The 72,089-nt window shown below is 42.0% G+C and overlaps 1 protein-coding gene across 1 annotated transcript; it reads right to left on the bottom strand.

Moving 5' to 3' along the window:
* Positions 1–34,915: 34,915 nt before the first annotated feature.
* LOC140188401 (procathepsin L-like) lies at positions 34,916–68,197 on the bottom strand. Its single transcript, XM_072244633.1, has 8 exons — positions 68,097–68,197; positions 61,799–61,940; positions 58,574–58,696; positions 51,735–51,905; positions 44,790–45,005; positions 41,704–41,866; positions 39,869–39,974; positions 34,916–35,345 (listed from the first exon to the last, which is right to left on the bottom strand). The coding sequence occupies exons 2-8, from the start codon at positions 61,928–61,930 to the stop codon at positions 35,246–35,248; spliced, it is 1,011 nt and encodes a 336-aa protein (XP_072100734.1). The 5' UTR covers positions 61,931–61,940; positions 68,097–68,197; the 3' UTR covers positions 34,916–35,245.
* Between the last annotated feature and the right edge of the window lie 3,892 nt (positions 68,198–72,089).

The raw sequence follows: 72,089 nt of genomic DNA, 5'->3' as shown, positions 1-72,089 counted from the left end.
CAATACAAATTGCAGCTGTTGGGTGCAGCCATCAACCTTAGTTGAACAGTCACGAGAAAACAAGGAACATGTTGTTTTACATTTACCAATAAGGACATTACACACAGTATCAGCTGGCCTTTGTTTCCAATGTCAGATTATTAGCCAGGACGTCAGTGAGTCAGATTGACTGCAGTCAAACTTTCTGATGGTGGTCACTTCAAGAGGAGATTGAAATCTGTCTCTTTGCTACCACTTCCAGCTTCCTGCTATTTGCATCATATTCTGATTTATTGTTTCTAGGTACAAAATGGGTGACCTCATTCTTTTCAGTATGAGGTTACTTTTGCCGGAGGTTTGCCAGCTCACCTAATTTACCCCCTGTAGATTTTTGTTCATTATCTGAGTACATGCATGTCACAACCCTGAGATTCTTTTTCCTGCAGGTATAGTTAGCAAATCTATAGAACAGCAACTGTAAATGGGATCTGTAAACATCAGGAACTGTGAACAAACTGCACATGCAGATAATAAATAAATAGCAATAAATAATGAACATGAAGTAACGAGTTCCGAAGTGAGTGCAGATACCCCTTTTGGAGTAGTAACTGTTCTTGAGCCCGGTGGTGAGATTCCTGAGGCACCTGTGCCTTCTACCTGATGGCAGCAGCAAGAAGCAAGCATGGCCTGGGTGGTGAGGAGCTTTGATGGATTCTGCTTTTCTACGGCATTGTTTCATGTAGATGTGCTCAATGTTTGGGAGGGCTTTACCCGTGATGTACTGGGCCGAATCCACTACCTTTTGTAGGATGTTCCGCTCAAAGGCATTGGTGTTCCCACACCAGGCTGTAGTGCAGCCAGTCAGCACATTTTCCACCACACTTCTATAGAAGTTTGCCAAGGTTTGTGATGATGTGCAGAACCTCCACAGACTTCTGAGGAAGTATAGGCGCTGTCATGCTTTCTTTGCAATTATATTTGCATGATGGGTCCAAGACAGGTCCTCTGAGATTGCAACATTCAGGCATTTAAAGTTACTGACTCTCTCCACCTCTGATCCTCTGACAATAAACTGGACTGGTCAAAGAACACTGAGGCTGTCTACAAGAAGAGTCAGAGCCGTCTCTATTTCCTGAGGAGACTGAGGTCCTTTAACATCTGCCGGACGATGCTGAGGATGTTCTACGAGTCTGTGGTGGCCAGTGCTACCATGTTTGCTGTTGTGTGCTGGGGCAGCAGGCTGAGGGTGGCAGACACCAACAGAATCAACAAACTCATTCGTAAGGCCAGTGATGTTGTGGGGATGGAACTGGACTCTCTGACGGTGGTGTCTGAAAAGAGGATGCTGTCCAAGTTGCATACCATCTTGTTAAATGTCTCCCATCCACTACATAATGTACTGGGGTGGGCACAGGAGTACATTCAGCCAGAGAGTCATTCCACCGAGATGCAGCACTGAGCGTCATAGGAAGTCATTCCTGCCTGTGGCCATCAAACTTTACAACTCCTGCCTTGGAGGGTCAGACACCCTGAGCCAATAGGCTGGTCCTGGACTTATTTCCTGGCATAATTTACATATTACTATTTAACTATTTATGGTTTTATTACTATTTATTATTTATGGAGCAACTGTAATGAAAACCAGAGGTCCATGAGCCAGTAATCATGATAATCATAGTCATAGTCATGGTCATACTTTATTAATCCTGTAACGAAAACCAATTTCCCCCGGGATTGATAAAGTATGACTGTGACTATGACTATGATGATTACTGGCTCATGGACCTCCGGTTTCTCTGTCCTGAAGTCTACAATCAGTTCCTTGGTCTTATTGACTGAGTGAGAGGTTGTTGGTTTTATGACACCACTCAGCCAAATTTTCAATTTCCATCCATGTGCTAATTCATCACCACCTTTGATATGGCCCACAACTTGTGTCATCAGCAAAATTGTATATGGTGGGTGGTTGTAAAGCAGGTAGAGCAGGGAGCTAAGTACACTGCTGCAGTGCTCATGGAGATTGTGAAGGAGATGCTTTTGCCAAATCAAACTGACAAGTGAGCAATTGCACAAGGGGGTTTTGAGGTTCAGGTCTTGGAGTTTACTGCTTAGTCTAGAGGGGATGATGGTATTAAATGGTGTTGCCACCTGCATTAAACATAATATCATTATCAAACCTAGTTACCTGATTGTCTCTCCTTCAATCATATCATTTTTGAAGAGCTAGTGCAGATTTCAAGAGCACCATTTTGCACACAGCGAAGTGAGACAATGCCAAATTTTCCTCTTTGCCTTCCTCTAAATCTGTGTGTTCTACCTGATTTAAGAGGACCACTATGATTCCACTACCAAAGTAAGTTATAGAAAATGTGCCTTAATCACAGATGCATGGTGGTTCTGGTACCCAACATCATGAAACAGGTTCACAATGGATACCACCTCACTGGTCCTACATTCATCTGGATAGTAAAGGCCTAATCGGAAGACCATAATCTATGCAGATCCGAAATAACGCCTCCGCCTCGCTGACAATCAACACGGACACACCTCGGGCACGGGCTGAGCCCATTGCTTTACTCTTGCTACACCCAGGGCTGTCTGGCTAGGTACAGTTCAAGTGCCGTCGATAAATTTCCACTATTTTTTGCAGAATTTCAGATGATGATCAGAAAGTACACAGAAGCAAGATATACACGTATCAGCTGGTTAAGTGGTATTGCAGCAATAACTTGTGCTCAGCATCGGTAAGACCAAAGAATTGCTTGTGGACTTTAGAAAGTGTAAGACAAAGGAACGGACATCAGTACTCAGAGGAATCAGAAGTGGAAAGAGTGAGCGATTTCAAGTTCCTGAGTGTCATTATTTCCAAGGGTCTAATCTGGACCTAACATCTCGATGCAGCTACCAAGTAGGTATGACAGTGGCTATATTTCATTAGGAGTTTGAGGAGATATGGTATGTCGACAAAGACATTCACAAATTTCTACAGATGTACTGTACCATGGAACACATTCTAACTAGCTGCATCACCGTCTGGTTTGGAGGGTGATGGTTTACGCACAAGACTGAAATAAGCTGCAGAGAGTTGTAAACTTAGTCAGCTACAACATGGACACTAGTCTCCATAGTATCCAAAACACTTTCAAGGAGCGATACCTCAAAAAGGCAGCATCCACCATCACCCAGCACATGCCCTCTTCCCATTGCTACCATCAGGGAGGAGGTACAGGAGCCTGAAGGCACACATTCAATGACTCAGGGACAGCTTCTTCCTCTCTGCCATCCGATTTCTGAATGGACATTGAACCCATGAATGCTACCTCACTACTTTTTTTATTTCTACTTTTGCACTATTCATTTAACTATCTAATATATACTTTAATTTGTTTTTCTATTATGTATTGTACTGCTGCAAAGATGACAAATTTCAAGATATGCCAGTGATAGTAAACCTGATTCTGAATCTTATTTAATGTTAAACTACAATTTATTGACTACAGCTCTGCCTTCAATATCATAATTCCAAACAAGCTCTTCTTCCAATTCCTAGAACTCAGATTCAACAACTCCCTTTGAAAATGGATCCTTTTCTTCCACCCAACAGCCTGCAGTCGGTTACAAAAGGCAGCAATACCTCCGCCATAGTTATCCTCAGCTCTGGTATCCCCCCCACCGGTGCATTACTATCACCCTACTTTACTCCCGCTAGAACAGAGTCTGGCTACGCAGTTCTGAGTCGAACTCCATCTACAACTCTACAGGTGTCACCACCCCAAATAGCGACGAGTAGTATTACAGGAAGGCTATAGCCTAGTGTCATGGTGTTATGACATTGACCTATCCCTTGATGGCAGCAGAACGAAAGAGATGGTCATTGACTTCATAAGGGGTGCATGCACATTTTCCTATCTGTATCAGCAAAGTCTAGAGGGTTGAGAACACTAAGTTCCTAGGAGTGAACATCAGCAAAAACAAGCCCTGGTGCAACCACATAGATCCCACCGCCAAGAAGGCACATTGGTGCCTCCACTTCCTGCGGAGGCGAAAGAAACTGTTGAGGATTGTGGATTTGGCTCAGCACATAACAAGAACCAACCTCCATTCCATAGACTCCAACTGCATTTCTCACTGCCTTGCTAAAATGGCCAAAGGTCCCACCCACCCCAGGCATTCTCTCTTCTCTCCCCATGCATTGGCAGATGATACAAAAGCCTGGAAGGAAGTACTGCCAGGCTCAAGGACAGTTTTTTTTCAATAAGTACTAGAGATTCTGCAGATGCTGGAAATCCAGAGAAACACATACAAATGATGGAGAAACAGGGCAGGTCCTGTTGAAGGGTCTTGTCTAGAGACATTTACTGTTTACTTCTTTTCTTAGATGTCGTCTGACTTGCTGCATTCCTCCAACATATTGCATGTGTTACTCCAGCATCTATCCCACTGCTGTACGACTACTGAATGGTCCACTTGTACAATGAGATGGACCTTTGACTTCACAATCTACCCCTTCATCTTGCACATTGTTCCCTGCCTGCATCTAGAAGTACTCAATGGACCGATGTGATGAAATGACCTGTATTGACAGCATGCAAAACAAAGATTTTCACTCTACCTTGCTAATGTGCAATAATAAACCAATTTACTAAACTTACCATGCTGTAAGTTGCCCTAACTCTATAGAAATGACAACTGATTCAAAGGAAACCTCTTCAGAAGTCCTTGCTGTGGGCAGGAGATCCAGTAATATGAGATACTAACAGTGACTCAGTGAAAAGTAGAAACATAGAAACATAGAAAATAGGTGCAGGAGTAGGCCATTCGGCCCTTCGAGCCTGCACCGCCATTTATTATGATCATGGCTGATCATCCAACTCAGAACCCCGCCCCAGTCTTCCCTCCATACCCCCTGATCCCTGTAGCCACAAGGGCCATATCTAACTCCCTCTTAAATATAGCCAATGAACTGGCCTCAACTGTTTCCTGTGGCAGAGAATTCCACAGATTCACCACTCTCTGTGTGAAGAAGTTTTTCCTAATCTCGGTCCTAAAAGGCTTCCCCTCTATCCTCAAACTGTGGCCCCTCGTTCTGGACTTCTCCAACATCGGGAACAATCTTCCTGCATCTAGCCTGTCCAATCCCTTTAGGATTTTATACGTTTCAATCAGATCCCCCCTCAATCTTCTAAATTCCAACGAGTACAAGCCCAGTTCATCCAGTCTTTCTTCATATGAAAGTCCTGCCATCCCAGGAATCAATCTGGTGAACCTTCTTTGAACTCCCTCTATGGCAAGGATGTCTTTCCTCAGATTAGGGGACCAAAACTGCACACAATAAAAGGGTGTGGTCTCACTAAAGCCTTGTACAACTGCAGTAGTACCTCCCTGCTCCTGTACTCGAATCCTCTCGCTATAAATGCCAGCATACCATTCACCCTTTTCACCGCCTGCTGTACCTGCATGCCCACTTTCAATGACTGGTGTATAATGACATCCAGGTCTCGTTGCACCTCCCCTTTTCCTAATCGGCCACCATTCAGATAATAATCTGTTTTCCTATTTTTGCCACCAAAGTGGATAACTTCACATTTATCCACATTAAATTGCATCTGCCATGAATTTGCCCACTCACCCAACCTATCCAAGTCACCCTGCGTCCTCTTAGCATCTTCCTCACAGCCAACACCACCACCCAGCTTCATGTCAGCCGCAAACTTGGAGATGCTGTATTTAATTCCCCCATCCAAGTCATTAATATATATTGTAAACAACTGGGGTCCCAGCACTGAGCCTTGCGGTACCCCACTAGTCACCGCCTGCCATTCTGAAAAGGTCCCGTTTATTCCCACTCTTTGCTTCCTGAACGTTGAGCTCCCATCCCTGGTCACCCTGGAGCCATGTCTCTGTGATCCCAACTATATCATAATCATTAATAACAATCTGCACTTTCAATTCATCCACCTTATTATGAATGCTCTTTGCATTGACACACAAAGCCTTCAGGCGCTCTTTTACAACTCTCTTAGCCCTTATACAATTATGCTGAAAAGTGGCCCTTTTTAATGCTTGCCCTGGATTTGTCGGCCTGTCACTTTTACTTTTCTCCTTAGTACTTTTTGCTTCTACCCTCACTTTACACCCCTTTGTCTCTCTGCACTGGTTCCCATCCCCCTGTTGTGAACTAACCTCCTCTCGCCTAGCCTCTTTAATTTGATTCCCACCCCCCAACCATTCTAGTTTAAAGGCACCACAGTAGCCCCCGCTAATCTCCCTGCCAGGATATTGGTCCCCCTAGGATTCAAGTGTAACTCGTCCTTTTTGTACAGGTCACGCCTGCGCCAAAAGAAGTCCCAATGATCCAAAAACTTGAATCCCTGCCCCCTGCTCCAATCCCTCAGCCACGCACTTATCATCCACCTCATCGCATTCCTACTCTCCCTGTCGCGTGGCAGAGGCAGTAATCCCGAGATTACTCCCTTTGTGGTCTTTGTTCTCAACTCCCTTCCTAGCTCCCTATATTCTCCTTTCAGGACCTCATCCCTTTTCCTACCTATGTCATTGGTACCTATATGTACCACGACCTCTGGCTGCTCACCCTCCCACTTCAGGATATCTTGGACATGATCAGAAATATCCCGGACCCTGGCACCAGGGAGGCAAACTACCATCCGGGTCTCTGGACTGCATCCACAGAATCGCCTATCTGACCCTCTTACTATCGAGTCCCCTATCACAACTGCCCTCCTCTTCCTTGCCCTACCCTTCTGAGCTACAGGGCCGGACTCTGTGCCGGAGTAGATGTAGAGTCAAACAATGCTAATCAACTTAACATACTCTAGGTATATCAACAAGCATTATAATGACAACTGAATAAGGTTTGCTTTTAACTCAACCATGAGATGAAGTATTATGGATGTTATGACATTTGTGGTGAAGCAGTGTAAATTTGCATTCACCAGAACATTTCAGGAAAGCTAAAGCAGCCAAACTGTTAAATAAGTGAGGGAAAATGTGTAAAACTAACAGAGTAATGAAGCTGATGGAGAGTGTGGTGTGTTGCCAGAAAGCCATGCGTGCTATTAATGGCAGAAGCTGACACATCATGGCCACACTGAAGCAGCAACTTACAAAGCAAAGACCCATACAGGCCTATCACTATTGCAAATGAGAGCTGAACCCAATGTGATGCAACTGAATACAGATGACGCGAAGTGAGGAAAAAGCTGTAAAATATGAAATCAGATCACCATGACTGATGTGACATTGAACAACTATACAGAAAAGATGCTAATTATACTTTAGCCCTTTGTTTACTCTGGAACGTTTCTCAGTCATAGAGTACAGAAATAGGTTCTTCAGCCCAGATGGTCCATTTAACCAGGATTCCCAATTGAGAGAAACCGTTTGCCTTCATTTGGCCCATTTTCTTTTCCAAGCACCTTCTAAATGCTTTTAATGTACCTGAGCTTTCTCTAAGAGCTCATTCCACATACTGACCACTCTCTGGATGAAAACAAAGAAACTGCAAACTCCACACAGATCGCATGAATGCTCAGTATTGAATTTGGGGCCTGGTGCTGTGAGGAAGCGGTTTTACCGCAGTACCACTATGTCACCCCATGCTCCCACTAACCAAAATGTTATTTTCCAAACACTCTATAGATCCCAGCCTTGAACATTCTCAGAGACTGAACATCTACAGCACTCTCGTTTAGAAAATTTCACTCATTCACAACATTTACATTGATCAAATTTCTTTGTATCTTAATCTAAATGGACAATCATTTGTCTTATGCATGTGTCCACTTGTTCTAGATTCTAGACCCTAGAGTCTGGTATGAGATTTCCTCTGAGCCTTCCAGCAATGGAAAATCTTACTGAATGCTCTCACAGGATTATCTCCTCATCCCAAAAATCAATAGAAAGACCTGCGCCCATTTCAAGGTAAATGCAATCTTTCTTATAGATCTTTGGCCCACAGTGTCGTGCCAAACCAGCTAAAAAGCAAACCAAAAACACCCAAATGCTAATCCCTGCTACCTACACAATGTCTATATCCCTTCATCTTCCTTATATTCATGTACCTATCTAAACATCTTTTAAAGGCCTGTGATATATTTGCCTCTATCACCATACCAGGCATGCATTCCAAGCATCTACCTCTCTCTGAGTTTAAAAAAACCTACTCCTCACGTTCCTTTTGAACCTACCCCCTCTCACCTTCAATGTATGCTCTCTGGTATTAGACATTTCCAACCCTGGGAAACAGATACTCCCTGTGTACCCTATCTATGCCTCTCAGAATCTTATAAACCTCGATTAGATCTCCCCTCAGCCTCTGCCACTCCTGAAAAAATAACCCAAGTTTATCCAGCCTTTCGTGATAGCGCATGCCCTCTACACCAGGCAGCATCCTGGCAAACCTCTTCAGCACTCTGGTCATACAGGTGAGTGTGACATTATGACAAATAAGAAAATCAAATGTATTTTAAAAACTTTATTTGTATATCTTCAACATGGAAGCCACTTCAAGCATGCTAAAACGAGGAGACAGTAAAAGGTAATGGAAGGGAGAAACTTAAAACATTATCACAATACTAGACAATCTCATGGGGTAAAATGGTTGATGAATCACCTAGACTTGATGGCTTACATCCTAGAAATCTTAAAGAAGTGGTTGTAGTAGTAGTTGATACTGTCATGGCCATTTATTTAAAAATTCTCTGGACTTTGAAAAGGCCCCTGGAAAAACTACAGATATATTATTCAAGAAAGGAAGGAGAGGAAAGAAAAAGCAGTGCAGTAGCCCAATAGACCTAACTGACCTTTGGAACGAATAATCTATCCTTCAGCCAGCACTTTGATACAGTCATGAAGAAAGCACACCAGCAGTTGGAGTTTGATGAGGTTTGGTATCTCACTGAAGACTCTTACAAATTTCTACAGATGCACGGTGGAGAACATTTTGACTATTTGCACCTCAGCTGTGTATGGAGACTCCAATGCAAGGTTGCAGTCTCAGCCTGTTCCGTCGCATGTATAACCCTCCTTACCATCAAGGAAAACTTCAAGAGGTGATGCCTCAGGAAGGTGGGGATCATTACCAAAGATCCCCACTTTCCAAGACATGCCCTCTTAACCTTACTACCATTGAGGGGGAGTTGCAGGAGCCTGAAAATGCACTCAGCATTTTAAGAACAGCTTCTTCCCCTCTTCCATCAGCTTTCTGAACAGTCCATGAGCCCATGAACACTACTTAATTATTCACATTTTGCACTATTTATTTATTTTTGCAACTTCTATGTCTTCAGCTGTATTGGTGACCTCTGCCATGGACAGTCCCAAACCCAGATGAGAAGGGACCCCGTCCGGTAAGATCCTGAGCTTCAGAAATGGCAACAGAAGTTCCAAAGATCTCATCCCTGGGAGAGAAAAGTTCTTCAAAGATGGGCTACACCTGGGGACAACTTGAAAGACTGGCCCAGAGCAGAGGATTCTGGTGAGCTGCTGTTTGCAGCCTATACCCCAAGAAGGATGATGAGCTTAAGTAAGTAGATACCGTATTGGTGGTGCAAAGCAACACATTTCAAAATATACTGCCTGTTAGTGATAACAAACCTGATCCTGATTCTGGTCACAGGGAGTTAAATAGTTTTATGAAAGGGAGGTTGCGAGAAAATTATGAGTGTTTTAGACTTTTATGTACTGTATATGATGAGGTTTAATGTATATAAAGAATTGATTGAGGATATCTAGCAGAGAGGAAAAGGAGAAACACTGGATGTAATCTGTTTGAATTTCTATGAGATGTACAGTAAGGTGCCACATAAATCGTTATCTTGCAAACTAAAGGTTGGCAATAAAGTGATATGATAGCATGGATGGAGAGTTGGTTAATTGATAGAAAAGCAAAGCATAATTGGGTAACTTTCAGACTGGGAAGCTGTAGTTAGTGAGGGGTTGTGGATCTCACTGTGGGGCCGTGGATATTCATGATTTACAGCATAATCCATGACCCAACAGAGGACAAACGGGTGTAGGTGCCAATCTCTGTGTCTCTGGTTGGAAAGCATATTGGACCGAGGAAGGACCATGCTGCTCAGGGGAAGCATGGAAGTGACGAAAGCACTGGTCTGACTACAACAGATTTTGTAAGCAACATATAGAATCACAGAAAACCTACAACACAATACAGGCCCTTCGGCCACAAAGCTGTGTCAAGCATGTCCTTAGCTTAGAATTTACCTAGGGTTACCCATAGCCCTCTATTTTTCTGAGCTCCATGTACCTATCCAGGAATCTCTTAAAAGACCCTATAGTATCTGCTTCTACCATCATCGCCGGCAGCCCATTCCACGCACTCACCACTCTCTGCGTAAAATACTTACCCCTGATGTCTCCTCTGTACCTTCTTCCAAGCACCTTAAAACTGTGTGCTCTTGAGTTAGCCATTTCAGCCCTGGGAAAAAGCCTCTGACTATCCACACGATCAATGCCTCTCATCATCTTATAGACCTCTATCAGGTCACCTCTCATCCTCCATCACTCCAAGGAAAAAAGGCCGAGTTCACTCAACCTATTCTCATAAGGCATGCTTCCCAATCCAGGTAACATCTTTCTCTGCACCCTTTATATAGTTTCCACATCCTTCCTGTAGTGAGGTGACCAGAACTGAGCGCAGTACTCCAAGTGGGGTCTGACCAGGGTCCTATTGCCTCTCGATAAAGTTCCTGTTAAGTTAATCAGGCAGTTACTTGTAAAATGTGGCTTGGATTTAAACTGGAAGAGAGTTCCAGGAGCTGCTGGAAAATTGGAACTACTTGGCTTTTCTGAATATAAAGAACCAGAATCTACTCTTCAAGCATTAAGGTTATTGCATGAACTTCAAGTGGGAAACAAAAAGCTGCTTGTAGATGTAAAGACCAAAGCTCAGCTGAGTGAATGGAAGGCCAGAAAGAAAGAGCCAATGGAGATACGAAAACAGAGGATTTGCCAGATGTTGTGGATGAGGAAACCAAGAGGAGAGATCAGATCATAGAGGGAGCAATAGAAAGATTCATAAGTTAATACTCCAGTGACTAAATGCTCTTTCCCAGAATCAAGGTGCACAAACTAGAAGAAGAAAATGGAAGAAGAAGTAAGATGTCCAGGGCTGTCAGAACCACTTCCTGCAGTCTCACAGAAAACTCCCTACAACCACCATGGAGGAGGCCCCTGAACCTGAGGTTGTTTCACAGCCACAAGTTCACCTGCCAAGCAGAGCGATCCCCCTTGTCAGGAAAGATGCTACAGAACATGGAAATCTACAGCACATTACAGGCTCTTCGGCCCACAATGTTGTGCCGACCATGTCACCTACTCTAGAGATTGCCTAGAATTTCCCTAACGCATAGCCCTCTATTTTTCTAAGCTCCGTGTACCTATCTAAGAGGCTCTTAAAAGACCCTATTGTATCCGCTTCCACCACCACCGCCGGCAGTGCATTCCATGCACCCGCCACTCTTTGTGTGAAAAACTTACCCCAAGTCCCCTCGGTACCTATTTCCAAGCACCTTAAAAAAAAGTCACAGTAGCTTAAGACAGAAGCAACACACATCAAAGTTGCTGGTGAATGCAGCAGGCCAGGCAGCATCTCTAGGAAGAGGTACAGTTAACGTTTCAGGCTGAGACCCTTCGTCAGGACTTGTTTGAGCTTAAGACAGAAAGTTAGCTCAAATCCATGGTGGTATTTAGAAGCTGGACAAAATTCAATTTACTTTGAACTTTGAACCTTTCATTGGTGTGACATTTCTTGCACTGACACATCAGTTCAAATAAAACAACTCTATTTTCTTTTGCTAAGGTTCCCATTCTTATGCTTTTTGTTCTGAAACTATAAAAGATGATGAGGTAGAGATACTACATCTCCTTTGGTAGAAGCGTATCTCCACCTCATCATTTTTTATAGTTTCAGAACAAAAAAGAGAGTAGGAAATCCTCCAAAGTGATTAAATCTTTAGGCCTGAATGATACAATTTAAAATTTGGTATGCTGTGGATGTCTATATAGTAGTTGTATTATATAGTATATTGTGAAGTTTATAGTTAAGCAGGGAGAAGGGTTGTGTAGTTAATATTTAAGTAACATTTAAATATATTTTTGATTAAGCATTCTTCATTTAAATAAGTCATTACGGATTATATATACTTTATAAATGTACTACCATGTGATAACATGTGCTTAACATGTAACACTTAAAGGAAACAAGTTAGATCTGCATTCAGTGTGTTCCTTTCAATTAGTTTAATGTCTTGAAGTTACAAAACATAACATGAACCTCTTTAGCATTATTTATTGTTGTAACTTATAGTAATTTTTGTCTCGCACTGTATTGAAATCATATGTCAGTGATAATAAACCTGATTACATTTCCTCCTTGCAACTGATCATTTTCACCAAATTGTTGATTGCTGCTTATGGAGCTTGATATGCAATATTATTCTTTGGGACATTTCCTGCTGCAATTATTTCTAATGGAAGATGCACCCTCTAGTGACAGATTATGGATTCTGCCAGATAGGTTGAAAGTTTGGAATGAATTCACACATGTATCTCTCTCAGATCTGATACCAATAGCAATACTTGATAAGTTATTGAGGAATTGCGAAAAGTTACTGTTGTAGGAGAAGTATGAATCCCAGGAATAAAAAAAAGGTTAAAAATGATGTCTTTTATATCTGATAGAAGTGTTAAAGGTAACCAAAGGGCAATGGTTTAATGTTGGTACTAATTTTACAGATCTACACACTGGTGATAATTTTATGTAACTGTTGATAACTTTAGTTGATTCTCTGTGGTAGGAATTGTTAGTTCCACTTCAGTGAAAGTTACCAGCCCAAGAGCTGATAGCTTTCTTATGTTGCTTGATATACTAAATACAGTGAAGAGAGCCAGCTTTTTCCAAGAAGACAGGTGTGGCCACCAGTGTACTGGTGATGATGCAACATTGTCATTACAGAAAGGACTTGATGATAGTCCTTCGGAAGAAGAAAGAACAGCTTGGGCTAGCTAAGTAGTTGCAAGTTAGATCTTCCTGGGAGGAGAATGCAGAAACAGTGCATTTAGCAGTCTGAGCCATAACTAAGCCTTATACAGAGACAAAGTCCGGTGAAATTGCATGGTGGAAAAAGGTAGGCGGTATCTAAGTTGGCAATATCAACAAAAAATGCACTACAATAACAGAGTGAGACCACACCTGGAGTACTGTGTGCAGTTTTGGTCTCCAAATTTGAGGAAGGACATTCTTGCTAGTGAGGGAGTGCAGCGTAGGTTCACATGGTTAATTCCCGGGATGGCGGGACTGTCATATGTTGAAAGATTGGAGCAACTGGGCTTTTATACTCTGGAATTTAGAAGGCTGAGAGGGGATCTTATTGAAACATATAAGATTATTAAGGGATTGGACACGCTGCAGGCAGGAAGCATATTCCCGCTGATGGGTGAGTCCAGAACCAGAGGCCACAATTTAAGAATTAGGGGTAGGCCATTTAGAACGGAGTTGAGGAAAAACTTTTTTCACCCAGAGAGTGGTGGATATATGGAATGCTTTGCCCCAGAAGACTGTGGAGGCCAAGTCTCTGGATGCTTTCAAAAAAGAGTTGGATAGAGCTCTTAAAGTTAGTGGAATCAAGGGTTATGGGGATAAGGCAGGAACTGGATACTGATTGTGGATGATCAGCCATGATCACAGTGAATGGCGGTGCTGGCTCAAAGGGCCGAATGGCCTACTCCTGCACCTATTGTCTATTGTCTATTGTCTATTTTACTGTAACACCTGAACTCTAGGACAGTTAACACTAGTCCAGGCTCAAAGAGCAACATAACTCAGAGCATAATTTAGAAGTTTAATGGAACTGAGTAAATTCCACAAACAAAATAGCAACTGCAAACTTGACAAATAATATGACATTAGATGTTGTACGAAATTATCAGAGGTGCTGTATTACGTAAAATAATACAAATTATTCAAAGTATTCTAAAGGCAAGATGACACAACCATGGGTAACATGAGAAGTCAAAGCCAACATAAAAGCCAAAGAGAGGGCATATAATAGAACAAAAATTAGAAGGAACTTAGGGAATGGAAGGTTTAAAAAAAAACTAAAGACAACTAAAGAAAGTAACTAAGAAGGTAAAAATGGAATTCAAAAGTAAGCTAGCCAATAATATTAAAGGGGATACCAAAAGGTTCTTCAGAGACATAAAGTGTGAAAGAGAAGTAAGAATGGATATTGGACCACTGGAAAACTGCCAGAGGTAGTAATGGAGGACAAGGAGGTGGCAGATGAACTGAATACATATTTTGCATCAATCTTAACTGTGGAAGACACTGGCAGTATGGTGGAAGTTCCAGAGTGTGTGAAGTTACCATTGCTAGGGAGAAAGATCTTGGAGAAACTGAAAGGTCTAAAGGTAGATAAATCACTGGGACCAGATAGCGTACATCCGAGAGTTCCGAAAGAGGTGGCAGAAGAGATTGTAGAAGCATTAGTAAGGATCTTTCAAGAATCACCAGATTCTGGAATGGCTCTGGAAGACTGTAAAATTGCAAAGGTCACTTCACTCTTCACAAGGGATAGAGGTAGAAAAATTAGAAATTATAGGCCTGTTAGTTTGACCTCAGTGGTTAGGAAGATGGTTAGTAGAAATGTAGATTCATAACTATCGTACAACACAGTAAAGGAAAGGCTGGGAATATCAATAACTGTGGTGCTTCTCTTCCTGACGAACTTAACGTATTCTATGCAAGATTTGAACAGAAGAAGAGTGTCCCACTCCCTCCAGATGAACCGGACCTGGTGGCATCGAGATTTATCGTCACTGAGGAGGACGTTAGAAGGGCTTTCCTGAAGATAAATCCAAAGAAGGCGACGGGCCCAGATAGCATCCCAGGACGGGTTCTCCGGGCCTGTGCAAGCGAGCTAGCTGGAGTGTTTGCTGACATCTTCAACTGCTCCTTGCTTCAGTCTAAGATCCCCTTGTGTTTTAAGAAGGCAACGATAATCCCAGTGCCGTTGTGGTTCTGACATCAATTGCTATGAAGTGCTTCGAGAGATTTGTTATGGCACACATCAACCACAGCCTTCCGGTCAACCTCGATGCTTTGCAATTCACCTACCAGAACAACAGGTCAACGGCAGATGCCATCTCTCTGGCCCTACATTCCTCCTTAGAACACCTGGAGAATAAAGACGCATACATATGGCTCCTTTTCATTGACTACAGCTCTGCCTTTAATATCATCATTCCAAATAAACTGATTCCTAAGCTCCGGAACCTGGGCCTTAGCACTCAGATCTGCAGCTGGATCTTCAACTTCCTCACAGACAGGACCCAGGCTGTAAAAACAGGGGACAAGCTCTCCTCTACAATCACTCTGAGCACCGGTGCCCCACAAGGCAATGTACTGAGCACCCTGCTGTACTCACTGTACACCCATGATTGTGTAGCCAAGTTTCCATCAAACTCAATATATAAGTTTGCTGATGACACAACAATTGTAGGCCGTATCTCAGGTAATGATGAGTTTGAGTACAGAGAGGAAATTAAGAACCTGGTGGCATGGTGCGAAGACAATAACCTATCCCTCAACGTCAGCAAGACGAAGGAATTGGGTGTTGACTTCAGAAGGAGTAGCGGACTGCACGACCCAATTTACATCGGTGGTGCGCAAGTAGAACAGGTCAAAAGCTTTTAAGTTCCTCGGGGTCAATATCACAAATGACCTGACTTGGTCCAACCAAGCAGAGTTCACTGCCAAGAAAGCCCACCAGTGCCTTTACTTCCTGAGAAAACTAAAGAAATTTGGCCTGTTCCCTAAAACTCTCACTAATTTTTATAGATGCACCGTAGAAAGCATTCTTCTAGGGTGCATCACAACCTGGTATGGAAGTTGTCCTGTCCAAGACCGAAAGAAGCTGCAGAAGATCATGAACATGGCGCAGCACATCACACAAACCAATCTTCCGTCCTTGGGCTCACTGTACACTGCACGCTGTCAGAGCAGTGCCTTACTTTCCATTTTCTATTTATGATTTATAATTTAAATTTTTAATATTTACTAATTTTTACTATTTTTAATATTTAATATTCATAATCCAGGGAGTGGGAAGCACAGAATCAAATATCACTGTGATGATTGTACATTCTAGTATCAATTGTTTGGCGACAATAAAGTATAAAGTATAAGTATAATGTAGTTCAGAATGAAAGAAGAGTGAAACCACTATGGTGCCAGTTATGGAGAGTACTAGTACAGCATATGAGAAATGTGCATTTGGAATTAAAAACAGAAAATACTGGAAATACTTGGCAGATCTGTCAGCATCTGCGGAGAGAGAAACAGAGTTAAGGTTCTGGTCAATGAAGTTCTGATCACCAGCACTTTGTTTTAATTTCAGATTTCCAGCATATGCAGCTTTTTGATTACAGATATAACTGATACCTCTCTGGGCAAGTGGTGCAGTGAAAGTTATTGGTGTCTGCATTAGTAATTTCACTGGGCCATTTCTCCAGATATTAGTTAGAGCTCACTGGTCAGGGCTTTGGAAGTTGGAAAGACTGAGCATGTGCTGTTCAGTCTATAAACTTGGATTCAAAGTCCCACACGGAGATTGGTCAAGGTTCACTAATTTGGCATTCAGGTTGAGATATTAAATTAGATTCAACAGTGGCTTTGTGCAAGAGGCTGGAGTGGAAGTAGATGGTTGCCTCTCTGATGGAGGCTTGTGACTGGGTCCATTGTTGTTCATCGTCTATATCAACGATCTGGATAATAAATTTACCTTTATTTGATTTAGAGATAGAATGCAGAGCAGGCCCTTCTGGCCCTTCAGGCTGTGCCATCTCAGCAACCACCATTTCAACCCTAGCCTAATAGAATCATAGAAAGCCTACAGTGCAATACAGGCCCTTTGGCCCACAAAGCTGTGTGGAACATGTCCTTACATTAGAACTACCTAGGCTCACCTATAGCCCTCTATTTTTCTAAGCTCCATGTACCTATCCGGGAGTCTCTTAAAAGACCGTATCGTATCTGCCTCCACCACCATCACCAGCAGATCATTCCACGCACTCACCACTCTCTGTGTTTTTAAAAAAAACTTACTCCTGACATCTCCTCTGTACCTTCTTCCAAGCACCTTAAAACTATGCCCTCTCGTGCTAGCCATTTCAGCCCTGTGAAAAAGCCTCTGACTATCCACATGATCAATGCCCCTCATCGTCTGATACACCTCTATCAGGTCACCTCTCATCCCCTGTTGCTCCAAGGAGAAAAAGCCGAGTTCACTCAACCTATTCTCATGAGGCATGCTCCCCAATCCAGGCAACATCCTTGTAAATTTCCTCTGCACCCTTTCTATGGTTTCCCGTGCTTTCTGTAGTGAGGCAACCAGAAATGAGCACAGTACTCCAAGTGGGGTCTGACCAGCGTCCCCGAACAGCTGGAGAAAATCCTGCATTTCATGGATTGGACATGTAGGCTCCTTATGGATGACATCAGAGTTGAACTCTGAACTCTGATACCCAGAGCTATAATAATGTTGTGCTAACCATTACACCACTTTGGCAGTAACGTGGTAAACTGGATCAGCAAATTTGTGGATGACACCAAGATTGGGAGTGTAGTGGACAGTGAGCAAGGCTATCAAAACTTGCAATGGGATCTGGACCAGCTGGAAAAATGGGCTGAAAATGGCAGATGGAATTTAATGCAGACAAGTATGAGATAGAACATAGAATATAGAATCTAGCACAGTAGAGCACAGGAACAGGCCCTTGGCCCACAATGTTGTGCAGAACCAGATAAAAAAGTAAATAAAAAAAACCTAAAAACTAATCCCTCCTCCCTACACAATGCCCATATTCCTTCCTCTTCCTCATATTCATATGCCTATCTAAACGTTTCTTTAAAGCCTCTAATATATTTGCCTCTACCATTATACCAGGTAGCGCATTCCAAGCATCCACCAGTCTCTGAGTAAAAAACATACCCCTCACGTTCCCTGTGAACCTACCCCCCTCACCTTGAATGCATGCCCTTGATCAGATCACACCTCAGCCTCTGCCGCTCCAAAGAAAGAAACCCAAGTTTTTCCACCCTCACATGATAGCATGTGCCCTCGAAGTCAGTCAGCGTCCTAGTGAACCTCCTTTGCACCCTCTCCTAGGTCTCAACATCTTTCCTATAGTGGGATGACCAGAAATGTATGCAATACTCCAAAAGTGGCTTAACAAGAGATTTATAAATGTGCAACAAAACCTCCAGACTTTTGAACTTAGCGTCTCGACTAATAAAAGCAACCAATCCATATGTCATGGTCCGGTCCATGGAATCTGCATTCCGGTTCACAGTCCAGTCCGTGGACTCAGGACTCCGGGTCTTCCAGCTGTCCCTCGTTTAAGTTAGTCATAGGCACCTGATTCCCATCTTTGGGCTTGCAATATAAGTAGCCTTGGGGTTAAGTGTAGGCTGCTGGTTTGTCTTGTCAGTCCCCCTTGGAGCAACCTGCTGATGGAAAGCCAGTGAAACCATTTGTGATCTCTAGGCCTGGTTGGAGGACCACTGCTTCATGGAGCCTTGTTGCCACTTGTTGGAGTAGTCTTTGTGGTATGGATTTGGCTGTTTCCTGGGCCAGCTGAGTGGCTGCCAGCTACTCTGAGCTAGGTAGGGGTCCAGCTGCTTCTGTAGCCAGTGGAAGTTGCTGGCTGAACTGAGACTTGGAGCTACCCTGGAGCAGTGATGGAACTGTCTGTTGTTCTTTGGTGTTTGTCTTTTCTTGTCCTTGCCTCTGTGGGGTAAGCCAGGCTATTTTGCTGTTGCCCTGTGGAGGGTCCTGCCTTGTCTTGTCCTTGCCTCTGTTGGGTAAGTCTGGCTGTTCTGCTGTTACCTGATGCAGAGACCTGTCCCACCTTGGTGTGGAGATGAAGTTGAGTCATGGCTTGTTGTAGGATAAGTCCTGGCTCTATGTCTATGTTCTGTCCTGTTTCATGTTTGTGTTGTGTTAAAGGTGAGTCCTGGCTCTATGTTGATGTTCAGTTCCCAGTCTGTCTCTCAGCTCCCACTCTGTGTCTCAGCTCCAGTCTCTGAGTTATCAGCCTCCACATTTCAAGATGAAGACCCCAAGGCTCGAGGATCCCAAGCCAGGCTCAAGACCCAAGACCCCAAGGCTCGAGGATCCCAAACCAGGCTCAAGACCCCAAGGCTCGAGGACCCCAAGCCAGGCTCAAGACCCCAAGCCCCGAGGACCCCAAGCCAGACTCAAGACCCAAGACCCCAAGCCTCAAGCCATGTTATGTTCTTGCCTGGTTCTGGGGTCCGAGCCTGAGGCAAGACCCAAGTTCTGGGTCCTTGTCCAGTCTTAGGCTTGGAGTCCGAGCCTTGTCTTGTCTCCAAGCTCAGGCCTCTAGACCCCAGCCACGTCCTGTCCTGAAGCCATGTCATGTTCTTGCCTGGTTCCAGACTCTGAGCCCGAGGCAAGACTCAGGTTCTGGGTCCTTGTCCAGTCTTGGGCTTGAAGTCCAAGCCTTGTCTCCTAGTCCATGGTTCTTAGTCCTGGTCCTGCTTTCCCTAGCCCAAATCTGCATTCTTGTCCCTGCTCCTTGCCTGAATCCTGTCACGTTCCTACTCTAGTCAAGTCCTGTTCCTTGTACTTCACTGTCTGTGTCTCGCATTTGAGTCTGTTCCCAGCACCCCATTGTGATGCCGTAAGCTTTCTTAACCATCATATCAAACCACTTCTCAAGATCTCTCTACCCAGTAACACTGTTAAGGATCTTACCCTTAACAGTGTCTGTCTGCTTGTATTTACCCTACCAAAGTGCAACACCTCACATTTATCAGGGTTAAATTCCATCTGCCATATCTCTGCCCATATTTGCAACTGGTCTATATTGCAATGTATTCTTTGCCAGTATTCTACACTGTCCACAGCTCCACCGATCTTGGTGTCCACCGCAAATTTACTAACTCACCCATCTACATTCTCATCCAGATCATTTATATACATCACATACAGCAGAGGTCCCTGAGGAACACCACTAATTACAGACCACCAGCTCAAATAAGTTCCTTTGACCACTATCTTCTATGCACAAGCCAGTTCTGGATCCAAACATGGACCCCATGCATCCTAATCTTCTGGATTAGCCTCCCATTTTATCAAACACCTTACTAAAATCCACGTAGCCAACACCTACTTCCCTACCCTCATCAATCTCTCTCATCACCCTGTCAAAAAACTTATTTAAGTTGGTAAGACATGATCTGCCCTACACAAAGCCATGCTGACTCTCTTTAACTAGGCCATAGGATTCCAAATGCTCATATATTATATCACTAAGAATTTTCTCTGGCAATTTCCTTACAGCTGATGAGGGACTCACCAATCTATAGTTTCCAATATTTTCCCTTGTTCCCTTCTTAAATTGAGGTACAACATTAGCTACTTGCTGATTCTCTGGGACCTCACCTGGCCTAGAGAGGTCACAAGGATGTTGGTCAAGGCCCCAGCAATCTTGTGTTTTATTTCCCTCAATAACCTGGGATAAATCCCATTAGGGCCTGGGGATTTATCATTAGGAGTCCCAACACTTTCTCCTCCTTGACCTCTAAATGCCCTAACATATTTATGCACTCAGCACTGATCTCCAGGTCCTCCCTATCCTTTTCCTTGTGAAACTCTAGGAGGATAAACCAGGGTAGGACTTGCACAGTGAGCAGCAGGGCACTAAGGATTGTGGAAGAACAAAGGGATCTGGGAATACAGATCCATAATTCCTTCAAAGTAGCATCACAGGTAGTCAGGGTAGTAAAGAGAGTTTTAGGCAAATTGGCCTTCGTTAATATAAGTACGGAGTACAGAAGTTGTGATGTTACATTAAAGTTGTATAAAATGTTGGTGAGACTTAATTTGGAGTATTGTATGCAGTTCTGGTCACCTACCTACAAGAAAGAGTGCAGAGAAAATTAAGAAGGATGTTGCTGGAGTTTGAAGATCTGAGTTATAGGGAAAGGTTGAAAAGGTTAGGACTTTATTCCCTGGCGTGCGAATGAGAAGAGATTTGATAAAGGTACACAACGTTATAAGGGCTATAGCTAGGGTTAATGTAAGCAGCCTTTTTCTAGAGGTTGGTGAGACTAGAACCAGAGGTCTAAGGTTAAGGGTGAAATATGAAATGTTTAAGGGGAACACAGGGGGGCACTTCTTCCCTCAGAGGTTGGTGGGAGTGTGTAAGTGGTGGACATGGGTTTGAGTTAAGCATTTAAGAGAATTTGGATAAGTATGTACATGGATGGAAAGTGGAATGGAAGGCTATGGTCCAGATGCAGGTTGCTGGAATGAGGCATAAAAATAGTTTGGCATAGATTTGATGGGCCCAAGATCTTTTTCTGTGCTGTAGTGACTCTGATTCATTCTCTGCATGACAGGATGTGTGGTTATGGCCCACACGCAGACACTGCTGCAGCTTGGAAGCAGCAACCTAATACTAATAAATTCCCCTCCTTTACAGCATCAGTCAAAACTGTACTCCTCCTTGGAACAAGAACAAAGGCTGTGCTTTGGTCAAGGCTCAGCAAGACTGCAAGAAAAGGACGGGAGTTAAATACAGCCACAATGAAACACTAATTGGCTGGGAATGTACATACTCATGCATGTGATTGCTGACCCTAATGAGCTGCCCGTCTGCGAGGGCACCCAAACTCCATGGCAGAGCTCGTGGGACAATCTATATGTGTTAATGATTAATTGAATGTATAACTTTGTTTCTGTAAATAGCTGATATAATTTTATGTATATAAATCCTAATGAGTTGTATGGGTCTTGATTGAGTTTCAGATACATTCATGACAAATGAATGTATTTGACAGTTAATTCCTTTTTTTTTCCTGTTCTGGAGAACTGGGTCTGTGACACTTTGTGGACAGAAAGACAGGGCAAAGGACATGGAGTAAGGTTTTCCTGCAGAGAGCCATAATGGATGTGATGTACCAAAAGGATTCCTGCTGCTGTATGGCTTTGTGATTCCAGTTCTTCCATTGCCTGTTGTAAATAATAAATGCACACTCCAGCCTGAAAAGAAATCAAATATTATGTTTGCCTGCACCTTGATGTTAGTCCTCCAAGACAAAAATAATTGCCTTGACTACTTCCTCGTAAGTTGGAAAAGAAGTTAGAACTAAATTAGTAGTTCTACAGAGGGTGCAACACGTTGATGAGTCTAATGCAAGGAGCAGAATTAAGGACATACAGAGCTGTGGGGGACTGTTGCATGGACCCATTCTTTGCAAAGGTAAGCAGAATGCAACTCAGCCAAATATTCCTTCTACATTCTTTGTGTCATCATGAACTATTGTTTGTTCCAATGCAATAGTGTGGGGCTAAAGGACCAAAAAAAACAGGGGTTGGACCATAAGAATAGGAGCAGAATTCGGCCATTCAGCCCATTGAGTCTGCTCTGCCATTTGATCATGGCTGATCCATTTCCCTCTCAACCCCAATCTCCTGCCTTCTCCCCGTAACCTTTCACACCCTGACTTACCAAGAACCGATCAATTTCCAACTTAAATATGCGCAGTGACCTGGCCCCTACAGCCACCTGTGGCAATGAATTCAACAGTTCACCACCCTCTGTCTAATCTCCATTCTAAATGAACGTCCCTCTATTCTGAGGTGGTCCTAGACTCGCCCACTATAGGAAACATCCTCTCCACATCCACTCTATATAGGCCTTTCAACATTTGATAAGGTTCAAAGAGATCCCCCTCGTTCTTCTAAATTCCAGTGAGTACAGACCTAAAGCAATCAATGCTCCTCATATGATAAGCCTTTCATTCCTGGAATCATTTTAGTGAACCTCAGTTTGAAACCTCTCCAACGTTTGCACAACCTTTCGTAGATTAGGGTCCTAAATCTGCTCACAGTATCCAAGTAAGGCATCACCAGTGCCTTATAAAGCTTCAGCATTACATTTTCGCTTTTATATTCTAGTCCTCTTAAAATTAATGCTAACATTGCATTTTCCTTCCTCACCACTGGTTCATCCTGCAAATTAACCTTAAGGGAATTTTGCACGAGGACATCCCAAATCCCTTTGCACCTCAGATTTTTAAATTTTCTTCCCATTTAGAAAATAGTCTACACTTTTATTCCTTCTACCAAAGTGTATGACGATATGCTTCCAGACATTGTATTCCATCTGCCACTTCTTTGCCCATTCTCCTAATCTGTCTAAACCCTTCTGCAGCCTCGAGTCTTCCTCAACACTACCTGCCACTCCACCTATCTTTATTTTGTCCAAAAACTTGGCCACAAAGCCATCAATTCCATCTTCCAAATCATTGACATGCAAGGTAAGAAGAAGCAGTCCCAACACCAATCTCTGCAGATCACCACTAGTCACTGTCAGCCAATCAGAAAAGGCTCCAGTTGCTCCACTCTTTGCCTTCTGCCAATCAGCCAATTGTATAGCAACGCTAGTATTTTTTATGTAATACCATGGACACTTATCTTGCTAAGCAGCCTCATGTGGCACCTTGTAAAAGGCCTTCTGAAAATCCAAGTACACAGCAACCACTGATTCTCCTTTGTCTATCTTGCTTGTTATTTCCTCAAAGAATTCCAACAGGTTTGCCAGGCTAGATTTTTCTTTAAGGAAACCATACTGATTTTGGCCTATTTTACCATGTGGCTCCAAGTACTCCAAAACTTCATCCTTAACAATCGACTGAGGTCAGACTAACTGCCTCCCTCCCATCCTGAAGAGTGGAGTGACATTTGCAAATTACCAGTACACTGAAATCATGTCAGAAACTAGCAATGCTTGAAAGGTCATCAGTTATGCCTCCACAATCTCTTCAGCTACCTCTTTCAGAACCCTGAGGTGTAGTCCATCTGGTCCAGGTGACTTATCTACCTTCAGACCTTTCAGCTCCCCAAGCACCTTCTCTCTAGTAGTAGCAACTGCACTCACTTCTGCCCCCTGATACTCTCAAATTTCTGGCATACTGCTAAGTGTCTTCCACAATGAAAGCTGACACAAAATACCTATTCAGTTCATCTGCCATTTTCTTGTCCCCAATTACAACCTCCCCAGAGTCATTTTCCGGTGGTCCCATATTGACTCTCTCCTTTCTTTTACTCTTAATATATCTGAATAATCTTTTAGTGTCACCTTTTGATATTACTGGCTAGCTTACCTTCATATTTCATCTCTTCCCTCCGTATGGCTTTTTAGTTGTCTTCTGTTGGTTTATAAAAGCTTCTCAATCATCTAACATTCCACTAATTTTTGTTCTGTTATACACTCTCAATTTTGATTTAGGTTGATTTTGACTTCGCTTGTCAGCCACAGTTATGTCATCCTGCCTTTAGAATACTACCTCTTTGGGATATATCTATCCTGCACCTTCCAAATTGCTCCCAGAAACTCAAGCCATTACTACCCAGCTGTCATCCCTGCTAGTGTCTTGTTCCAATCAACTTGGGCCAACTTTTGTCTCATGCTTCTGTAATTCCCTTTTCTGCACTGTAATGCTGATATATTTGACTGTAGCTTCTCCCCACCAAGTTGCAAGGTGAATTCTATCATATTATGATCACTACCTCCTAAGGTTTCCTTTACCTTAAGCTCCCTAATCAAACCCGGTTCACTACACAACTCCCAATCCAGAATCGCTGATCCCCTAGAGGGCTCAACCACAAGGTGCTCTAAAATGTGATCTCATAGGCATTCTACAAATTCTTTCTCTTGGGATCCAAAACCAGCACCAATCTGATTTTCACAATCTACCTGCATATTGAAATCTGCCATGACTATCATAAATTTACCCTTTTGACATGCATTTTCTATCTCATAATTTGTAGCCCACAACCTGGCTATTGTTGGAGGCCTGTATATAACTTCCATCATGGTCTTTTTACCCTTTCAGCTCCTTAATTCTCCCAGAATGATTCTACATCTTCCACTGCCTCGTCACCTCTTTCTAAGGATTTGATTTCATTTCTTACCAAAGAGCCATGCCACTCCCTCAGCCTACTTGCCTGTCCATTTGATACAATGTGTATCCTTGGGTTTTAAGCTCTCAATCATAATTTTCTTTCAGGCATGACTCAGTGATGCCCACAACGTCATACCTGCCAATCTCAACTATGCAACAAGGTCATCTACCTTATTCCATATACTGCGGGCATCTTCTGTCCCATATTCATCACCCTTTTTGATTTTGTCCCTGTTACACTGCTACTCATTCCACTGACTGCAACGTTGCCCTAACATCTGCCTGTCCTTTCTGATAGTTTCATTATACACTGCCTGTGTTTGCATGACCTCCTTCAGCTTTACCCTTAGCACTATCATTCAGTTTCCCATTCCCCTGCAAATTACTTTAAACCCTACCCAACAGTCCTCGCAAACCTGTCACAAGTATATTTGTCCTCATTATGTAACCCGTCTGTTTTGTGCAGGTCGTACCTTCCCCCAGAAGAGATTCCAATGATCCAGAACTGAAATCCTGCCCCCTGCACCAGTTCCTCAGCTATGCATTCAATCTGCCACATCAACCTATTCTTACCCTTATTGTTGCGTGGCACAGGTAGCAATTCAGAAATTGCTACCCGGGAGATCTTGCTTTTCAACATTCTACCAATCTCCCTAAATTTTCTCTTCAGGGCCTCCTCGCTTATTCTACCAATGTCATTGGTTGCATTATGTACTGAGACTTCTTACTGTCCCCCTTTAGAATGCTGTGGACTCGATCCCTGACCATGGCACCGGGGAGGCAACATTCCATCTGAGTATCTCTATCATGTCCACAGAATCTCATGCCTACACCTTTACTTCCTCCCTCCCTTCAGAGCCACAGCACCAAACTCAGTGCCAGAGGTCTGGCTGCTGCAGCCCTGCGGGTAGTTCATTCTGTATCCAAGGCAGTATAGTTATTATAAAGGGAAATGGCCAGAAGGGCATTCTGCACAGAAAGGTGCTAATTTCCTTTCTCTCTCCTGACAGTCATCCAAGTAACACACACAAAATGCTGGAGGAACTCAGCAGGCCAGGCAGAATCTATGGAGGAGAAAAAGGGATAAGGCCACACTAAGGTTAGAGGAACAACACCTTATATTCTGTTTGAGTAGCCTCCAACCTGATAGCATGAACATCGATTTCTCAAACTTCCAGTAATGCACCACCCCCCCTTCACCATTTCCCATCCCCTTGTCCCTCTCTCATGTTATCTCCTTGCCCATCCATCGCCTCCCTCTGGTTCTCCTCCACACCACCTCCCTGCTTTTTTTCTTTTTTCCATGGCCTTCTGTCTCTCACCAATCAATTTCCTAGCTCTTTGCTTCATCTCTCCCCCTCCAAATTTCACCTATTGCCTGGTGTTTCTCTCTCCCCTCTCTCCACCTTTCAAATCTACTACTCAGCTTTTTTTCTCCAGTTCTGCTGAAGGGTTTTGGCTTGAAACTTTGACTGTACTTTTTCCCATAGATGCTGCCTGGCCTGCTGAGTTCCTCCAGCATTCTGTGAGTGTAGCTCGAATTTCCAGCATCTGCAGATTTTCTCTTGTTTGTAGCAGTATTTGTTGGGAAAGACAGATGTAGCTAAGAACTATCTACAAGACCATAGCAAAATTTACATATCAAGATAGATAGATACTTTATTGATCCCAAAGGAAATTACGGTAGCATTACAAGTGCACAGATATATAAATATACAAATAGAAGAGTAAGGAAGAATAAAAAGTGACCACAAACAGTCTAAGAGGAGGGGATTATCACTTCCCCAGCTATAGGTTGTCTCATTATAAAGCCTAATGGCCAAGGTGAAGAATGACTTCATATAGTGTTCTTTGGAGCAGCACAGTTGTCTTAGTCTGTTACTAAAAGTACTCCTCTATTCAGCCAAGGAGACAGGCAGAGTGTGAGAAACATTGCCCAGAATTGCCAGGAAATTCCATCAGGTCCTTTGTTCTACCACAGCCTTCAGAGTGTCCAGTTTGACTCCCATAACAGAGCCAACCTTATAATCAGTTTATTAAGCCTGTTGGCATCACCCATATTCTCCATTTATACACCAGACAATGTTGAGTCATCAGAGAATTTCTGCAGGTGATATAACTCAGTGTTGTATCTAAAGTCTGAGGTATACAGGATAAACAGCAAGGGAGCCAATACAGTCTCCTGTGGGGCCCCAGTGCTGCTTATAGCCATGTCTGACACACAGCTCTGAAACCGCACATACTGTGGTCTGCCATTCAGCCAGTCCACACAAGGTAGGATACAAAAGAAGTGCCAATCTGCATTGAGTGGAACTTTTTTTAGTCTCCTTTCGGCAGCCCATGGAGCAAGATGCGTGTTGGCGCTACTCCTTCCTTTTACAACTTACTTTCCACTGCTAGTCTTGTTTAAACTTTGAAGATTTATTACTTTTAGTGAAGGATTTACGATTTAATTAAGATGGCTGGAACCTGAACTTGAATCGAAAGAAGAGGTGGCAAAATTGTTTCTGAAGCTGAACAAACAGAGGAGTCAGAGGAAATCTCTACTCCAGAAAGAATGTTTTCTTTGATGCAAGATATTAATACCAAGATCGGATTGGTGGACACCAAGGTTGATCAACTGACGAATGCTAATGAAAAGCGTGAAAAAAAACTAACTCTACTGTCCAGGAATCTTTGAGGAATCTGGAATTTCAATATCAGACGCTTAAAAAGGACACTAATAGAATCAGAAGAGAATAGGAGACAGTGAATCAAATGATTAAAGAACAAGAATTAAAGATATCTACTATGGAAAAGAAAATTGTCGAGGTTTCTTCGGAATTATGTGGAAACCAGTGGAGAACATGAGAAAAAGTTGGTCGTAGGATGACCTATTGAAATTTTGGTTGCAATCTATTAATATTTTGAGATCATGGGCAAAGTAATAACAAGCATGTGTGAACCAAGTGTTACATGATTTTGAATTAAGACAATGGCTGAAGTCATGAAACCTACTGCGAGCTCTTACTTGAATAAAACATCTGTTTGATAAACTTAACGATAAAATATTGATGAACAGTACAAACAATGTTAAGTTTATTAAGGCATGTGATAAGATGTGGAGAATGCCCGAGGGAAAGGAAAAACTTAGAATGTGTGAGTTACAGATAAGACCACGCAGTCAGTTTGATCGAGTGTGTGAGTGCATGACAAAATTAATGGCGAGTAAAGACATTCACTAGTTGATTGAGAAAGGAATGTAAGATGTACGATAAACTACAAAAACAGTATGGTATAGACAGTGAAATGGCTAAAGAGCAAATCTCTGCATTAACCAAACCAGCCAAAGAACAACATGGTAATTGAATTGAAATGCAGTGTACAGAGCTTCAAAGCAGACTGAGTTAATTTCAAAAAAAATCCAGTAGGGACCTCAAGTAGATGGTCCTACCAACCCAGTGGGTGGTACTGCCAGCGATGCTGCCAGTCATGCCTCTAGTGATGCTGCCATTGATGCTATTTCTAATGCTTTTCATTGGGAAACACCCCCTACATCGGACAGTCATCGGAGAGAGTGACACTATCCAAACTTTGAAGAATTACACCCTATGTTGGCCAGTCCTTTGAGACAGTGACTCTGAGGAACTACAGGATGGACATCTGAACTCTAAGAAACAACGGAATGGACATGACATGGTCTCTGCAGAAGCCCCTGGCAGCCCAAATGAGGATGACAGTGGTGAAACAGTAAGATTGACACGAGAATCTGTAGATGCTGGAAATCCAGAGCAACACACACAAAATGCTGGAGGAACTCAGCAGGTCATGCAGCATCTACGGAAATCAATAAACAGTTGATATTTCAAGCTATGTCACAGCTTGTTCCAATGAAGACCGAGGGAGTGAAGACACAGGATTGAAGATGGAACCTATAAGAGCAGACTGACAGGGGATTACTAGGTTGATAATCAATATATTGACAAGTTAACCCCTATAGCAGCAGATCCACCAACTACTCAAGAACCTGCTGAAAGTGTGCAGATGATCTTGTGGTTCTAAATGAAGACCAGATGAAAACATTTCAAACATTAAAGATGGCATTGTGTACTGCACCTGCATTAGGAATCCCTGATACATGTAAACCATTTACCCTGTATGTCAATGAGAAACACATGATGGCAGTCTTAACTCAAGAACATGCAGACTGACAGGGTCTATTGGTTGTTTCTCCGCTAATGCTCTGTACACTGATGGCCCCTTAATAACTGAGAGAGGAACTTGAATGGCCCCTGGTACCTTTGCACAACTGGCGGAATTGAAAGTTCTGATTGAAACCTGTAAGTTGGCAGAAGCAAGATCACCTAATATTTACACTGATTCCTGACATGCTTTTGAAGGTGTTCATGATTTTGGAAACTTATGGAGACAAGGAGAATTTATTATGGCAGCAGGATCCCCAATCAAGAATGGCTGACTAGCACAATACAATTGCTATCAGAAGTTGCTGAACTATAATGTAAAATCCACTCCAAAATAACTACAGTGGAACCGCCAAAATTAATTCATGGAAAGAAATAAAAGCTAAAAGGTCAAAGATTTGGAAGAAGTATCAATAACATATCCAGTGAACCCAAGAACTGAAGTTATTCAAACAAAGTTGGACTGTGTATCATATTCGAGAGATGCAGGCTCAATGCTCTAACCAAGGAAGGTGGTTCTGGATGGAAAATTAAACGGCGATGGTGTGAGAAGTGGCACTAATCATAGACTAGTCGCTCCAACTTTGCTGTTTCGTTATCTGGCACAACAGATCACTCCCTAGGACCCATTGGATTGCAAAAGATGATTGACATCTTCCAGTGGTGGTGGAATCCAAAATTTAGGGTTTAGGCAAAAGAAATGTTTGAAAACTGTATGACATACCAGAATACAGATCCTGGAGCAGCAGAAAAGCTACCACAATTAAGTGTTCCTGTCCCACATGGTCCATTTTTATACCTACAATTGGATTACGTTACATTGCTCGGAGGTACTGGTTATAGTGGACAAGTTTTCAGATTGGTGGAAACTATTCCAACAAAGAAGGTTACTGCCACACACACAGCAAAAACTCTGATCAAGGATTATATTCCCAGATGGGGTTGGCCATGCCACATTGACTCTGACCTATAACACATTTCACTGGGAGTGTTTGTTTGGATTTATGTTGACTGATGAACATTGAAAGGTCCTTTCATTTTTGTCCACATAACCCAGAGTCATCAGGACAAGTCAAACAAATGAATGGAATCATCAAACATCGGCTGACTAAGTACCATGAGGAGGACATACCATGGCATACGGCTCTTCCTGTGGTCCTATTTCGCATCAGAGCAACCCCAAACAACAAAACTAAATTTAGTCCATTCAAGGGAGTAGCAAGGTGTCCTATGTTACTACAGGGAACTCTCGATCTCAGAGAGACTGATGTACACATTATGGCAGGTAGTTTAGTTAACTGTTCTGTGAAATTAACTCAAGCTGTACAGTTTGTTTCTCAACAGGTTTCTGCTGCTTGGAGTGATCCAACAGAAGGAGGGCACATCCTAATTACTGGTGAGTGAGTCTTGATTAAGACACCATTGGGATCTCGATGGGAAGGTCCTTATCAAGTGCTATTAATTACTAACATGGCAGTGTAGGTAGAAGATAAAAGTGAATACACACCAGCCACTGCAAATGAGCTGAAGTGCTACCCAATGGGAAAACAAGCACTGTGAGTAATGTGCTAGTAAACTCTAACCCAGTGGGCTACAGTGAGCAAATCACTAACCAGCTAGAAGACCTCAAACAACATCCACAGCTATTGGGCATTATGAAATTCATTCCAGTATTATTTGTTATTGTTATATTTTTGCGAATTTTCCCAAGTGATGATGTGCCAGTTGGGATGACTCATAATGTATACTTGCTGATGCTGTGAATGTCTTAGCTGTCTGGTATGTCAATGTATACTGCACACTTCAAAATATTCTCCAATGCTAGGCAATCCTGCAGATTCAAAACAAACATACTCCATCTTTCTTAAACTTACCAGCAGTGATTCATTATTCTCAAGAGAAACATAAATAAATGATGATCATGCCTCCCACATACTAATCTGAGGAAAGACATTCTTGCCATAGAGGGAGTACAAAGAAGGTTCACCAGATTGATTCCTGGGATGGCAGGACTTTCATATGATGAAAGACTGGATTGACTAGGCTTATACTCGTTGGAATTTAGAAGATTGAGGGAGGATCTTATCGAAAGTTTGAGGATAAAGGGGAAGCCTTTTAGGACCAAGATTAGGAAAAACTTCTTCACACAGAAAGAAGTTTCTCTGCCACAGGAAACAGTTGAGGCCAGTTCATTGGCTATATTTAAGAGGGAGTTAGATATGGCCCTTGTGGCGAAAGGGATCAGGGGGTATGGAGAGAAGGCTGGTACAGGGTTCTGAGTTGGATGATCAGCCATGATCATACTGAATGGCGGTGTAGGCTTGAAGGGCTGAATGGCCTACTCCTGCACCTATTTTCTATGTTTCTATACTGTGTTAAGTACGTAGATCATTTATGTGAATATAATCAGCAAGATTTAGGGAATCATTATCTGATCCTATTCATGTCTTATCCTGGGATATCTCTATATCTACATCGAATGTTCATGATGGAGCTATTAAATCTTTTCATGTGTTCACCATAAAAGCTACCTCTGCTTGAATTTAGATGGTATTATTCCAGTAGGGCACAGTTTATGCAATTACACTTCAGATTGTTGTAAATGTGGTAATGACTTGGGAATTTTTATTGATGATATCCATCGCCAAGATATTAGAATTCAACAAGGGTCCCACTGAATAATAAGAAATGGTCTATGTTCATGGAACAACACATACCTTATGTGCAAAAATGGAACTTACAACTCTCCTCTATGTAATTGGTTAAGGTTTTATTATTTAGCATATGTCTTTCTGCTGTGAAACATCCGTAGACCTTACCTTTATCTTCTGAGTCTAGAAGTAAACAAGACATTGCAAAATAATCTCCTTCTGAAACAATTTTATTCCCATTTTATGGTGTTGCAAAGTATACTGTAAGAGATATTGGAAACGCTGTTGCATGTTTAGAAAGGGTAAGCACTGACACTGCTAACTTGGGAAAAGTAACAACAGAAAATAGTCGTTATGCATAAGATAGCTCTTCAAAATTGTATGGCATTATATCTTTGCAGCGGAGGGGGGAAGTGGTACATAGGCAAGGAGGGTTAAACTTACATATGTGATGAGTCTGAAGACATAACTGAGTTACCTGATCATATTTGTAAAAAAAAACAGCTAAAATACATTAATCTGATGGATGGGATTTTTTTGACTGGATTCAATTAGTCTTGGAAGCTGGGTTAGTCAATATTATGAGTTATGTTACATGTCCTGATATACATTCTCATAATTTACATTTTTTTACATTTAAGAGTAATCATTAATAGAATAGTTCAAACTCACGTAAGTGTGGATACTAATCTGTCTAACCATGATTTAATAATATGAATACTTTGAAGAGTATATAGCCTAATATAAATCTTCATTTATACTTAATCTAGATACCACAAATTGTCTGCCTCTGAATTTTCAGGTGTGCAATTTAGAATCAAGGGGGGATTGTTGGATTAGACTATTTAATCGTTATTTTCTTTGTAACGATTATATATCTGCTTGTATTTTATGTAACCTAGTGGTTACAGTATGTATATGCAATTGTTTGATGTGCCCCCTAGTGATTAGTTATTTGTATGATTCTTAAAGCTTCTATTGCTATTGTGTTATTGGAATAGGAACTATCTGATTGGTTAACTCTTATCTACAAATTTGAATGGAATGTTTATCTATGTATAAAAAGAGTTGACCATGTTGCTTCACCCTCTTTGCTTCTGCTCTGCCTCCTCCCCTTACTAGATCTCTGTCACTTTCATTTCCAATTTTCTTTGTTCTATTAGTGCTTAATAAAAGTTTGCGAGGCAACAAATTTTATGTAACTTTCCTGACTTTTGATAAAACATTGGATTAGAATACATTAGAATCATTACACAGAGCACTGAGCAAGAATAAGGTAAAACAATCACAATGCTGTGGAAAAAGCTACTAAAAAGTGCAGTGCAGGTAAACAAAAAAATACAAGATCATAATGAGGTACTGTAGATTGTGAGACTTGTGAAACACAAAGAACCCATTCAAAAAAGAGACCATAACCACTGCGCAAAGAGAAAAAAAATACACATCATGCAAACAATAGAAGCAAACAACAGTATTCTGAACCAGACTGTGTCTTTAGATCCACTCCCCGAGTAGGCCCAAGCCTTGATCTCAGTTCATCACACTAGTGGGGTAAAATGCCATGAAACCCACAGAGACAACAGCCACTAGAGTAGTCTAAGACATGGCGCCACCCACAGAGGAATGAACACCGCAGGAAAGAGCGAAATCAGCTCGACCCTTGTCCCGACACTCAGGCTTTCTATTTATCTGGGTCATCGTTAGTGCCTTGCTCTAGAACCTGGATCCCGGACTGTCACAGCCCAGCCTGAAGCCGTTTTCAGTCTCACCAAACTGGCTCAGTTCTTGGAACGATCTAACCTTGCACCCAGGTTGGGTGAACGGGCATCAAAGCTCTTCCGCATTGACTCCTCTCCAAATTGTTTACTCCAACTCCAACTCTGAGGGCGATACTAACTTTGTCTGTGCCCCCATCTTGAACACTTTGTACTTCAGCTTTGCCTTGCACCAGCATGGCACACCCTTCGAGCCAGCCTCACCTTTGCTTGTTTCTCCATGGTTGGTGGTGATAGTTTACCACAATTTACTTCAGAAAGGGTGTTTTTAGTAATGAGAACTAGAAGTTGAATTAAATTGGTACCATTGGTTAAAAAAGGTGAAAAGTGCTGGGATGCTTGTTTTCCAAGGACTATGACAATTTCTCCTTGTGAAAGGCATGAAAGTTTGAAGTATTTTCCTCTGCTGCCCATTAGTGTCCGGTTTCCAGGGCTCCTTGAAGCTACAATGGGTCATGTGCCGCCCCAATATCAATAATACCACTTTCATCAAATCTCTGGAATTCAATTCTTTGGTCCATTTTTGGACCAAAGTTGTGGAGAGGTTTGAAGTAGAATGATTAAGCAGAACCTCAGTTCAATATATTCCTCATTAGAAGAACAGCACTCTCCCATTTAGCATTCTCTCAACAGAGAAGTAAGTTTTGTGCTCAGGTCACTGAACTTGAACTAAGGATATAGAGGAGAGGAAATTCTACTTCCTGAACCATGCTGATCAAATCTAATTTATCTGATTAACACAGTGGTCTCAGTCTCATCACATATTCTTACATTATTTCTAAAGGTAATAGGTTATAATCTGTTTTATCTGAAGTTGTGAATTTAGGCAACGCTTTGTCCATGGACTGGATTAAACAACACATCTTGTTTGAATTTTCTTCAATGGAGTTTGTGTTAATATGCAGTTTGACAGTCTGGAAAAGTGCTGAGAAAGCACTGATCAATTTGGCCATTAATTATTTTGGTAACAAAAGAGAACACTTATAGCTTTAAATTAAACAAGGCCGTTCGCAGTAAATGAGAACTAAAACCCGGATCTGGGCCGTACCCTCCAAATATCCAGACCTGCATCTCAGTTTTTTGTATGAACTTACTTTCCATTTTTCTAATTTTTCTATTTATGATTTATAATTCAAATTTTTAATATTTACTATTGATTTGTAATCCAGGGAGCGGGAAGTGCAGAATCAAATATTGTTATGATGATTGTACATTTTTATATCAATTGTTTGGCGACAATAAAGTATAAGTATAAAAGCATTCAATATGCTTATAATAAACAGACAGTTGAAGTAATTGCCAGCAGCTTTTATTAATTTCTCAGCACTATAATGAATTGTCTCATCACATCTTGTTATAAGAGTCTCACTCAGGACTGCAGTTAACAACACATCATTAGATTGCATTTTATACTACAGAGTAGAAGATACAGAGCTGTGATTATTCCCCTGAACAGGTCTTTATTTGCTATAGACTGTTAAAGCAGCAGTGCTAAATTAATAAGCAAAAGCAGAAGAATTTCCACAGATTTTCTGACCATGTTCTGAAGCTCTGGTTGAATGGTGGATCTCTTTTTTTAAACTACATACTACACTTGATCTTAACTAAAAGGCTGAGAAGCAGTTACACAGTAGGATAGAGTGCGTAATTAGTTATTCCACACTGGTTGTGCTTGTCCTTTGCCATCTTTATGTAGCCGTTGTCACCCCATGTTGCTCCCCAACTGGAAAATAAAAAAAATGAAATTGTGTTAATTTCACTGTGCTATTAAAATGTTCATCTTGAAGAACAAGGTTTTATACTTTGCAAAAAGGGGATTTTGAATGGAAATTATTATTTAAAGTAATTATTTGAAGTAATATAGACATAGTCATAGAATAGTACAGCACAGTACAGGCCCTTTGGCCCACAATGTTGTGCCGACCCTCAAACCCTGCCTCCCATATAACCCCCACCTTAAATTCCTCCATATACCTGTCTAGTAGTCTCTTAAACTTCACTAGTGTATCTGCCTCCACCACTGACTCGGGCAGTGCATTCCACACACCAACCACTCTCTGAGTCAAAAACCTTCCTCTAATATCCCCCTTGAACTTCCTACCCCTTACCTTAAAACCATGTCCTCTTGTATTGAGCAGTGGTGTCCTGGGGAAAAGGCACTGGCTATCCACTCTATCTATTCCTCTTATTATCTTGTACACCTCTATCATGTCTCCTCTCATCCTCCTCCTCTCCAAAGAGTAAAGCCCTAGCTCCCTTAATCTCTGATCATAATGCATACTCTCTAAACCAGGCAGCATCCTGGTAAATCTCCTCTGTACCCTTTCCAATGCTTCCACATCCTTCCTATAGTGAGGCGACCAGAACTGGACACAGTACTCCAAGTGTGGCCTAACCAGAGTTTTATAGAGCTGCATCATTACATCGCGACTCTTAAACTCTATCCCTCGACTTATGAAAGCTAACACTCCATAAGCTTTCTTAACTACCCTATCCACCTGTGAGGCAACTTTCAGGGATCTGTGGACATGTACCCCAGATCCCTCTGCTCCTCCACACTACCAAGTATCCTGCCATTTAGTTTGTACTCTGCCTTGGAGTTTGTCCTTCCAAAGTGTACCACCTCACACTTCTCTGGGTTGAACTCCATCTGCCACTTCTCAGCCCACTTCTGCATCCTATCAATGTCTCTCTGCAATCTTCGACAATCCTCTACACTATCTACAACACCACCAACCTTTGTGTCGTCTGCAAACTTGCCAACCCACCCTTCTACCCCCACATCCAAGTCGTTAATAAGAATCATGAAAAGTAGAAGTCCCAGAACAGATCCTTGTGGGACACCACTAGTCACAATCCTCCAATCTGAATGTACTCTCTCCACTCAACCCTCTGCCTTCTGCAGGCAAGCCAATTCTGAATCCATCTGGCCAAACTTCCCTGGATCCCATGCCTTCTGACTTTCTGAATAAGCCTACCGTGTGGAACCTTGTCAAATGCTTTACTAAAATCCATATAGATCACATCCACTGCACTACCCTCATCTATATGCCTGGTCACCTCCTCAAAGAACTCTATCAGGCTTGTTAGACACGATCTGGCCTTCCCAAAGCCATGTTGACTGTTCCTGATCAGACCATGATTTTCTAAATGCCCATAGATCCTATCTCTAAGAATCTTTTCCAACAGCTTTCCCACCACAGACGCATGGCTCACTGGTCTATAATTACCCGGAGTATCCCTACTACCTTTTTTGAACAAGGGGACAACATTCGCCTCCCTCCAATCCTCCGGTACCATTCCCGTGGACAACGAGGACATAAAGATCCTAGCCAGAGGCTCAGCGCATAGATTATTTGAGTTAGGCAGCTGAGTAGAATGTTACCATAACAATATGCTTTGTAAAACAAAGTTAGGATAAGAGTCAAAAAGTTCATTCTGAGCTCTGATATAATTTGTTAGTCAGTGGACCAAGTGTGGGCCATGTGTCAAATTAGAGTTGCGTGAGAATGGAAGACATCAGAAACTAGGTAGGATTAACAATATCTGTCTGCATGCTATCTACATCTTGCCTGGTTACCTGGAGACATTTTTAACTACATCAGGCTGCAGGCTACACCTGTTTCACACCTCAGGATTTGGTTTGAACGGAGAAGGAAGTGATGCTGAACATAAGCTGAATTGTATAAGATAGATCAGATGCCGTTTCATGCCCAAGAATTTTACATCCTGGCAGCCCATGACTTGACAGTGGCAGCAAGCTTATGAAGGGTGGGAGGCTCCAGACTTGAGACTTGAGACATGAGACAAGTTTCAGTGACTGGCCCTGTCTCACCCCTGCCTCTCTCCACTCTCAGTCCTGATGCAGGATTTTGACCTGAAACGCCACTGACTCCTGTCCCCCGACATGACCCACTGAGTTCCTTCAACAGTTTGTTTATTGCTCCACATTCCGACATGTGCAGCCTCTTGTGTCTTCAAGATGGCAATCTACTCTAATCCTATTTACATGTACTTGACCTATGTCACTCTAAACCTTTCCTATCTATGAACCCATTAAAAAGCCTTTGAACGTTGTAATTGCACACACCTCTACCATTTCCTCTGGCAACTCATTCCATATATTCATCGCCCTCTGTGGAAAAACCTGCCTTTCAATCTAACGTCAAAAAGCCTGTACTTTGGTGAGAGGAATCAAAATGCTGACTATTAACAGTCATTTGAGAATGAGAAATTTCTTCTGGCATAGACCATAAGATATAGGAGCAGAATTAGGCCATTTGGCCCATTGAGTCTGTTCCACCATTTCATCATGGCTGATCCAATTTTCTTCACATTCCCAGTCTCCCCATATCCCTTCATGCCCTGACCAATCAAGAGTCATAGGATAGCGAACCTCTGGAATTCTCTACCTTGGAGTGTTATGGAAAATAGATCATTTGAGCTATTTAATATGGGTAGGTACATTTTGAAGAAATTGAGAATCTGGGAATAGCACAGAATAGGTGTGGAGACTGGGGCAGATCATTGAATGACGGAACAGACTGGAAAAGCTTAGTAGCCTACTCATGGACAGATTACCTTATTTTCTGGTTTCCAAATATTGTTTTTCCATTCAACACATCTATTGTGGGTTTCAGTCAACAATTCTAATATGCCAACAAGCATTAATACCATTCACCTCATCTAACTTTGCCACCTTCCTTTGCTCCCTGTTGCAAACTACCATTCTATCCATCCACTCCATTAGACGCTGCTACAATATATTCCCTTGAGTTGTTCCACCACTCCTATCCACTACTGGCCTCATAAATCCATCTCAAAAATAGAACAGAATACCCTGGGAATACTCAATAGTCAGGCAGCGTCCATGGTGAGGGAAAAAGAACTAACTCTACAGACCAATGACTAATCGTCAGAATTGGGAAAAGGTTAGCGATAAAACAAACTGCAAGATGCTGAGAAAGTGGGAAAAGCAAGGAGACAATAAAAGGGAAGGTTTTAAAAGGGAAAGTTTGGGAAACCAAGAGAAAGGAAATGAAATAGAGGTGATTGCCTAGGGAGATGTAGATGCTGACTATTACTTGAAATTACTGAAGGAATGTAGAAAATTGGAAATATAAATCTAGTAAATGCTACTTGAAATTGATGAGTCTGGAGGCTATAATACGCTTGGTTAGAAGGTAAGGTATTGTTCATTGAGTTTACTCAGAGCTTCATTGGAATAATGCAGATGGTCAAGGATTGAAAGGCCCCATTGGGAGTGAGATGACAATTAAAATGATAAACAAGAGAAGTTCAGAATTAGGTTTGTGATCTGATTGCAGGTTTTCTGTTTCACATTATTCAATCTTCATTTGGTTTACCCAATGTAGAATAAACCACGTTAGTAAGTATTGAACATGGTATGTTAAGTTGAAGAGAGTATGAGCAATTTATTGCTTCACATGAAATGCATTCTTTGGAATTTGGAAGGTAGAGGGAAGAGGAATAACTACATCTCCTGTGGTGGGACAAATGGAAGAGTGGAGAATCCTTTTGGAATGGTTGAACTAAAAGGGGGGAAAGATGTTGGAAATATTGGAAGTTGCAGGTGGCGATCAATGGGGAGGATGCCAGGGACAAAAGGAATCCTATCCTGGTTCTGAGGACTGAGGGAAGTGTGGGAAATGGATTGGATATAATTGAGGACACCTTGTCAATCCCATCCAAATGCAATATTAAATTTTGACATCCACTTAAATACACTTTATCTGGTATTAGTCACAAAGTTACATCATCTACAACATAATTTGAGCCAAATGCCAATGCTCTACAAGAAACTCATCCATTTAAATGTACTTTTGGTACTTTCTCCCCCAGATATTTGTTTATCTTCTCTTTGATTACATCCTTTGTATTCCTAGTAATAGTACATTCTGCGTTCTTTACATGCTTCAGATAAAGACATTCTTTGAATTTCCCAATGGATATATAAATCAGTGCAATACTACACAGCTTTAGATATAGATATTTCCACAAATTGAAACATTCTCTGCATATTCATTTAATTTATAATTTTATAGATTGACATCAGGTCACCCTGTTTGTTTGTTTGCTCTGTGAAAGAGTTTCACCTTTGTCAGCTTCTCCTGATAAACATAGTTCTTGATTCATCTATCAATCTTGCCATTCTTTTCTCTGCTGCCTTAAGATGGTAATCAGCTGAACACTCATCTTTATTCTTTCATTCTTTACCATACATACCTGTTTTTAATAAGCCAATACCTTCTTCCCCTCAATGAGCCATATCCAACCAACAGCACTGCATGGTTCACAACTCTGTTACCACAACGGCGATCATAGTAGACTCCTGGAAGGAAAAATTTATCATATAATTGAAAAACATGATTAACCTCATGTTCCATTGAAATTTGTTCTTTGTTATCTTGCCATTCGTTTATCACCTACTCCAATTAAAATTTCTTATGCTAGAACTGCATTCCACCTCGCATTCAAAGAGGAACCTTCCCCTGTGTTATCAATTCCATAGCAGTATAAAGTTTGTTGATTTCAGTTTGCCATATTATCTAAGCTGCTTCTGGGGATTGCCAAAAGTGGGAACACAGCAAAGAAGTCAGGATAGAAAAGGCAGCAGATGGTACAGCTAGTATAGCCAGTATGCTGGCTTCACTGAATCCAATTTGTGGATCAATTTTTTAAAATTCTTCTCAAAATAAAGTGCTTTACAGTAAAGAATTTGAAGAGGCCATTGGTTATACTATTGAATGACGCAACAATATTGTTGTGGGTGATACAAAGGTTGGCGGTGTTGTGGATAATTGGCTGAAGTAACAGATCCAGTTTAATCTAGAAAAAGTGTGAAGTGATTCACTTTAGAATGTTGAAGGCAGAATACAGGGTTAATGCTAGGAGTCTTCACAGTGTGGAGGAACAGTGGGATCTTGAGGTCTACGTCTATAGATCCCTCAAAGTTGTCATGCAAGTTGATCGGGTGGTTAAGAAAGCACATGACTGGCCTTCATTCGTCAGGGATTGGGTTCAAGAGCTATAAAGTAATACTGCAGCTCTGGTTAGACCACACTCGGAGTATTAGGTTCAGATCTGGTTGACTCATTACAGGAAGGATGTGGAAGCTTTAGAGAGGGTACAAAGGAGATTTACTAGGATACTGCCTGGATTAGAGTGCATGTTTTCTGAGAATAAGTTGAGCAAGGTGTGGATTTTCACTTTGGAGCAAAGGGGGTTGAGATGTCACAATAAGATGAGATGTATAAGATGATGAAAAACATAAACAAAATGGAGAGCCAAAGGTTTTTTCCTAGGGCAGAAATGGCTAATATGAGGGGAAATAACTTTAAGATGTTTGGAGAAAAGTATAGGAGGATGCTAAATATCGGTTTTGTACACAGAGAATGGTGGGTGCATGGAATGCACTGCCAGGGGAGGTAGTAGAGGCAGATACTGTAAGGAAATTTAAGAGACTCTTAGATAGACACACAAATGAAAATCATTGCTTGACTTTTTGAGATAAAATTAATCCAAGATCTATCATCTTCTTGTGGATATATCTGAGTCAGCAGGAGACTGAGCTTGGCCCCATCTATCCCTCACAGGAGCTTGGGGGATAAGAAGGAATGGGAACATGTACTAATTGATTTTGTAGGCTAATCTTTCTTTATCTTTAAGCTGCAGGTTTTGAATAAAGTGAAAGGGTGATTTCAGTGTTTACTGACATGTTCTTCTCTGGAATGAAATGGATAGACAAGATGATAGGAGATAGAAAGTGCAGGTCTTGTGAAATTTCCATTCAGGGAGAGGGAAAGAAGTGCTGACACCAAAAGGAGGTGTTGGTAAATGGGAACACTGGAATGGACAGGCAACTTTCAACAGGAGCAGAATGCATATGCCAGTGGGATGGTAAAAGCAGACAGACATATAAGTCTTTTTCCCATTATAAATATTCAACGGGAATAGCTGACATAAAAAGTTGACAGAGCATCTGTTTACATAGATACGGTTGTGAATATAAATCTTGGAATGGAAAGTGAGGCATATCATTAATAATTCTTGTTTCTTACCTCGGCTGTAATACTGGAAGGATTTACGTCTTGCATTAATGGCAACAGAAATTGGTCCAACTTTTGCTACTGCTCTTGCTAAACAAGGTTCACATTTTCTGACTCTTCGGTAACCTTTGAGCTTGGCCACAGCTTTACTTCTTTGAAATTTGCAGCTTCCCTTCTAAATTATAAATTAACCATTAGATTTTGAAGTTTATTAGAGCAACATGGTGTTTTTCAATGTGCCAGTATATGGATGCTGTTAATTTTATTAGCTCTTCCAATTTTAGGCTCATACAAGCTTTGGAAATTGAAGTACAACCACCGTTTGAACATTTGACTGAAAAGGGTAAAAATTGAGGACAGGGTAAACATTGAAAGGTCTCCTTATAACAATGATTACATGCTTAACCTCTGCCTACTTTATTCCAAGGTTCCAAACTGTTTTAAATAGCCCACCATCATCCCAGCACTAAAGAAAAATAAGGTATTGTGCCTTAATGACTACTTTCCGGTGGCTTTGATACCCACCATCATGAAGTGCTTTGAGAGGCTAATCATGGCACACATCAATTCCAATATCCCAGACAACATTGACCTACTTCAATTTATAGATCCACGGTGGAGACCATCTTCCTGTGCCCTACACTCATCTCTGGTGCATCTGGTTAACAAAGACACCTACCTCAGACTACTATTCATTGACTACAGCTCTGCCTTGAATAGCATAGTTCTGCAAACACGTCTCCGAACTCCTAGACCTGTGACTCAATACCTCCATTTGCAACTGTATCCTTGACTTCCTGACCAACAGACCACAATTAGTAGGGATGGGTAGTAACACCTCCTCCACTTTCGATTGTAAACAAGGTGGGAAAGCGGAACCTGATTGGATGAGGACTAACCAGTCAGGAGGGATGGACTACAGGGGTATAAATACCACTGGACTAGATATGCCCAGGCATCATCCCTGATGAAGATGGCCGATTTTTGTCATCAAAACATCGGTTATAATCAATATTGATACCATCATTCCCACAATCCTGATTGAGAAGTTGCAGAACCTGGGCTTCTGTACCTCGCTCCACAACTGGATCCTCAGCTTCCTAACCGGAAGACCACAATCTGTGCAGATTGGTGATAACATCTCCTCCTTGCTGACAATCAACACTGGTGCACCTCAGGGGTGTGTGCTTAGCCCACTGCTCTACTCTCTCTATACTCATGACTGTGTGGCAAGGCATAGCTCAAATACCATCTATAAATTTGCTGATGATACATCCATTGTTGGTAGAATCTCAGGGGGTGACGAGAGGGCGTACAGGAGAGATATGCCAACTAGTGGAGTGGTGCCGCAGCAACAACCTGGCACTCAGTGTCAGTAAGACAAAGAGCTGATTGTGGACTTCAGGAAGGGTAAGTAGAAGGAACACATACCCATCCTCATAGAGGGATCAGAACTGGAGAGAGTGAGCAGTTTCAAATTCCTGGGTGTCAAGATCTCTGAGGATCTAACCTGGTCCCAATACATTGATGCAGTTATAAAGAAGGCAAAACAGCGGCTATACTTTACTAGGAGTCTGAAGAGATATGTTATGTCAACAAATACACTCAAAAACTTCTATAGTTGTACCATGGAGAGCATTCTGACAGGCTGCATCACTGTCTGGTATGGGGATGGGTCTACTGCACAGGACCGAAAGAAGCTGCAGAGGGTTGTAAATTTCAAATATTCTCTTGTCTTGAGCCTTACTGTCTGCCTGTAACTCTAACTCTATATTCTACATTCTGCTATGACTTGTCCCTTGTACTACCCTAATATACCGATCTGGTGAAATGTCTGTAGGGGTTGGGATGTAAAAAAATAATTTTTTAGCATTTACCTCACTACAGGTGACAATAATAAACCAACTAAATTACTAATTAATGGTGAATATGTTCCTCAGGTTCCACCAAACCTGTTATTAGTGTCTCTCTTGTTCTAATACTCCCTTGTAGTATTTTGCCTACATGAAACCAGCATGCACATCGGACAGCCTGACAAGTTTCACAACACAGACAATGTCAGAAGCACCAAGCAGGTCAGGCAGTAACTATGGAAAGAGAAAACAAGTTAATGTTTCAAGTCAATTACTTTTTGTTGGAATGAAGGGGCTTTGAACCAAACTCAATAACTCGGTTTTCCATTCCACAAATGCTGCCTGACCTGCTGAGATTTTTTCATCTTCTTCAGTTTATATTTGATATTTACAGCAACTACAGACATTTTTTTGAATATCACAACACATCAGAGCTATTATAAATATCAACAGTTAGGATATCAGAAGCCAATAAAAGGTGCTGAGACAGAAAAAACTAAAATGCATTGAATCAGCCCTGGCAACATATTACAGGATAAAAACATACTGTATATAATGCGGGTAAGGAATTCAAAGATGAGTGTGCAGAGTTGCCGAGGGAGCAATTTTAAGGAGGCTGAGGCTACACGGTATTGGTAAAAACAGTCAGGAGATGTTTGTGGTGTACCAGTCAGGATAGCACATAATTCTAATCCTATGAGTGATTTCGATAGCAGGGGGTGTACCACTGTAGTAACAACATCAATGTTAAAGATCAATGGTATAATTATTTACCTGAGAAAACCTTTAATCATTACAGTTGACAACTTTTTTTTTCAAAAGTGTAGCGTCCTCAGAACTTTTATTTTGTTTCTGATAGACCATTTGAAGCTGAACACAAATACAATTTCAGACTACATGTATCATGTAGGAATTTGGAGAAACAGGAGATTAACTTTTATTGAATATAATGCGTTTAATTGCATAATGGTTACCTGACAATTTAAGAGATTATTTCTTGATTTAAACTCAATGTACAAAACTCTGAATTTGTCAAATAATGACTCCGTTTTTATTCTTAATGGATAAATCTCTTTGCAAATAACTATGCTTATAATAAGGTACTCATTATAATATCTTCTCATCTCCTCAACCAAGGAATGTATCTGAATAGAGAGGACATCCCATTTGGACATATGTTATGCTTTGTCAGCGAACACTGTTAGTGACCTGGTCAAATTAAATACATGTTGAAAAGAGACTGACCTGTGCTCGATAGGGATAAGTGGCTTCCGCTTCTATGCCACCTATTTTCCATATACACCGGAAGGCACTTCCCATATATCCTCCATTGCATCCGTGAGATCCTCGATCACAATCCAGCAGGTTCTGTTCACTCAGAGAAATAAGTGAATGTTTCTTTTTCCACTGCCCCTCGAGGGCTCCAGCTGCACTGAAGGCCCAGCAGGAGCCACATGGTCCCTGGAAATCAGAAACACAGTCACACTAAAAACAATCCAATGTTGACATCACATCATTTTCATTTTTACTGAGATGGAGTATAATTCTACACTGGATAAACTAACCTGCCTTCTTTTAGGAAATGTTTAGAGACTCCCAGAGACTATGAACATCAGAGTTATGAAAGTGGTGTGTCTACCATTGTTCTTTTGGACAGAGATGTGATTAATACAGAAAAATAAATGAGGCATCAGATCAGCATTACTGTAGGTTAGGGTGCTTCTGGACACCCAGTTCTCTCTGCTGACAAAGAGAGTCAGAGGAAAAGCTGGAACATATCAACTCATTTCTGGATCAACATGAGAGTCACATCAAAAAGAGACCAAAGGGAGTTCAGAGCCAGACTGAATTTATGGTGTAGGAGATAAGAATGTTAAAGTTACCAATGTGTCATTAAGAATAACTGGTGGAGAACTTTCTCATTAAGGTGCTTCTGCATGTATTGGATATGAAGGGAGAGGATCACAGGGTGGAGACAGGACTGGTGGCTAGAAAGAGAATGTGGTGGCACTGATGGCAAGAGATGATAGAGTTGGTGCCATAGGAATAATAAGACCAGATTTGGTAGAGGTCAGATTCCTTCTTCTCCAGCCCTTTTCCTCTTCCATCTATCCCCTGTAACTTCTTACTTCATTCCTCTCCCCTACCCACCTAGCTTGTACTCCTCCCGCCCCCCCCACCACTTTCTTATTCTGACTACTTCCTCTTTCTTTTCCCCAGAGCTGATGAAGGGTCTCGGCCTGAAACATCGACTACTTATTCACTTTCTTCAATGTTTCCTGAACTGCTGCATTCCTCCAGCATTTTGCGTGCGTTGCTCTGGATTTACAGAGGCTGCTGTATCTCTTGTGTTCCTGTCTGTTCAAATGCTTTTGTATCTTATTCCTCACAAATCCATTTAGTAACATACCTACCACAGATATTGGATCTAATGGTCTGTAATTCCAAGGTTCTTTTTTGCAACCCATCAGGCAGTTGATTAGCCACCCTTCAGTTTCCTGGCACTATGTCTGCTGCTAAATATGATAGATATATCTCAGCCATGGCTCCCAGAGTTTCTTCTCAAGCTTTCCATGGTATTTGTGAAAATACCTCATCAGGCCTTGCAGATTTATCTATTTTCATACACTTTAAGACATCTAATACCTCCGCTTCTCTTAATGTCAACTATCCCTAAGACATCAGCGTTAATTATTCCAAGCTCTGAATTCTTCACACTCTCCTCCATAGTAAAGACAGAGGAGTAATAACCATTGAGGACCTCTCCCTCTTCTGTGGCTCCACATTGGTCATCTGGCATCATCATCATCATCATCAAGTGCCATGCCCAGTTTGAGCTTTGACTGCCATGGCCCACACACTCCTGTTTCGGGTCAAGTGGATCAATTCATTGGTATTCATTTCCAGTTCTCTGGCTGCTGTCTCCATCATCATTTGTCTTTGTCTTCCTCTTTCTTCCCTTCAATCTTTCCCATAATTACCGTGCATCCTAACTCCTCTTTCCTAATCACATGTCCAATGAAGTTATGTTGCCTTTTCATGATCTCATACATTATTTCTCTTTTTGTGTTTGCTCCGTTCATGACATCCTCGTTAGATATTCGTTTCATCCATGATATTCTTTGCATCCTCCTCATAAACCACATCTCTGCTGTTACAGAACCTCATGTTACCAGATATTGTCCAACATTCTGAGCTATATAACATAACTGGATAAACGTAACATTTCAGTGCTCTGAGGCGGGTTGTCATGCTTAGTTTAGTATTGGTCAGTATACTCTTGGTTCTCATAAAGGTGTCTTTTGCCATCCCTATTCTTCTTTTGATGTCCATGTTGTACCTGCCATCTGATCTCACCCAGCTTCCTAAGTAGCAAAAGTTCTGAAATTGTTTTATGTCTTCCCCGTTTATTTTCAGCCTGCAGATAGGATTCTCCTTCTTTTTGGATATCACCATACATTCTGTCTTTTTGCAATTGATAGATAGACTCATTTTTGCACTTTCTTCAACAACTATATCAATTAAGTTTTATAGTTCTTCCTCCATACTTGCAATTAACACAGTGTCATCCGCATATCTGAAATTATTGATGTTTTCACTGCCAACTTTGATTCCCAAGATGTCTCCTATTTTTTGTAATATTGTTCCACTGTACACATTAAATAATTCAGGGGAGAACACACACCCTTGTCTAACGCCGCTCTTGATTTTCGTAAACTGACTCACTTCTCCATCTATTCTTGCAGTGGCAGTTTTTGTTCCCAGTACAGATTTCTGATTAGGTGGAGGTCTTTCGAATCTAGATCTAGAGTTTTCTGTAATATTTCAAATAACTTATTGTGCTTCACTTTATCAAATGCTTTTGTGTAGTTGTTAAAACAAACAAACAAATCTTTTTGCACTTGAATAGCTCGTTCTGATATTATCCTTAACATCAATATTGCATTTCTTGTACCTTTGTCTTTCACAAAACCACATTGTTCTTTACCTATTTCAGCTTGTATCTTACTTTCAGCTCTTGCCATCAAGATTCTTAGAAGAATCTTTGTGATATGACTCATTAAACTTATGGTCCTATGTAATTCACATTCTATTGCTCCAGATTTCTCAGGTAGAGTGATAAATACTGATTTTTTTATCTCTTCTGGTATTATTCCAGTCTCATAAATGTCATTGATTAAATCAGTAAGTTTTTCAATTCCATACTTCAAGGGCGATAATTTGTTCTATTACTAATTCATCAGGACCTGCTGCATTTCCTTTCTTCATCTTGTTTATTGCATTATAAACTTCAGATTTTAAAATACTTGGACCTTCAATGTTTTTCTTAATTTCTGGTTTTTTGCCTTGATCATCTTCAAACAATTCCTGAATATACTCAGTCCATCTGTTCATAATCTCATCTTTTTCCATGATAATGGTACTGTCCTTTGCTTTCAAACCTGAAGAACAGAGGAGCTTTTTACCAGTAATATTCTTGATTTGTTGATGTAATCTTTTTGGATCAGTAATAGGAATTCTTTCTATTTGCTCACATTCCTGGTTTAACAATTCTTCTTTGGCTTTTTGACATAAGTTTTTAACTTTATTATCTAAGGACTTATATTCTATAGGATTTGTTTTCTTCTTTCTCCTTTCTTCCATCTGATTTTTGATTTTATCTGTCATCCCTTTGTGCTTTTTTTTCTTTTTTAGGAATCACTGACTTTGCTGATTCTACCAAAGCATCCTTTAGAGAGCTAAACTTCATTTCTACATGATTCCTATCATCTTCGACAGATTCTATTTCTGGACTTTGAAATCTATTCCTTACTTCAATTGTAAAGATTTGTCTTAAGTTTTCTTCTTTAATTAATTGTAAGTAGTGAAGGGATTGTTCAGATTTTTGCTTCTTTAGTTTTTTAAGTTTTAATTTTACATGACATACTACTGGGTTATGGTCACTGTTACAGTTGCACCTAGATGTGTTTTGTATTGAGTCACTGAGGTTCTAAATATCTGGTGTATAGTAATAAAGTCAATTTGATTTCTAGTGTTATCACCTGGACTTTTCCAGGTCCACAAGTGTCTCGGATGGTTTTTAAAGTAGGTATTCATAATGACCTGATTCTTCATCTTGCACCATCCTACCCATTTCTCACCTCTTTCATTTCTTTCCCCTAGTCCAAATTTTCCTATGGTATTTCCACCTGCACCTTGTCCTACCTTAGCATTTAGATCTCTCATGACAATAACAATATCTTGAGATTTACATCCATTCTTTGCTTGTTCAAGCTCTTCATAGAATTTATCTATATCTTCATTTGCTCCATCTGTTGTTGGTGCATATACCCGTATAATTGCTAAATCAAATGGTTGTCCTCTGAATCTAACAAGGAGCACTCTCTCTGATATTGCCCCATGTCCTAAAACACTTTTTGCCATGTTTTCATCCATAAGAATTCCTACTCCATTAGTATGGGATATTTCACAAGAATAAATTAGCGTTTTATTTCTATTCTGACATGTTCCAGCACCTATCCAACGAACTTCGCTAATTCCCATGATGTTAATCTTTGGTCTTTCCATTTCATTTATCGCATTGTCCAATCTTCCTGCTTGATATAGGGTTCTTACATTCCAAGTAGAAATATTTTTCTTTTGTGTTACTTGAATTTTATGAGCAGTAGCCTGATGACAGTCAGGGATCCCCTGCTGCCCAGAATTAACCCTACCGAGCGAAGCATCTTCAGAATTGTCTTGAAGATCCTCTTGATGCTGTTGTTGTGTGATACATTTTGAGAGTTTGACCATTGTTTTCTTAGCAAATAGATTCTAGGAAACTTGGTATCTAGCAATGGTGGTTTGCTGTTGCCTTCCGCTGGGCGAGCTAAAGAAATTACCATTTCTCTTCCCAAATGTTCATCCACCTGTACTATAGCTGTTGACATTTGAGGTCCTAGCTGATCCGCCTTCTCCGTCATAAGTTCAGTTACTGAACCTGCCAGATCTGCCGTTGGCTTTTGCTCGTATCCTGAGCAGGAACCCTTGCAGGTGCTACCGTTCCAGGTCAGAGCGGCCCTGGGAGGAATGAATGACTAAGGGGTAACTCCACTTTCCCCAAAGCTCTGAAAGTCCCCAATCAGATCCTCATCACCGGTTGCAGTTTAGAGTCATACCCAGGACTATCTTCTGGCATGAGGTCCATTTTTGTTTTCTAGTTGCTTTTCTCCCCTTTGCCTTTGGATTCTCCTTAATCTTTTCTGTCAAAACTATCTCATGTCCTCTTCTCACTCTTATATCATCCTTCTTGAGTATACCCATGCATCCTCAATACTCCTCCAGAGATTCACTGGACTCCAGCTGCCTGTAGCTGACTCATGCCTCCTTTTATCCAGAGTTCCCTACACCCATAACGCTTTAATCTAATGGAAACATGCAGATCTTGAATCAATGCCTTATTTTAAAAGCCTTGTACTTGTCAGATGTCCCTTTGCCTATTCTAATCAACTTTTGCCTTGCCCCAGTTTAGAACTTGTGGCCCTTTCTATAACTAGTTTAAATCTAATAGAACGATGGTCACCAGTCCCAAGTGCACCCCCACTCACATGTCAAACTTTGCCCTCTCCCAAGTTTGGCCTTCTATATATTGCCTGAGGAAAGTTTTCTGCACACTTTCCTTAATAAATTCCACAACATCTAAGCCTTTAACACTATGGAAATCCCAGTCTTGATAACCTGCAACTTCCTGCAATCTCCCTACATATCTGTCTCTCTGATTCTTGTTGACTACTAGGAGGCCTTTAGCATAATCTCAACAAGGCATCCTCTGCCTTCCTATCTTTCAGCTCCACCCAAAAACCTCTCCGGTCAATCCCTCAGTAATCTCATCTTGGACTACAGCCATGGCCTTGCCCTTAATCATAGAGACACAGCACAAAAGCAAACCTACTTGCTCAATGAGTCTTAACTGACCATCAACCATCCAGTTACATTAATCCTACAGAAATTCAGTTTTTAAATTTTATGTTTTAACCCTACATTCTCATTGACTTCTCTGTTTCTATCATTCACCTCTACACCAGGGCAGTTTACATTGGTCAATTACTCAATTAACCTGTGGTCACAGGGAGAAGGTACAAACTCCACCCAAACAAAACCTGAGGTCAGGATTGAATTCAGGGCTCTGGTGCCATGAGGCAATGGTTCTACTCATTAAGCCCTTGTAGGGGTGTCAAAGATAAGTGATACAGGATTAAGATGAGAGTGAGGAGGTTCAGAAGGGATCAGAAGGGGATATCATTCACTCAGATGATGGTTGTAGTCTAGAATGTGCTGTCTGAAGAGATGGTGAAGGTAGATACTCCCATAACATTTAAGGTGTAACTAGACAAATACTTCTTTTGCCGAGATCCTGAAGCTATAGACCTAGCGTCAGTTAGGTGAGTACAATAGACAGCATGGACATTGTGGGCTGTAGGGCCTGTGGACACTATGGAACTCAATATAACACCCAAAAACATTCCATTTCTTACTGCCTTTACCAACTACTTTAACTTGCTTGGAAATGGAATGTGAAGCTTAGTTAAGTAATATTGAGAGCTGTTTATGTTAAAAGCTTCATGAACAAGGACAAGATGAAGGTACTTATGCAGATCTTGGATATATCAAGAGTGACATAGTTGACTTCGAGAATAGCCAGGTTTTAATTCAAAATCCGATTTAATTTGTTTTAATTCTATCTGTATATTGCATCTTAGAATCTATAATACCCTGCAAAATAAAGAGTATATTTTGAAATGAATTATAAATTCATTCTATGTACTAAGGATTGATCTAATGCAGTCAACTGCAATGGAATTTGTAACATACTCTATGTTCCTAATATAGCATTGTATCCATGCTGCAATCCACATCTGACACTCAGCTTCCTTGACTTGAAAAGAACTAATTTTGGGAAGCATGGGGTAGTACGCTTATAGTAGGAATATGTATACTATACCTTCCTTCTCAAAATACAATGTGGGATTGAGGATGAATTTTACCCTGACCGCATGACTCCATGTGTGTGGCTGAACTCAGTAGTCAGCAGTAGAATTATCTAGCAATTAGGGCAGGACTTTCAGATAAATAAGACGTTATCCTCATTGGTTCCTAAAAGACATCATTAGAACATCAAGTAGGGCTGGACTGTTGTTTTCCAATATTTACCTGGTTCTTCACTGGCGTAACCATACCCTTTGACCTCCAGTCAACAGTTCTTGGCAATTCAAAACCACCTTCATTTTCATCATAATCGAACTCCTCATCTTCTTCCTCAGTTGAGTTTTCAGCGTTGTTACTGAGGAAACCATTCATCAGTGCATTGAACTCTTCATTGGTCTAGAAAAACAATTGCAATGATACTGAAGTAATAGATCATGAAGAATATGGAGGAGGATAGGAAACCTCCTGGGGTTACAAAGCACCAATATTTAGTTTAGAATATCAGGAGAGATGAGAGCGTCAAGCACTCTTGTGCTCCTGCATACCGTTTGACTGGAAGCCGGGTTGTCAGGCAAGAACAATCCAAAGTGTTTATACAACCAACACACATCAAAGTTGCTGGTGAACTCAGCAGGCCAGGCAGCATCTGTAGGAAGAGGTACAGTCGACGTTTCGGGCTGAGACCCTTCGTCAGGACTAACTGAAAGAAGAGTGAGTAAGGGATTTGAAAGTGGGAGGGGGAGGGGGAGATCCAAAATGATAGGAGAAGACAGGAGGGGGAGGGATGGAGCCAAGAGCTGGACAGGTGATTGGCAAAAGAGATATGAGAGGATCATGGGACAGGAGGTCCGAGAAGAAAGACAAGTGGGGGGGGGACCCAGAGGATGGGCAAGAGGTATATTCAGAGGGACAGAGGGAGAAAAAGGAGAGTGAGAGAAAGAATGTGTGCATAAAAGTAAGTAACAGATGGGGTACGAGGGGGAGGTGGGGCCTAGCGGAAGTTAGAGAAGTCGATGTTCATGCCATCAGGTTGGAGGCTACCCAGACGGAATATAAGGTGTTGTTCCTCCAACCTGAGTATGGCTTCATCTTTACAGTAGAGGAGGCCGTGGATAGACATGTCAGAATGGGAATGGGATGTGGAATTAAAATGTGTGGCCACTGGGAGATCCTGCTTTCTCTGGTGGACAGAGCATAGATGTTCAGCAAAGCGGTCTCCCAGTCTGCGTCGGGTCTCGCCAATATATAAAAGGCCACATCGGGAGCACCGGACGCAGTATATCACCCCAGTTGACTCACAGGTGAAGTGTTGCCTCACCTGGAAGGACTGTTTGGGGCCCTGGTGGTAAGGGAGGAAGTGTAAGGGCCTGTGTAGCACTTGTTCCGCTTACACGGATAAGTGCCAGTGTTTATAGCTACTTTGCTCTAGAAGTTACCTACATCATCTTTTGGTGTTAAAACAACAATCATGGTTCCTCTAAAACGGTTTCCAAAAACAGATTTTTTTTTAGCAGCTTTTCAATGTTCACTAACAAGCTCCTTCATGTTTCAGGAGCTGAGGGTACCCGGGGGTTAAGTTTCTTGTAATAGTGACATGTTTCTAGAATCAAGAAGTTGCTCTTTATGGGCCATGCCACAATACAGCCACACTCAAAGAGCTACTGGGGAATATTGGTAAAGCATAAATGTGTGCTACAGTAATGGGTGAAGTGTCTGGCAAAGTCACCCAGGGAAGGTGGTGTGAGGTATGGAGAGTGGAACCAACCCAAGTTAATGAAGAAGTTTTTGTATGGGTAACAACTTCTTTCTACAAAGGGCATTCATGGCAGAATTTGCTAGGGAGGAGGCTGTAGGCATATGCGCCCTCTTCAAATGTCTGCACCACAGTCAAATGCCAGCTCCAGTTGTGAATGTTATTGCTGCGTTATCAAAAGTACTTCTTATTTTCTCAGTGGAGCTAATCTTAACTTTGCAGTATCATAAAGGCATGATGTAGCTCACCTTAGAAAGAACAGCCTGTAGGAATCCTCTGAAAAAGTTTCTGAGAGGGTGACTCTCGTCTAGACATTGAGATTTTTAACTAGCAACCAAACAGGTGCTTGTGCTTGCAGTAAAGTCTGGGTTTACTCTCAGAAACCCTGCCTCTGATCCCTCACAGGTTATCTCTGATGAAACACTTTGCTGCTCATTGCTGCTATGGAGTTATCAAGAATAGCCCCAGTAGCAAAGTGGGGAACCTTTCATTTCTGATATGACCTCAGCATTTATGCTTGGAAGGGGTATTGAACCAGAGTTGAAGGTTTCCAAATCACTGCCATTTGCTGAAGACTCTCCTGCCCTTAGTGATCCTTCCCAGGCACATTCCGGCAAAAACTACCTCCTCATTCTTTTCCCTCTATTACTTGTTTCTGATATCGTGGGAAGGGTATAATTTCTGTTTCAGCAACATACCTCCTTCATTTCTGGTCACTTAATTTCAGAGATCACCCTGCTAAAATAGCCTGGGTGTGTGGATGGGGTAAGGCAGTGCTGATTGGGAGCCTGGGCTAGTGAGGTTTGTTCTTGCAGTCTGTCTATGGCTGAAAGAAAGATATGTCTATCCTTTTAAATAATACTCAGTTTGAGCCTATGGCATTATTAAAAACACTTTTGTTCTGTGAGGGAAAGGGACAGTTATGGTTCCAAACAAAGCAGATAAAGATTCTACCAGAAATGTGTCCTGGGCACGACAGTTATTGACCTGAATTACGTGTGCTGGACTCTAGGGAAAGTGTTTTAGTACATCATAATTGGAAATCTATCTGTATTAATGATTGGTATGAACTCAACTGGCAAATGACTTATAGTAATTTTTTAAATTAAAGCTTTGTTTTGTAAACAAATTGTAAACCATCTTTCTTCAGAATCTGATACATGTTTAAATTGAAAAAAACAAAAAAGCCATTTCACTCTACTCAGAATTGGAGCCATTATTATTCATGCATCTAATTTAATGTGAAACGGCTTTCTATTGTGATTATAGAAGCCATCTTGCATTGTGAATAGAACCCCACAGAACACTTACTTACACCAGTAAGGGAAATGGGTAAAGGTTGCCACTCCAAGATGCTAAAGTACTTGCATCAAAACTGAGCGCCATGGAGCAGGAGGATCTCAGCCCTCATTAGCACCATGTCCATCAATTGATGTCAGCTGGACCTCAATTGAGGTCCATGTATATTTTCTCTCACTGCCTTTGAACCTAGATAGAAATTCAGGCAGCATTCATACTTCTGAATCTAATTCAATGCACTGGAACAAAACATTGCATAGGGATCAGAACCAAATAGTGAAAATGTGGGACGAACTGAGACAGTAGTCATATCTGTGGCCACCCTACGGAAGGTTATGCACTGAGGCAGAGGGGCTTCAGGATTGGGATTGTTATTCTAGAGGGCAAACGTTGACATTTTCTAGTATCTACAGAATCTCTTGACATTTTGAACTAAGTTCCAATATTTCTCATTTTGACTTTATTTCATTCTCACAGTCAACTTTGCTTCTCACCAATTTTCCAACAACTGACTTATAACAACAACTGGGATCTCTTCTGGGGAAGGTGGGACCTGTACAGATTGGATGGGTTGCACCTGAGCTCGAGGGGGAGCAATATCCTTGCAGGTAGGTTTGCTAGCATGGTTCGAGAGGGTTTAAGCTAATTTGCAAGGGGGATAGAGCAGTGAACAATAGAGCAGTGAAAGAAGTGCATGGAGTAAAGCCAGATCTAACATACAGAGAGTCTTTGAGGAAAGAGAAGCAGAATAAACAGCGTAAAGACAGTAAGGTAGAAGGGCTGAAGTGTGTGTGTACCTCAATGCAAGAAGCATCAGGAATAAAGGTGATGAACTGAGAGCTTGGATACATACATGGAATTATGATGTAGTGGCCATTACAGAGACTTGGCTGGCACCAGGGCAGGAATGGATTCTCAATATTCCTGGAATTCAGTGCTTTAAAAGGGATAGAGAGGGCGGAAAAAGGGGAGGAGGGGTGACATTACTGGTCAGGGATACTATGACAGCTACAGAAAGGGTGGGTAATGTAGCAGGATCCTCTTTTGAGTCAGTATGGGTGGAAGTCAGGAACAGGAAGGGAGCAGTTACTCTATTGGGGATATTCTATAGGCCCCCTGGTAGCAACAGAGATATGGAGGAGCAGATTGGGAGGCAGATTTCGGAAAGGTGCAGAAATAACAGAGTTGTTATCATGGGTGACTTTAACTTCCCTAATATTGATTAGCACCTGATTAGTTCCAAGGGTTTAGACGGGGCAGAGTTTGTTAAGTGTGTCCAGGACGGATTCCTGTCACAGTATGTTGACAGGCCGACTAGGGGGAATGCCATACTAGATCTAGTATTACGTAACGAACCGGGTCAGGTCACAGACCTCTCAGTGGGTGAGCATCTGGGGGACAGTGACCACTGCTCCCTGACATTCAGTATTATCATGGAAAAGGATAGAATCAGAGAGGACAGGAAAATTTTTAATTGGGGAAGGGCAAATTATGAGGCTATAAGGCTAAAACTTGCGGGTGTGAATTGGGATGATGTTTTTGCAGGGAAATGTACTATGGACATGTGGCCGATGTTTAGAGATCTCTTGCAGGATGTTAGGGATAAATTTGTCCAGGAGAGGAAGATAAAGAATGGTAGGGTGAAGGAACCATGGGTGACAAGTGAGGTGGAAAATCTAGTCAGGTGGAAGAAGGCAGAATACATGAGGTTTGAGAAGCAGGGATCAGATGGCTCTATTGAGGAATATAGGGAAGCAAGAAAGGAGCTTAAGAAGGGGATAAGAAGAGCAAGAAGGGGGCATGAGAAGGCCTTGGCGAGTAGGGTAAAAGAAAACCCCAAGGCATTCTTCAGTTATGTGAAGAACAAAAGGATGACAGGAGTGAAGGTAGGACCGATTAGAGATAAAGGTGGAAAGATGTACCTGGAGGCTGTGGAAGTGAGCGAGGTCCTCAATGAATACTTCTCTTCGGTATTCACCAATGAGAGGGAACTTGATGATGGTGAGGACAATATGAGTGAGGTTGATATTCTGGAGCATGTTGATATTAAGGGAGAGGAGGTGTTGGAGTTGTTAAAATAGATTAGGACGGATAAGTCCCCGGGACCTGATGGAATATTCCCCAGGCTGCTCCACCAGGCAAGGGAAGAGATTGCTGAGACTCTGGCTAGGATCTTTATGTCCTCGTTGTCCACGGGAATGGTACCGGAGGAGTGGAGGGAGGCGAATATTGTCCCCTTGTTCAAAAAAGGTAGTAGGGATAGTCCAGGTAATTATAGACCAGTGAGCCTTATGTCTGTGGTGGGAAAGCTGTTGGAAAAGATTCTTAGAGATAGGATCTATGGGCATTTAGAGAATCATGGTCTGATTAGGGACAGTCAGCATGGCTTTGTGAAGGGCAGATCATATCTAACAAGCCTAATAGAGTTCTTTGAGGATGTGACCAGGCATATAGATGAGGGTAGTGCAGTGGATGTGATCTATATGGATTTTAGTAAGGCATTTGACAAGGTTCCACACGGTAGGCTTATTCAGAAAGTCAGAAGGCATGGGATCCAGGGAAGTTTGACCAGGTGTAATTCAGAATTGGCTTGCCTGCAGAAGGCAGAGGGTCGTGGTGGAGGGAGTACATTCGGATTGGAGGGTTGTGACTAGTGGTGTCCCACAAGGATCTGTTCTGGGACCTCTACTTTTCGTGATTTTTATTAATGACCTGGATGTGGGGGTAGAAGGGTGGGTTGGCAAGTTTGCAGACGACACAAAGGTTAGTGGTGTTGTAGATAGTGTAGAGGATTGTCGAAGATTGCAGAGAGACATTGATAGGATGCAGAAGTGGGCTGAGAAGTGGCAGATGGAGTTCAACCCGGAGAAGTGTGAGGTGGTACACTTTAGAAGGACAAACTCCAAGGCAGAGTACAAAGTAAATGGCAGAATACTTGGTAGTGTGGAGGAGCAGAAGGATCTGGGGGTACATGTACACAGATCCCTGAAAGTTGCCTCACAGGTGGATAGGGTAGTTAAGAAAGCTTATGGTGTGTTAGCTTTCATAAGTCGAGGGATGGAGTTTAAGAGTTGCAAAGTAATGATGCAGATCTGTAAAACTCTGGTTAGGCCACACCTGGAGTACTGTGTCCAGTTCTGGTTGCCTCACTATAGGAAGGATGTGGAAGCATTGGAAAGGGTACAGAGGAGATTTACCAGGACGCTGCCTGGTTTAGAAAGTATGCATTATGATCAGAGATTAAGGGAGCTAGGGCTTTACTCTTTGGAGAGAAGGAGAATGAGAGGAGACATGATAGAGGTGTACAAGATAATAAGAGGAATAGACAGAGTGGACAGCCAGCGCCTCATCCCCAGGGCACCACTGCTCAATACAAGAGGATATGGCTTTAAGGTAAGGGGTGGGAAGTTCAAGGGGGATATTAGAGGAAGGTTTTTTACTCAGAGAGTGGTTGGTGTGTGGAATGCACTGCCTGAGTCAGTGGTGGAGGCAGATACACTCGTGAAGTTTAAGAGACTACTGGACAAGTATATGGAGGAATTTAAGGTGGGGGCTTATATGGGAAGCAGGGTTTGAGGGTCGGCACAACATAGTGGGCCGAAGGACCTGTACTGTGCTGTACTACTCTATGTTCTATGGTCTATGTAATAATTATCATTGTTGAACCAGTGAAGGGGTGAGGATCAGGGAGGCATGTAGCACAACCTGTATACGGTTATTATTTCCTTAGTGCTTCTTGTTCTGGTGCAGCTGTGACCATTGTGTTCCTTTACTTCACAGCAGCAAATACAAAGGTGACACAAGCCTCTCGGCTGCAGCTCGCCATGATGGTGGCTGCATAGGTGAGCAGAAATAACAAAACATGATGTTAAAGGGTCAGACGAAAGAAACAGACATTGTCAAGGGAGATTGGACTTTGTTATGTGATATCAGTGAATGTAAACAGTTCATTCACTAAAAGTACCTCAATACCTAGCACTTGATAGACAAATATTTTAGAAATTGTACACACCAGATCTCCAAATTGGTTCATTGCCACAGTAAACGTGTGCTTCCCCATTGCGTACTCTCGATTGTGCTGTTCAATGTAACTCATGGCACTTTCCCAAATTATTCTCCTGTTGATCTCCTCATCCTGAAAAAGACATCATGACATCACTCTGTAGCACCTTTCCATACTAACATTCTACAAATTTTTCAAAGGCTGCATGCAAAATCTGGATTAGTGCTTTCCAGCAATTTTTAAATTGCCCCTAGTATGTCTGAGACAAGGGCCTCATTCCACATGCAGGGACAACATTGTTCATTGACTTATCATTTCACCATGTCAGTCAATTTTGCAAATGACCAGTGTCATCTGAAATTAGTCTTCATCTTAAAGGGGCGGTACATGGTGGCTGTGGTAGGATGCAATTGAGGCTGATTCAGAACACTTTCAAGAATGGCAGAACCTGGGAAAGGGTAGTTTGAAGTGTTATCTAACATTGGTGAATTGGCCCAGGAGGAGGTACCTGACATGAGACTCACACACGCATGAAATACTGCAAAGCTGCAAACAATTCAACAGTGCTTAATGTGCAACCACAGGCATTGAATACATGCTTGATTGACATATCCTGTACAACTCATTGCAGCACATCTTTACTTCTCTTTCACAAACAATCCATCAATCGTACATCACCTGCCTAATATTCATTTGCTCACTGTTAGAATACAGACAGTGCTCCTGTAACCTTCAAATGCAAATTTCCCTTCTCTTACAGGGGGCAGACAACCAGAGTCACCTGAAGCTACCTGAAGGGTGTTAGATGAGATAGCATCATATTATTTCAATGGAGAAGACAGAACACGTCATCAATGGCCATTGTGGTGCTTATAGTAGTGAGATGGAAACACAAGGGTAGACCATGACCTGCTGTGCCCTCATCCTACAAGCTGATTTGCAAGCAGCGCATTTTGTAGCTAACCACTTCTCACCATCTACCAAACCATCCTCCATTATCCAGCCTCTTCCTTTCAACAATGGAACTTGGCCAAGGAATTGGAGAAGACAGACAGTGAATTCACATAGTCGCTTTATAACTTTTGAAACCACAGGCTCAGGTACTGATGCTGCACATAACCTGGCAAACAGATCCAAAATGGTATTAGCAGACATGAAAGATGTCCTGTGTTTCATTTCTTTGTTTCTCAGGATGCGGTAACTACTAGCAAGGGAAGTGCTTGTTGCCGCTGAGAAACTGTGAGTGAGCTGCCTTCCTGAACCATTGTGTGAAGGTGCTTCTATAGCACTAGTTACAGGGTGTTCTGTAATTTTGGCCCCGTTGTGATGAAGGACTGGAAACATTTGCAAGTAAGCAGAGTGTGTCAGCTACGGGGTGGGGGGGGGTGGGGTGTGTGGGGTGGAACTGGCAGTGCTGGTGTTCCCATGCATTTCCTTTCTTTCATCTTTATGATGGTGGGGGGGGGGTCAGGGATTTGGTAAGTGCTTGTTAGAGTAGTTGAAGTAGTAAATGCTGACCCTATTTTTAGATCCCACACAGTGTAGCCACTGTGTACTGTATTAGAGGGAACAAATATGGAGTGTAGTCAGTGTAATCCCCATCAGATAGGTTGCTCTATCCTAGACATTGTCAACTTGAATGTTGGAACTGTACTATTGGAGCTGTATTCATCCAGACACATTCTTGACTGCTGCCTTGTACAAACATAGATGGAGAAAGGTCTCGATGTGTCTGCCCAAGAAGAATTGCAGAACCCCAGCCCTGACATGTTCTTGTGATTTTGGTATTTATGTGACTGGAGCTGTTGAGTTTCTGGTTAGTGGTGACTACTAGGAAGTTGACAGTGGTGAACTCACCAATGGAAGAATCAGAAAATCTCTGATATGTACAGCACAGAAATGGGACATTTTAGACCAGGTGGTTACTTTGCTCATCTGCACTAATCCCACTGGCTCACATTAACCCATTTCTCTCCATTCCTTTCCCATCTGATCCTATTGGCTCACATTAACCCATTTCTTTCCACTCATTTCCTATCTAACTAATCTCATTGGCTCATGTTAACCTATTTCTCTTCACTCCTTTCCTGACTAATCCCATTGGCTCACATTAACCCATTCCTCTCCTTTCCTTTCCCGTCTGATCCTATTGGCTCACATTAACCCATTTCTCTCCACTCATTTCCTATCTAACTAATCCCATTGACTCACGTTAACCCATTTCTCTCCACCTTTCCTATCTAACTAATCCCATTGGTTCATGTTAACCCATTTCTCTCCACCCATTTCCTATCTAACTAATCCCATTGGCTCACGTTAACCCATTTCTCTCCACTCCTTTCCTATCTAACTAATCCCATTGGCTCACATTCTAAGTACCTTTACAAATGCCTTCACTACCTTTTCTGATAGTCATTCCAGATTTTCACTACCTTTTGTGTAAGTTTTCCTAAGGTCCCTGCCATTTACTCATAGCATTCTTGCTAACACAACCATATGAATTGTTTGGTACCCAAAGGCTTGGCTTCAATTGCAGCACAAGCAAGAGTTACCCAATATCCAAGTTCAGACTACTATCAATGTGTTCTTGATTTTGTGTTGGAAAGGACTTTGACAACTCCAGGAATTAGTTCTTGATCTGTCCTTTACCTGAGGTACCACCCAAGAGCTATGAGACGGCATTCATGATTGCATCAATGGCATCCATCCCTCCCTCACCAAGAAACACTTACTCTCACAACACCTGAGCACCAGCATAACCTCCTCCTCCTGTCACTACGCCTTTCCCCAAACACAACCATTTGCAGCACCTCCTTTACCCAACCACTTCTTCCTCCTGTCATCCCAAAACCCTATTCTTAACCTGCATACTGCTAGCACAGTTGGCCATTCTTGGTTAACTCCACATTATGTTCTAACATGTTCTGTGACCCCTGCCTCCTTTAACCATGTAAAAGTATGTAGGGGACAAGCATCAACATCCATTAATTAAGTGGGATTTATTTGATTCATCAGTGTGGTAGAAGTGCTGGTTTTGACAGCGTAGCAGGGTAACACCGTGGTAATCAATGGGGAAGTAGAATATTAGGCCAGTGGCAATCAGGAAACAAGGGCAGGGCAGTTTAATGAGATGGTCACTGATGAAATAGTGAGAATGAAACTGCTTTGGTTGTCTTTCCTCCTCCTGGCCTACACTGTCATAGTAGTTTAGACCGAGAACAAATTCTGTTTTACCTCTCCGTACTGTTTGTTGTGCTGTAGTTTCCATTTCTCCCATTCTTCATCCAGTTCTGTGTTGAATGTGTAGTCTGAGGCTGCAGTCAGAGTAAACCCTACCACAAAGCCCAGGAGCAAAGTAAACTTCATTATGGACAACCTAGAGAAATAATAGAAATTACGTCAGACCTTGAGCAGGTCGTTTCCAATTATCCATAGATTCATCGAATAATAAAGCACAGAAACTGACCCTTTAGCCCAATCCATTCATGCCAGCTAAGATCCCTATCTAAGCTAATCCATTTGCCTGCAGTTGGCTCATGTTTCTCTAAACCATTCCTATCAATGTACCCGTTGTAATTGCACCTGCCTCTACCACCTTCTCTGTAGGCTCATTCATATATCTGTCACCCTCTATGTGAAAAACTTGCCCTGTAGATCTTCCCCCTTTCACCTTAAACCTATGCCTTCTAGCTCTAGGCTTCCCTTTCTTGGGACAATGCCTGTCTGTGCACAGTCTTTTTAACTGCTATTAGGCAATCCCTTAGCGTTATTCAATCCAGGGAAAAGAGTCCCAGACTATTGAATCTCTCCTCTTATCACAAGCCCTCCAGATCAGGCAACCTTCATGTGGATCTTTTCCACACCCTTTATAGCTCAGTCACAGCCCTCCTATAGCATGGTGACCAGAATTGCACTTGACCCAAGTGCAAAATAACCAACATATTGTACAAGTGTAACATGATGTCAGAAGTCCTGTAATCAATGACACAGTCGATGAAGGCTAGTTTGTCTATCTATATAGCCAATTTCAAAGGACTCTTGTAATTGTGTTCCTGGGTCCCTCAGCTCTACACAAGTCCCCAGTACCCTGCTTTTCACTGTGTATGTCCTAGCCTAACTTACCTACAAATATGCATCAACTCCCAATTGTCAGAGTTAAATTGCATCTGCCGTTCCTTTGCCCATATTCCCGGTTATTCAATATACTATTGTAACTTCAGACATTCACTGAAAACCAGACACTGTTTTGGAGGTTACCTGAAATTTTATTAATCATATCTCCTTCATTCTCGTGCAGATCATTTATGAAAATGACTCACAATGATCCCTGCGGCAAAACACGGTCCTCCCGTCAGGAAAATTACGAGAATAGTTGTTTTGTATAGGCAACTCTAAAATTGAGAGCAATGTCCTGATATCATACCGCGACAATCCCTCTCACATTTTCATATTTTAGCCCCATTAAATAGGAAAATACAATACTCACATGGTTTCTGATTAGTGGAGTCTCAAGAGACTGGAATGCAGGGAATTGGAGCAAAAAAAAATGTGGGAGAGGGCAGGACAAAAGAAGAACTTACGTGGATTTATATGTTCCTTCTAAGTCATGCGCAATCCTGATTTGTCTGCAATGATCATCCTGAGCTCAAGGCTGCAAGCTATTTCAATATCCTTTCCAATTCCAACACCAACCCGCCTGTCTTCAATCTTCTCTATTAACTCAGCCTGCAGGAGCAGTGCCTCGTGGCCTGCCTGGGTAGTCTATAACGCAACAGTCTGGACATAGAACTCTCCAATTTCAGGTGGCATGCACCCCTTCTATTCCTTTCCCTCACCTCCTGATTCACCCAGGTGCTCTTGCACACTCCCTTCTTTCCAACCACCTCCCTCACCCTCACTTCTCCAGTTTCTTTCCCTTGCGTGACCTGCCTTACCAGCCATCACTCACATTCTGGATTTACTGGGTCCTCCCCCCACCCCCCACTGTGCCCCTTTTGGTTTCCATTCAACACCTTTCCTAATCAGCTTCCATAATCTGCGGCCCTTTGTTATCCCCACAATCACCTTTCGGCCTCGGACATTACCTTTACCCCTCTCTCCCCCCACCCAGGGTCACTTGCCCATTAACAACTCCTCACCTGGATCCATTTATTGCTTGCTAATTTCTGCCTCACATCTTTATACCAGTTACACTCTGAGTTTCGTTGCAGGGTCTCAATTATCCCCTTACTCCACAGATGCTGCCTGACCAGTTGAGTTCCTCCACCAGCTTGCATTTTTATTTCCTTTAGTTCTATTAATATCTACTTGTCCTTTAGATCTAGTTAATTCTTTCAAAATAAGATCAATTACCTGAAATAATAAGCTGGCCCTCAACCTGCTGACATTGTTGGAAGGACAAACCAAGGTAGAACATACAGGGTTAATGGTAAGGCACTGAGGAGTGCAGTAGAACAGAGGGATCTGGGAATACAGATACAAAATTCCGTAAAAGTGTCGTCACAGGTAGATAGGGTCGTAAAGAGAGCTTTTGGTACATTGGCCTTTATTAATCAAAGTATTGAGTATAAGAGCTGGAATGTTATGATGAGGTTGTATAAGGCATTGGTGAGGCCGAATCTGGAGTATTGTGTTCAGTTTTGGTCACCAAATTACAGGAAGGATATAAATAAGGTTGGAAGAGTGCAAAGAAGGTTTACAAGGATGTTGCCAGGACTTGAAAAATTCAGTTACAGAGAAATGTTGAATAGGTTAGGACTTTATTCCCTGGAGCGTAGAAGAATGAGGGGAGATTTGAGAGAGGTATATAAAATTATGATGGGTATAGATAGAGTGAATGCAAACAGGCTTTTTCCACTGAGGCAAGAGGAGAAAAAAACCAGAGGACATGGATTAAGGGTGAGGGGGGAAAAGTTTAAAGGGAACATTAGGGGGGGCTTCTTCACACAGAGAGTGGTGGGAGTATGGAATGAGCTGCCAGATGAGGTGGTAAATGCGGGTTCCTTTTTAACATTTAAGAATAAATTGGACAGATACATGGATGGGAGGTGTATGGAAGGATATGGTCCGTGTGCGGGTCAGTGGGACTAGGCAGAAAATGGTTCGGCACAGCCAAGAAGGGCCAAAGGGCCTGTTTCTGCGCTGTAGTTTCTATGGTTTCTATGGTATGTATCAATGAGAGGAGCCTAGGCAGTGTTTTGGAAGTGGGCATGAAATTAGAACTTTGGGAAAGGGAAATGATATGATTGGGACTAGCGTGTGGCCAGTTTCAAGTAGGGGATGTGTGATTAGTATTTCAGTGGAAGTTAGAGGGATAACTAGACTGCGGGCAGACTGTAGATTGTGACGTAAGGTATTGGTGCCAGGATGTTGATGTACTTTGCTTACCTGGTGTCAACCAACCAATGCCCCTCTTCCCTAACTCTTCCCAGTCCTGTATTATGCCTGCCAGGATCTGGTGCCCAAGTTCTCCTCAGCAAATGTTACTACAACCAGAAATGTGACCATAAAGCATGACTGTCATAAACAAAAATCAGTTCATTTCTTTCTCCAAATAGTTATTCTTACTTGACCTTACCTAATTTGAATCCAGTCCCACTCCAAATGGAACTGGACGAAGAGTGCATCTTAAAAGGCTCTACTATAGAAGAGTGTAAGAATTGTGCCCCATAGACACTGGATTAAACATCCACAGTGATATTTGCAGGGACTTGTAACAGAACACTTCCCCATTCAAGTGTTGCAAGATCAGAACACCAAACTCTGCAGAACAGAACTGTTTTTTTATCACTGTAAATAAATTATAATTATACTGTGCTGATTATTAATCATACACTGATAGCTGTATAAATAATTATACACATTTACATATTGTACTCAGTGAAGTTAGTACTTGGAGCTGGCCATTCAGCTTTTTATAGCATTGTGGTCATTCTCTCCTGACCTTACCCAACCTCATTGTTCCTCTCTTAATTGCAAAAGTGTAAACACAGACCCAGCTCTGCAGTTAGACACTTTTGCTAAGCCAACAGTGATTCCAAAACTGCAAACCTTTGAAAAGGTCTAGAGAAGGAGGTGCATGAATGTATATGTTCTTTCTAAGTCATGGACCATCCTGACTGGTTACTGATCTACTCACCCTTGAGCTCTATCGTCAGCCACACCATGGGCGTACCTTTACCTGAAACACTGCGGAAATCCAAGAAGGTAGTTCACCACCAACTTCTCATGGGCGACAGGAGATGAGCAATGAATGCTGACCAACGTCCAACTAATAACATATGTAGATATGTACTGCAATGCCATGCATTTTTCTTTGCTGTTGTATATTAAATGACCTCTAATGCCTTTGGTGGAAGGAGAAGTGTACTCTTTGTTTTGTAAATGTTTACGAATAGTACCAGTAATGGGTCTTTCTATCCTTGTGACTGCCCATCTCTGTCAATAAAAAGGCACCTAAAATAGAACTCAAACAGAACCTGAAATAAAGCAAATGGAACTAAAGGAAGCTATTCAAACTAGGAAGTGATATTCTACAATGAATGACACTTGGATCACCCTTTTATGATTTACAAATTTTGGGGACAATTTCAAAATCTAAAGCTGACACCAAATTGGTATTCAGAAAAGGAGAGTGGAAAAATGCAGAAAGAAATGAGTAATTTTTTCTGTTAGGGTGTGCTGCTGGGGTAAGGATAGGATTTTTGCTTTGATAATTGAGCGGTTACAATTGACTAGAAGCTGCAACATGAGCTGGTAAGGCCTTAACAAAAGCAAAACAAAGCAACAGGATTCATTTCCAAAGGAACAGAGTAAAAAGCATAGGCATTCTGAGGAACCTATTAAGATTACATAGGTACCTGGATTGCACTGCTAAGTGAGATGGTAGAGGCAGATATGATGGCAAATTAGACAGCACATTTCCACTATTAAGACAACACACGCAATGGATGAAGGAATATATATCATGTGCAAGCAAACAGGATTAGCTGAGATTGATATCATGTTCGGCAGATGTGGTAGCCGAAGGGAATGTTCCCATGTTGTAATGTTCTATGTTTAAGAATTAAGCTGGCGCGGTTCACTGCTGCAGTGAGCTGGGTTCAAACCTGACCTCAGATAATGTCTTTATGGAGCTTGCATGTGATCGCCTGTGTCCCAGTCCCTCCACATATTAAAGACAAGTGATTCGGAGGTTAATTGGTCACTGTACATTCAGGTGAATCATAGAATCTGAGAGGGGTGAATGGGAATGTGGGGAGAATAAAGCAGGACAAGTGTAAATGGGTGCTCACTTGTTGGCTTGGACGTGGTGAATTGAAAGGCCTGTTTCTGTACTGTAGGTATGTATGATTCTAAAGACAAAGGGGATGTGATTCATAACCCTGGTCATAGAGTTATACAATCACAGAGCAATAAGCACAGAAACAGGCCCTTTGGTTCAACTTGACTATGCTGACCAAAATGTTACCTGAGCCAGTCTATTAGCATTTCACCCATATCCCTCTAACTTCTTTAAGCCCATTTTAAATCCTCCCCCTCTCACCTTACATCTACAGCAAGTCCTTCACTTTTAGAGTTGCTAAATATCAAAGATCAAAATAAAATGCATTATCAGAGTACATACATGTCACCACATACAACCCTGAGATTCTTTTTCCTGTGGGCATACATAGCAAATCTATAGAATCGTAAACTGTAAACAGGATTAATGACAGAGCAGGAGCATAGAAAACAACAAACTATGCAAATGCAAATATAAATAAGTATCAATAAATAATGACAGCATGAAATTACAAGATAAAGAGTCCTTATAGTGAGATTATTGGTTGTGGGAACACCAGAAATAGAATGAATGTAGTTTTCCTTTTTTGTTCAGGAGACTTATGGTTGAGAGACAGTAACTGTCCTTGAAGCTGGTGGTGCGAGTCCTGAAGCTCTTGTGCCTATCTCATGGGGCCTGTCCTGGACCCATCATATAAATGTAATTGCAAAGAAAGCACATTGGGAACCCCAATGCCCTTGAGCAGAAAGTCCTACAAAAGTAGTGGATTCAGCCCAGTACATCACGCGTAAAGCCCTCACAACCATTGAGCACATCTACGTGAAGCATTGTCGTAGAAAAGCAGCATCCATCACTGCCCAGGCCATGCTCTTTTCTTGCTGCTGCCTTCAGGTAGAAGGTACCATGGGAGATAGACTGTCACTATCCATCCAATCTATGTCCCTCATGATTTTATACATTTCTGTAAGGTCATCCGTCAGCCTTCTATGCTCCAGAGGAAAATGTCCCAGGTGATGGAACCTCTCCCTATAACTCAAGCACTCCACCTCAGTAACAACCTTGTAACATCCAGGTGACAGGTTACTGGGTATACACTCCACAAAACACTGTAACCAAGGAATTTGTTCCCTGTTCCATTCACCTTAGCATAAAATATGCACAGATTGGTTCCACCCCATCCAATCCTGTCCCCTGTTCCACTCAGTTTATGTGATGAATCAGACACGAGGCATGAATTAGCAAACTCACCTTGGTATGATGGTGCCCTTGAAGTCTCACTGAACATTGGGTGTATCCCAGTTAAATACATGTGCAGCATCCCAGGATCCGCCTTCAGTTCTTATGGCAACATCGCTGATTAGGAAACTTAGAGAAGTAATATCACACTTTTCATGACCTTCAGAGCAATACTTCAAAATCAAATTCCTCTTTTTCAAGGGTAAACATAGAAACTTAGAAACATAAAAAATAGGTGCAGGAGTAGGCCATTCGGCCCTTCGAGCCTGCACCGCCATTCAGTACGATCATGGCTGATCATCCAACTCAGAACCCTGTACCAGCCTTCCCTCCACACCCCCTGATCCCTTTAGCCACAAGGGCCATATCTAACTCCGTCTTAAATATAGCCAATGAACTGGCCTCAACTGTTTCCTGTGGCAGAGAATTCCACAGATTCACCACTCTCTGTGTGAAGAAGTTTTTCCTAATCTCGGTCCTAAAAGGCTTCCCCTTTATCCTCAAACTGTGACCCCTCGTTCTGGACTTCCCCAACATCGGGAACAATCTTCCTGCATCTAGCCTGTCCAATCCCTTTAGGATTTTATACATTTCAATAAGATTCCCCCCTCAATCTTCTAAATTCCAACGAGTATAAGCCTAGTTGATCCAGTCTTTCATCATATGAAAGTCCTGCCATCCCGGGAATCAATTTGGTGAACCTTCTTTGTACTCCCTCTATGGCAAGGATGTCTTTCCTCAGATTAGGGGACCAAAACTGCACACAATACTCCAGGTGTAGTCTCACCAAGGCCTTGTACAACTGCAGTAGTACCTCCCTGCTCCTGTACTCGAATCCTCTTGCTATGAATGCCAGCATACCATTCGCCTTTTTCACCGCCTGCTGTACCTGCATGCCCACTTTCAATGACTGGTGTATAATGACATCCAGGTCTCGTTGCACCTCCCCTTTTCCTAATCGACCAGCATTCAGATAATATTCTGTTTTCCTGTTTTTGCCGCCAAAGTGGATAACCTCACATTTGTCCACATTAAATTGCATCTGCCATGAATTTGCCCACTCACCCAACCTATCCAAGTCACTCTTAGCATCCTCCTCACAGCTAACACTGCCACCCAGCTTCGTATCATCCACAAACTTGGAGATGCTGCATTTAATTCCCTTGTCTAAGTCATTAATATATATTGTAAACAAAAGAGTATGAGACATAATTTTTCCTATTAGTTCTTATTTTGAATTAAGGTTTTGTTTATCTGGATACTATAACTGGGCCTCTAACAGATGTCCTTGGATTAATGTTTCATCAGAGTCTTTGACATTCCATTCATTGGCCTTGCAGTGCTACTGATGTACCCCCAACCCCCTGTGTTGAAAAGGAGGTGGGTAAGAATAAAGGGTATTTCTTGCTCCACAGAATTGACTAGAATGATTATGAAACATCTATTATCTTGTGAAAGATTGTCAGCACCTAGAATGAGAGACTTCTGAGGTATTTTTCACTTAGCCGTCTGCACTATTGAGGTGTTTTGAGAGGCCGGTATTGAAGCATATCAGCTGCTGTCAGAGTGGTGCTTGGATCTGCTCCAATGTACCTACCAAAGCTACAGGTCTACAGCAGATGCCATCTCATTGGCTCTTCTTTGGAACATCTGGACAGCAAAGATGTATACATCAGGATGCTCTTTATTGATTACAGCTCAGCATTTAACACCATCATCCCCTCTAAGCTAATCAGTAAACTACAAGACCTGGGCCTCAATACCTCCTTGTACAATTGGATCCTGGATTTCCTCACTTGTAGACCCCAGTCAGTTTGGATTGGGAAAAACATTTCTTCCATAATTTCCATCAGCACCACAGGGATGTGTGCTTAGCCTTCTACTGTACTCGCTTTACACCTGTGACTGTGTGGCGAAGCACAGCACCAACTCCATATACAAGTTTGCCGTTGACACCACTGTTGTGGGCTGTATCAAAGGTGGTGATAAATCAGCACACAGGAGGAAGACTGAGAATTGGACTGAGTGGTGTAATAACAACCTCTCACACAATGTCAATAAGACCAAGGAACTGATGGTAATCTTTAGGAGGGGGAAACCAGAGGTCCTTGAGCCAGAAATCAGTGGATCAGTGGTGGAGAAGGTCAGTAACTTTAATTTCCTGTGTGCAACTATCTCAGAGGACCTGTCCTGGACACATCATATAAATGTAATTGCAAAGAAAGCACGGCAGTGTCTCTCCTTCCTTAGGAGTCTGTGGAGATTTGGTATGTCCTCAAAGATCTTGGTAAACCTTTATATATATGTGGTGAAAAGTGTACTGATTGTCTGCATTATGGCCTGGTATGGGAACACCAAACCCTTTGAGTAGAAACTCTTACAAAAGTTAATGGATTTGGCCCAGTACATCACAGGTAAAACCCTCCAAACCATTGAGCACATCTACATAAAACAACGATGGAAAAGTAGCATCCACCATCAAAGATCCTCACCACCCAGGCCATGCTCCTTTCTCACTACTGTCATCAGGGAGAAGGTACAAGAACCTCAGGACTTCAACCATCAGGTCCTAGAACAGTTACTACCCCTCAACCATCAGGCTCTTGAACAAAAGGGGATAACCACACTCATTTAAAGACACCTTATTTCATGCTCATGTGGGCATACAGAGAAAGGTTGTATACAATCTGACAATAAATTATTTTTTGTCCAGTTGACTCAATCTCTCTTCAGCCATAACAGTGTGTTGACCTGGAGGGAAATCTGAGGATGCTGGCACTGTCATGAGCTCCCAGATCTTGATCTTTCTGGTGGTGGCTCTGAGCTGTCAGAGTAGCCTGGATTACTAACTACAGTTTTATTAATGACACTGATGATGGAGAGAGAAAGTGGATTGGACGGTGGAAGGAGTGCCAGTGAAATGGGTGGACCTCTGCTGGAAAGTGGTTTAGCTGTGTATCTTGGCATGAATGGTACTAAACCTCTTATGTATTGCCGGAGTTCTGTGCTTCCAGGCATGTGGTAAATGTTCTATTACATTGCTCTCTGGTGCTTTGAAGTGGGCAGCACTTTAGAACTATTATCTGAGCCTCTGCCTCACAGCGCTAGAGACCTGGCTTCATTTCTAACCAGCTGTGTGGAGTTTGCATGTTATCCTTATGAGCACATGGGTTTTCTTCAGGTGTTACAGTTTCCTCCCACATTCCAATGATGTCCAGCTTGGAAAGTTAATTTTTTTACTGAAACTGACCCTGGCGTGTAGGTCAGTGCCAAATCTGAGGGGAGGGGGAGTGTGGGAAATGCAAGCGGATGGGATTAATCTAAGTAGGAGGCCGCTGTGTGGCTTGAGTTGAAGAGTCCGTTTCAATGCTGTATCTCTTTGTGACTGTGACAGAAGCGATTGCCACTGGATACCCAGCCCCTGACTGGTTTTTGTGGTGACTGTCCATTCGAGTTTCTGGTTAACGTTAACTTCAAGGATGTTATTGGTGGAAGGTCTAGCAAAGATTCAAAGTAAGTTTATTATCGAAATGTGTACACAGAATACAACCCTGAGATAAGCCCTCCCACAGGCAGCCACAAAACAAATAAACGCCATGGAACCCCTCCAAAAAACGTCAAACACCCAATGCGTGGAAAAAGAACACATTGTGCAAATGGCAAAAAGTGAGCGAACAATGCTTAGAATATCAAACATCAAACTAGGAGTCCAGCAGTATGTATTCAGTTTAGTTCAGTTCAGCGCTGCGCCAAAAGCTGACTGAAAGCTGCAAACAACAGGAATTCTGCAGATGCTGGAAATTCAAGCAACACACATCAAAGTTGCTGGTGAACGCAGTAGGCCAGGCAGCATCTCTAGGAAGAGGTGCAGTCGACGTTTCAGGCCGAGATCTGTCCTGACGAAGGGTCTCGGCCTGAAACGTCGACTGCACCTCTTCCTAGAGATGCTGCCTGGCCTGCTGCGTTCACCAGCAACTTTGATGTGTGTTGCCTGAAAGCTGCAAA

This window comes from Mobula birostris, chromosome 26, assembly GCF_030028105.1.
Source record: "Mobula birostris isolate sMobBir1 chromosome 26, sMobBir1.hap1, whole genome shotgun sequence".
NCBI lineage: Eukaryota > Metazoa > Chordata > Chondrichthyes > Myliobatiformes > Myliobatidae > Mobula > Mobula birostris.
Note: the sequence above shows the minus strand (reverse complement) of the source record. Positions and strands in the feature narration are given on the sequence as shown.

Excerpts from the sequence above, each read along its gene's own strand:
- LOC140188401 (XM_072244633.1), bottom strand. The coding sequence starts at position 61,930 with ATGAAGTTTACTTTGCTCCTGGGCTTTGTGGTAGGGTTTACTCTGACT. Across the intron at positions 58,697-61,798 it reads ACAACAAACAGTACGGAGAG|GATGAGGAGATCAACAGGAG; the intron begins GTAAAACAGAAT and ends TGTCTTTTTCAG. Across the intron at positions 35,346-39,868 it reads TATTGGCTTATTAAAAACAG|TTGGGGAGCAACATGGGGTG; the intron begins GTATGTATGGTA and ends TTTATTTTCCAG.